A 72089-nucleotide genomic window follows, 5' to 3' on the forward strand; every position below is an offset into this window, starting at 1 on the left:
TTATGAATTTAAGATCCAAATTTCAATGCATAAAATATGGACTTCGAGTATGGGTTGAACAAATTAGGTTTAGAGACTAAACTATAACTAGAGTCATTGATTAGATCAGATTAGAACCCATTTTCGATTTTATGCAATTGATCGAATCTAATCAAGAGTTGATTGGGATTAGATCAAGGGGCTCAAAATTGAATTTAGTTGTAGTTGGTCAAATTGATTCACATGTCATGTAAATTGATTAAGTCAAGATCGAATTTGGCTCAACGGTTTGAGCCTGGATCTATAGGTTAACCTAATTAATTCTAATCAACCAATTTGGTGTCTAAGGCAAGTATTAGATGGTGGTTATTTAATTTATTCCATTGTCTGATCTGGCCAATTCATTGATGTCTAAAGAAAGCAACGGAGGGACCCCCACTCATCTTTACTTACCTGGCCATCTTGGGAGATTATGTTTTGTATTAGGTTACTTGTTGATCCGAGTTCACCCATATCGACTAGGTTGGTCAGATATGAAATGTGCTGATCTAAATCAAATTAGTCATTACATCAAATGTATGTGACTAATTAGAAGAGACCTGAATCCAAATCTCTTCACTGAATATTAAGTCTACTGGTCTTCCACCGTTGTAGAGATGCGGGTGCCTTTTTCGATGTTGATCATTCTCAACTGGTTATAGTGATTTGGTTACATCGAGAAGGCACAACCACTTTATTGGCATCAGATGCCTCGAGGTAAAGATGGGGTTGGGCCCAATAACTATTAGGTGAGGGATCTAATGATAGCTTTACACTCGTTGGTGAACAGTGGGTCGGATTTAATTAAGGAATGTGTCAATAACTATTAGGTAAGGCCACAGAACTTAGAGACTAAGTCGCTGCAATATGCTTGGAGAAGTATCTGGATAAAGAGTTGTTCACGCATTGATATATGTATCATCAATAACTGCTAGGTGAGGTGCCGTATATCAATGGGACCGCAGCACCCACTAGAACTTATTATCGCATTAGGATTTTTGTTTCTCTATCTGAGGAGTGTGAGAGACTCAAAAAATTAGTGAGAGCTTTTTGTTTATTTTTAAAGTCTCTAAAACAAACTATTACAAGTACAATCATCTAATTAAAATTTTATTCTCTACGATTAAGTTTTCAGCTTCCAACAATCTAGCTCGAATCCTAGATATTAACCACTTAATTGAAATCAATTACATATTCTGACTCATAAATCTAAGAATAGTTCTTAGTTTTTAAAAATTAAACCATGTTCTCATCAAGTTAATCCAATATCATCAGCTTATCCAATCCATAGTCAACGAGCTATACATGACAAATGGTTGGATATTGATAATTAGGTTAGATGCTATAAATTGGATTCCATAGTCGATGAGATCCAATATATGCATAAGGACATGTAGACTGCCAATGACATGTTGATTCATCTACAATAGTTATGAGATGATCAGAGTCGCATAATGCATGAGATGCATGATGGATAGTTTGTCTATGATCGATGATCAAGGATATTGAAGAGCTTGAAAAGCTTGACATGACTATACATAAAAAATTACTAATGAATTTGATTCTATAATTTCTGATTCATACGAATAGTTTATGAAACTATTATATGAATAAATATTATAGTACCTTAACTGAATTGGTCGATATGCTGGTAACTAAGAGATCTTGAAAAGTTCAGAGGTACATACCTGGAGAACCTAAAAGAAATATTTGCATATCTTCGGAAGGTATGTCGAATTGCTCAAAATTAATTTTATGATTTTTTCTTTTTCATTAGACTTTAGTGCATATTATGTACTTTAATATAAGATCTAAGGAAGGAAGAGGACTGAGGGAAGGTGAAGTGACTCTTTTGAGTCGGCAATTGTGCAAACGTTTTACTGAGGCTGTGAGCACCTAATCTCGATGATTACTATTTGGATTTAATTTTTGTCATTTGCATAGTGTGATGCATTTGTAAAAAATTATTTGAGTAAAATAGTAAATGCCATTAGGTCTGAGAGATTAGAATCAGATAACCTGAAGTATATAGATGGTTCCTTTAGCTAGGTCATGTATGAGAAGAAATAATTTATCGACTGAAGAAAATAGGTTTTTGGGCTCATTGACTGTTAAGTCATATCTAGTCTGTGAATCATCTCTTTGAGGATTAATGATCAAGCTATCCTTTATGGGTTAAAGGATTAGGACCACTGAGATACTTACCCTAGTATACATACGATGTGTATGGTCTATTTGATGAGCCAGACTATGAGGTTATCACTACTTCATTATCCTTACTGATGAGCAGTCATGGTATAGGTATGTATGTGAGATATAAATTTAAAAAATTTTGAAAGGTTCAAAGAATTCAGATATGAAGTAGAAAAGATAAATCAAAAAAATTCTAAAGGTACTTCGATTGGATCAAAGATGCAATACCAAATAGAAAATTTATCGATTATCTAAAGAAAATGGCATAGTGTCACGATAAAATTCTCCTTGTACACCTTAGCTCAAAGATGCATATGTGAGGAGCAATGGCACTATATGAGATATGGTCCAGTCTATCATGAATATCACTAATTTAATTATTATTTTTTTAAGAACAAGATTTAATTTTTGAAATTTAAATTAAATTTTTTTTAAAATTGGTTTCACCGCAGCATATGAGATACGATATGGTGGACAAGTTAGAGGATAGGTCCGTGAGAACTCGTTTATAGGGTATCTCAAAAGGCATTTGAGATATCACTTTATCTTTCCAGTAGTTCACAATGTGATTGTGAGCAATCATACTGTTTTCTTGAAAATAGTGGGAGGATGAACTCAAAGAGAAAGTTTCTAAAGAACAATGAGTCACAAGACCTATACAATCTATTTAAGATGAGTCAGTATATGTAGTACTTTCTCCACCTCATCGATCTAGTAGGATCTCCTATCCTTTAGAAAGATACTTGGTATTCTTACAAAAAATTCAGAGAAAGTATCTCTCGAGGGAGATTGAGAACATAGGGATGATCCCAAAATCTATAACGATGTAATATGAGGAATCATATAGTTACATGAAAGTCAGTGGGAGGGTCTCATGCTGATATCAGTTATGATGTGGTTACATATAGAATTTTCTTTTCAAAGACCTAAGTCAAACATTCTAGAAATAAAAAGTCTATAGAGATAGATCTTAAAAGGATGTTTGATTTTCACAGATAAGTACATAAAAGAGATACTGAAAGGGTTCAGTATTGAAACCTTTAAGAGGGATCCATTATCCTCTTGGGCATAGGTGTATACCCGGCTATGTACTCGACTTGCTATATCTTGCTATGAAAGTCATGAGTAGATATTAGTTGAATCCAAGCTGGGAGCATTAGATTGCTGTGAAAATATCTCTTAGTACTTGAGAAGTACTAAAGAATTATTTTTCATCTTTGAATAAGAGTTAGAGCTAAGAGTTGGAGGATATACTGATGCTGATGATAGAATATCAACATCAGCATATATTCTTAAGTTATGTTGGTTCGATATGATGGAAGGGCTCTAGATAATCGACCAATGAAAGTTGAATATGCTATAGATGTGCAGGATGTGTTCTGATTCTTATGATAGTTGCGGAACTATATATCATACCATTAGATACTATGACATTATACTGCAAAGATAATGGTCTATAGCCCTCGCTAAGGAACCAAGGCCTCACCAGAAGTCCATGCACATAGAACAGATATACGCGATTACCTCAAGTAGAAATACATGGAGATAAGGAGAGTAAACTCCACATGAAATGTGGTAAGCCCAAGTCACTTAGCCAGCTAAACACTAAAGCCTGTATTTAGAAGATGGAGCTTAGGTATGCGACAGATTGACTTTAGTACAAGTGAGAGTTTGTTGGATGTGTGCTCTAGAAGTCAATCTTGGCTGACACATATTTTTTTTAGGGCATGTTTTGTACTTGTTAGGTAGTCTTAATAACCAATCATATTTATGTGTCCATGATTTATCTTAAAAATTAATAAAGAAGATTTTGTATATTCTCAAGGTGTTGAGAATTTGAGACATATCATTAGTGGTTAATTTTTAAATGCTCCCGATCGAAGGATCGTCACGGAGGATAGTGATCAATCCATTCAAGATCAGTGCATGAATCATCTCCCTTTAGGACAGATGAGTCTCGAGTCTGCGGTGCAGAGATACTGGGGTGAGAGTGCAGGTAGTTATTAGAGAACAACTTGCACTGAGCGTGACCAACATAAGAAATCACTTGGATGTCTACTCACTCGTTAGTGGTTTTCTCGATGTTGCAGTGGTGTGACTGATCCTTTGACCTATGGTGTATTGGCTATTTATAGTGAGGCTACATAGTTTGACTGTACGTTTCCTTGGACTCTAGCCATATGGATCCTTGCTATGTATGTTGGCTATATAGGTTCAGGTTCGCTGTTTGGAGTAGGATGCATCTAGATGGAATCTATCGATCTTGGTAGAAAAGGAGAAGTTTTATGCGATTTATAAGACTGAGTTCAGAAAATCTCTGACCAGAGTAAGTGTGAATACTAGAAATTTTTTTTACAAGATTCATAAATGAACTCGAGTCGAGCCAATCTAGCATATGACTGATGATGGGGTTTGACGAGTTCTCCATGACCTCCGTCAAGTCGGAACTCTCGATAAAAAGATTATATCACACGATAACTGCATCTAGGGATTCACTTTTTTATTTTTCTAGATTGCCACTATATGTTGTTAGACGTTATTAGTAGATCGTGAGAACTCACTAAGATTATTTTCGGATCAACAATCTCTGTTGAGGTGAGTTGGAATCGTTTCAATCCATCGAAAAGTATTTCGATGATACTGTGATAGAGATCACGGTATGTCTTAATACTAGACAGAATAGAACCTGAAGGGTCACACACAAAAGGAGCATTACTTGATCAATGGTTTGGATCATATTTGAATTATCAATCAGATTGATAGTTTGAATATTAGAAACTGCTAATTTGTAAGCGTTACAGTTTTGACAGCTGCTAATTATTAGCGTAGGGACTTAATTGCAAGTGTTATAATTTTTTTGAGGCTGATTAAATTATGAATTAAGTCTTAATTAATTTAAATTAAATTAAATTTAATTTAATATAATTTAATTTAATGTTAATCGGGTTCAATTATCCAAATCAAATTGAGATTTCAAGCCTGATTGGATCAAGCTTGACAGCCTTTTCGAATTCGGTTCATTTCGGACTTGATTTGAACTCGATTGAAGCTTTGTTTGAACTAGATGAATCATGACTTGGAGAGCTTAAGTTTTTTAAGACTCTCTATCCAAAAATCATATCAAAAGGAGAAGTGGGGCATTATTTTTTCTCATCCTTCTTTCTTCACACGCATGAAAGGAGGAGGTGCCAACCGCCTTATCTGAAAGTCTTTTTTATCCAAATTTTTTTATTTAAATTTGATTTAAAATAAGATAGAAATCTCTTTGATTGAGGCATGGAAGCATTTTTTTGTGTGACAAAAAAATTGGGGAAATGTGGGATGTGCGCTTATGGTGAGAAGAGATTTCTTTCTTGCAATGCAACCTTATCTCCATACCTTTCCAATTCTTGATTTAATTTTAACATCTTAGATGAGATCTCTTGGGTGTGATGGAGAGGGTGTGCATGGGATAAGATGAGGAGTGCGACAAAAATTAAAAAAAGGGGGCGTGAAGAGTTTGTGATGTTAAAAAGATGTGAGGCGCTACTTCTTTCTTACACACCCCAACGCCCAACTTCCTTCTCCTTTCTTCCTTCACATCCATGTCCAGATCTGATAGAGATCAGATCTAAGAGAGAAAAAGAGAGAGAAGAAGAGAAAAGGAAAGATTCTTCTTCTCTTCATGGTGATCTGATTTAGATCTCATCGGATCTGCGCGAAAGAGTTCGCACAGTGATCTGCTTCAAGATTTGAAAAAAGAGATCAAGATCCATGGATGAGGAGTGAGATCTACAAGATACTAGCATACTGGTGATCTCGATGCTTCAATCAGGTGGCTCTATATGGATACCAGTAGAGGTCGGATGCGTGCGTGACTACAATTAGAACTCGGGACATCCGCAGGATCCGAGGAATGGAGATTCAAACTCCGTTATATTTTTACTAATAGTTTATTTTTTTATTTCAGATATCAGATCATGGGTACATGTTCATATCAAGATCTTTACTATGATTTTCAGATCTAATTTGATACGTGAATAAATTAAAATTATTTTAATTTATTTATTTTCACTGTGTAGATATCTAGAAAAAAATTTTAAACTATACATATGAAATCGTAGTGGGTTTTCTAATAGACCTTGGCTTGGTGATTGATCTGACTACCTCGACCTAAGCTCTAGCATCAACGAGTTGCACCTCTGATGCATTCGAAAGTAGCTTTGCATCAGATAAACTTTCCTTTACTTCGACAAGCTGGGTGCTTGCCCCTACCTCAGTTAGAGGAGAGCTCCCGATCATGCCTGGAGAAGGTTCAATCGGAAGGATCCCGATAGGGACACCAAGAGCATCTGAACCTTGACCTCCTGCACCATGACTTAGATTAACATCTGTAGTGACCCCTTCATTCTGTGGTCCTCCAGCCCCAATAGGCTAAATACCACTCTCCACTTTAATCTGTGGCACATTTCCGTCGGTGTCTGGAGAAGGCTAGATTGAAAAAATATTGTCCATAGGAATAAGAATAATCGAGCTCTGCCCTCCCATTCTTTGCTCCATCCTGGCATATTTAATCTTCCTTCTCTTCACCTTCGGTACACCAGTCAATAGTTCCTCTACAATAAACTTCATTTCTGTTCAAGACAAGAGAGTCGCAAAAATGAGAACACATCCATAAGAAGAAAAAGAGGAGCTAAAAAGAACTTTAATTTCAAAGGTCTCTCCCAAGGATATAATGGACTCTATCAACCAAATACAATGATTTATTGGGGGCATGACTCAACATCCTCCCCCACATCTCCATCCTTTCCAGCACTGGTGGAGCTGCTGCTTGAAGAGTTGGAGGCTAGTGCCGTTAAGAAACTCAGATCAAGTTTGGGGAGCAGTGCTTCAATTTTCTTCTTGTATCAATAGCCAATAAGGAAGGCCTTCAGACATAACTCCAAAAAATCTCTACAAAAAGCCTTGCCTCTCCTAAAGTCCTCCATCCCTTCGGCTACAGCTTTGGCGACATGACTCTTGATAGCCATAGCTTCATTTGCCAATCGAGACCGAGCCACCCTCACTTGGGTTACCTTTACCTTGGCTTGGGCGATGGTTTTCTCACCCGCTCAGCATGATCCAATATACGAATAGCTTAACTTCACTTTTAAGTTGAGCCATCCTTTTTTGAATATTCTTTTGGCTTCCTCTAGAGAAATTTTGTTCTCTTACACAGCTGCCTCAGCAGCATTGGCTCGGGACTTCTCTATGACAAGCCTCTCCTTGGCTTTATCTTGTTCCTCCTCAACCACTCAAAGGAGGCAGCGAAGTTGATGGTTCTCTCCATCCAAGCGCTGGACTCACTAAAGCAAGTTCTATATCGTGAAAGCTTTTTGAAGGACCACCACCAAGTTAGGAATCAGATGCACTGAGAAAAAGGATATAACTAAGGCCTCACCTCAGCAGTGCCCCAAAGATGCTCCTCGAAGGATCACACTTGCAGTCTCACCGTCTAAATCGGATAAGTCAGCTCCCCCAACAATTTTGCATAGGCCTTGGTTGGAGGCATGAAACCATCGATCGAGATAGAGGAATGTCAGGAAGGGTCAGAGTGCTTTCTCTTGTAGCCTTGAGAGGACCAACAGGGATTGAGTTACTTTCCTTCTTCGATCACTTCTCCTCCAGCTGATCCATAGCCTCCATTGCTTTAGGCTCAACAGCCTCGGCCACAATAATCCCAATCTCAGCAACAGTGACCTCCTCAGGAAGAGGAGACTCAACAACCTTCTTCTTCCTCTTTGCTTTCCTCTTCTTAGATGGGTCGAATGGCTTCCTCAGAGAAAGCACTATGCCTGCACTAATATGAAAATCAACATGATCGATCTTACAATCGAAGGACTCGAGATATCGACACTCACTTTTAGGAGTTGGACCGTTAGAATGCAATCTATTGAGTAGATCTTCATGAAGGAGTTCTATATATAGCGGTGGCTTAAGTCACTTCAAGCTCCTCACCATTGCCTCCTTTACTTCAGATAGCTTAGAAGTTCAAGCAATGCATACTTTATAGGCTACCCCCATGTAGTCAGAAACTTCCATGGAGTTGAAAAAGACACGAAGGGGAACTGACTCTTCCACTCATGAATGGAAGAGGGCCCTAAAGAGAAGTTGGTCATGCCCTTTTGGGAAGAAGTATACCACCAACCATTGCTCCGAGGATGCATTTTCATCTAGAAGAGCGCTCAGATTAACTTTGCTTGGTGTGGCATGCCCTAGTATAGAAGAAAATAAAAGAACCCCACTATTGTTTGCCAAGCATTGGGGACGAATTGAGCAAGATAAAGCTGATACTACCTTAGCAGCTCAATTAGGATATCAAGAATCAGAAGTCTTAGTCTGGTCCTGAAGGCTTGCTCATACAAAGCCATGCTACCTTCTTGGGGGGAGGTAACCATCCCAGAAAGGTGGGGCATTTCAAGAGTTATATCTCTTAGGATCCCATACTCCCACCGGATTCTTTCCAGATCTTCACCCTCCAGGGCAGACTTAACCATGTCGGAAGTTTAAGGAACCCCGAGTGTCTCTATGGTGGAACCCTCTGAAACATGAATAGGTGGATTCGAGCTTCTAGATTTTTGTTCCAATGATTTTTCTGAGAGAAAAAGCCATGGAAATAATAAAGAAGCTGAAGGAAAGGCGTAAGGAGAAGCTAACCCACCAACAATCTCGGACGAGAAGAAGACAATAGTTATAGCACCCTCCTTTCTCTCGTTCTAGCTTTGTAAGCAAGAATCGACAAGCAGCTCCCATTTCCCTTGTATCTCTTGACATGGCTCTAAGAAGGTGATTCAGATAGATGGTCTATTCAATTCCTGCATGTCAACTTTTTATTGGACAACAAAGTATCACACGGATCAATGCTGCAGAACAACTACCACACTGAACAACCTAACTACTGTGATGATTTTTTTCTCAAAGAAGGAGGTGAGCACATGTCTTTTATAAATATGCATCCAATCTGCTCCCTTGGTGGTACACGATGTTAGAATTTTCTACTTTCTCTAGTGAGCCATTCAAAGCCAAATTCGGTGCAGTCTCACCCACAAGGTTTGGCCCTCATTAGCTTCGAAAAGTAAGAAATTTGGTCCAAAGCTTTGGCCACCAATGCTATAGTGCATCTAAAGTCATCTTCTACTCCCTTTATCCAAAACAAAGATACCTTGACCTCGGGAGTGAGGAGCAATAGATACATTCAAAATGCTCCATCCACCATGGTGTTGACACCCTAATAGTGGCTCTACACATGTCCTAGTTGATAGGTGACAGAATGGTCAACAAGTCACTACCATGTGGATTTGCACGACCACACCAAAAAAGATTTTAGAGCCTTCTATCTGCTAGGTGACAAGCTACCAGCTCTGCTCCACTATGTATTTTTCAGAGACAGCAATCCAAGAAGAGGATAAATTGGGTTTCTTAAAAATCCAACTTTAATAATATATGCCTATAAATAATTTTAGAAGTATTTGTGATGTGCTTAACAATTAATAAGTAAATGCATCAGAAATAATAAAGCAAGTAAAGTAAGATAAATACAAATACAAGAGCTTTTATAGTGGTTCAGCATCAAAGTTGGCACCTACGTCCACTCTCCAAGTAAATTCACTTAAAAATTCAATTATGACCTTTCAAAGATTATAGTTTGATTATTTTTTTGGATTTACAATTTAATTTAGTTGGTTTTCACCATATTACTAACCACAACTGCAATACCTATACAAATCGCAAAGCACAAATGAAAAAAAGAAAAATAGGGAGAAGGCTCCCGTCAGGAGTCTTCTTTCCTTCTCACGATGAGACTCCTAATCGAAGTCAAAGAACGAGGCTAGGAGGGACCACTAGTGTTGGAAAACCAATAAAAAAAGGATAGAAAATTAGAAAAAAATAGGGGTGGGCTTTTAGGCCAATTTTTCAGTGGTTCTTGATGGAATTCGACCGGTGATGGCTCGCTAAAGATGGCGGAAGACCTAGAAAAAAGAAATAAATAAGGAAAAAGAATCCATACCTCATCTTTGATGAGGATTTAAGGTCGACATGAAGAGGACGTTCAGAAGAAGATGGGGACTTTTTCCAATGATATTCGATGATCGGTCAATGGGATTTTCATAAGGAACTTCATCCCTTTAAATAGATGAGGAGGGGGGAGGAGTTAGACTCATTTGATGTAGGGACACAAAATTTTGTCTAGTTGAGATGAGTGAGAGAATACAAAATCAAAAAGTTCTTTAACTCCATTTAATTACTCATCACTTAATCTATGTTGGGTCATCCAACTCTTATCCATTATTCTATATACTTAAAAGATAAAAGGAATCAAAATATAACTATTAATTGTAGAAGATACATAAAGTAAGCAATTACTCAATATTAAATTGCTTGGTTTAGTCGCTAATATGTGGTGAGTCTGATATAGAAAATTATCAAGTCTTCTTGGCTGCAAAAGTATTAAATATCTAGTCTTATACTTATTTAGTTATGCATATAATACCAAATGGAGGTTTGGAAGGGTTTAGACATGCGCTCTCTCTCTATGATGTGTTTGTAAGAGAGAAAGAGTGGCCTAACCTGAAATTGTCATTCATCTACAAGAGATACAATGACTTATTAATATGCTTTTAAGTTCTAATTTATTCTATCAGCCCAATGCACAAAATTGGTGCTACAAAGATCTTATACATGTAATTTGTTATCTTATATTGCAATATGTTATGATGTTTGATGAGTTTATATTTTTTTTTCCATAGATAAAATAATCATAGCATTTCAATCCAAACTTTGATGTTAACCTTGGTGGAAACTATCACAAGCTAACCCAAGGCAATTATCCATGGTAGGAGGTGAAATTTTTGATTAGTGCTATGTTTCTAGCTAGCATAGATCCTAATGAAAAGTTAGTTGTTGTTATTAAGCTTGTAAGATCAATTGAATCACTAGCCATTGGAAGTTGTAAGGATTGTAAATCATGAAAAAGCATATTCTATTTGAGCTCCAATAGTCTATGAAGCTGGTTGTATTTACCTTCCAACAATGTCAAATTGTTTGGGTATCCAAATGAATTCGAAAATAAGCATTTTTCCACATTGATTTTTTTTGTATCAAGTGTTAAAAAAATAAATGTTCAACATCCAACTTCTTTATACATAGTTCTTAGCTCAAAAACTTCATGCATCTTTTCCCTTAGCATTAGTTTTTGAACTCATGGGTGAAAGAATCTCTAAAATTATGCAAAGAAAAAATCATTATAAAAGCCATATAAAAACTAAATTTATAAAATTAAGAATTATAATTTGCTCTATTTTTAATAAACTGAATATTCATAAAATCAGATACAAATCACAAAATTCCATATTTTTATTCTAAAGAAGTAATAAAGCATGTTAATCACTATACATATAATGAAAAGAAATTAATTAAATTCTTTGATATAGAAACTTTAATAGATTCATGGCAGGGTTTAATATTGGGGTTTAATTATGGGAAAGATAAAGAGAGGAAGAGGAAGAGAAGATTTCATACTAATGGAGATCAAAGAAATCTGAGATTGATGCAGATTTAAATGAGCAGCATGCCCGAGGATGCAAGAGAACTAAGAGATGGGATTTTGAGGCCTTCTTGCACAGCGTGAGTCCAAGAATTTTTTTTAAGTTCTCCTGTAGAAGAATAGGACATCTATTTTTATATTTTATATTTCTTTGGGAGTGAAATGGGAGGCAATTTTTTTCATAATAAGAGTCCTTATGTGGAGGGAACTCTTTAAAGTGAGGGTAATTTTTTAACATTGTACGTGCCTTTTTTTTTAATAAGAATATGAGGTAGATGAAACTCTTTACGTGAGAGCATAAGGGAGGAAATGTAATTTTTTTTTTAACCTTGTATGCATTTTTTTTGGTTGTATTATTGGGTGTGGGATTGGGAGGCTATAGTGGATGTCTCTCATTTTTTATTGTTTTTGTTGGGCATGGGATTGGGAGGCTATAGTGGGTGTGCTCCTCTGAAAATAGGAGACTCCCATGAAAATATGAGATGTTGATCTTTTTCTCATAATAAGAGTCCTAATGTTGATAGAAATCTTTGCTTGAGGGCTTGTACATGAGGACATGGGATGCTGATTTTTTTTGGATAATAAGAGTCCCAACACGAGTGAGAAATATTAGAGAAAAACTCTAACTCCTTTTGTACGTGAATATTAAGAGATAGCATAATGGTTTTTTCTTTTAAATAAGAGTAAATAATGAGAGAACTCCTTATTCCACATGACTAATAGGAGAATGATAAGAGTCCCAATACGAGAGAAATTTCAATGGAAATCTCAACATGAGAGCATAAAAATTACAATGCATGATAACACTAGGGTGAGGGGTTCTTCACTTGAAAAGAAATAAAAATACAAACAGTATGAGGGATTTTACACTTGAAAAGGCAAAAAGAAAAAAAAATGGACTGACCTATTTTGGGTGGTGTTTTTTTGGGCACCGTAGCACTTAATATCTTGACCTATATGCGGCACCTTGGGGCTCAATTAAGCACTTTAAGGGGCTTACAACCAAGTCTAATAATATTTTTCATGGACCTATATGTGGTTATATGGGGCATATGTTTATATATTAATTATTGTTTGCTATATTCTCATAACTTTAGTTTCTGCATGCTAGCAAAATCAAGTATACTCAAATGAAGGACATCTTTGACTTCAATGATTTTGTATTCTTAACTTAAATAATGTTAATCATTCTATAACCTAAGTCCACTTATCTCATATAACTTGGCATGACAAAATTTTTAATAGCTTGATGCTAGATGAACCAAAAAGGGATGAAGCCTAGACCAACCCTTTTACTCTCAGGAGTCGTGTTTAACCCACAAGGGTATCCATAGGCCGATGAGGCCAAGGATTAAATCTGCTGTAAGATTAAAAATCTCATGTTTAAGTTAAACAAGGGCTAAACAATTATGCTCAATATGAAATTAATCAAACTATTCAAGTTTGTCAAGATAATATTTTGAACTAGGTTTGATTCAAGCATGTCTCGTTTCAGAAGTAGTCAAGCTTTATGATTTAGAAGGATTATCAAACGTGATGTGGACTACTTTAGACCACTTTGGCCACTATGTGTAGAGTTGGATAGGGTCTAGAAGCAAAATCTACCACATAGAAAATCTGAGTTGTGGCTAAACTAAACTTTTAGAGGTCATAAATTTTAAATAATTTTTGAGATCTATGACATGATGCCATACCTTTTAAAGAGTGATGCTCTAGTGATCGAGTCCAAATATCATTGTTTTGATCTGAAATGGATGGATCAAATTGAAAGTTTTCTTTTGGTAAGACTTTGACCAGACATATTTCTTAATCCAAGAAGAATTAGGTAGAGTAATAGAAGACAAATTTGATATATAAGTTAAAATTTATCTTTTAAAAAATTTTAGCTTTTTCAAGTTTATGTTTACCACTCATATCTTTTTTAGAAAAGAGAGTCTTGTTAGAATAGGGTTGGGTTGTATCCTTCACACGAAAAAATGATTGATCTTCTTTGCAATCTTAACCTTTAGATCCTACTTTGCATAGCTTTCAAACCATAACGAACCACTTCCATCACAGTACAGATCGTGAAGCTGACGTCATGCTTTGAGAGCTATGCAAAACACGATCCAATGGTTAAGATCGCAAAAGAAGATCAATTATTCTTTTGTGTAAAAGATACAATATGAATCCTATTAGAGCTAGGAAGAGAAATCCAACCTGAATTATGCAAGGATAGACCTCACCATTATAAATAAAAATAGTATATCTTGGTTCGAAATATTAATAAAAGAAAAAGGCACTTAAACCTTAGTTTTACATTTTAGGGGTCTTAAAATTTTCCGTCATTCGGTGCCCACTTTGTGATAGTCATCACTCAAAAACGATCATTTAGCAATCATATTTTTCTGTCAGTAAGAGTGCTACTATTTTTGATAACTAATTGTGGCCACTACTAAAAAGTCAATATTTAATGGTCAATTGTTTGTGGATGCTACTACAGTTTTCCTTTAATAGCTACCTTCTTATGGTTGCCACTAAATATTTAACTTTTCATGAGGGCTTATAGTAGCTGCTACTAAAAAGGGTCATTTAGTGGTCACCATTCTTTGACCACTACTAATAGTCTATTATTTAGTGTCCATCACTTTCGAGTTGTCACTAAAAACACCACCTTTTGTAGAAATCACTAATGGCTACCATTGAAGAGAATCATTAGTGGTGACTATGTAGCAGTCGCTTCTAAATATTAAAATTTTTGTGAGGACTGAAAGTAGTTGCCAGTAAATATTCACCATAAAAATATTATATTTAGTGGCCATTTAGTATTGGCCATCACTAAATAAAGAATTTTATGTGGTAGTTGGTTGTGGCCGCTATCAAATATCTTCATTTGATAATCAATATTATTTGGCTGCTACTAAAAGACTTTTTGTGTGGCGACAACCTCCAGTTGTCTCTAGAAATGCTATGTAGTGACTATATTTTTACGGTCACCACTAAAAGTGGTCACTAACACTTTTTTTATTGTAGTATGCATAAGTAGATTTTTAATAAATTAAATGAATTTAAACAAGTTAAATAGATTAAGCGGGTTAGGTCAAACAAGATAGAAAAGTTTAAACATGTTTCAAAGAGGTTAAAAAAGTCTTAACACCTAACTTAGTTATCAAATAGGTCAAAAATCTAAATGGATTAAAGATCTAAACTTGAACCCAATCCATTTGATAAGCAAGTGTAGATGGGTTGACCCGTTTATGGCCCAAACCCATTTAAATCGAATCCAAGCCTACTTAAAGTAGGTTGTTTGTAGGTCGAGTTGATGGGTTAGGTCATAAATTGTCACCTCTAGTTTTGGAAAAGCAGAAAGTGATTGAAGTGTTTGGACCTATCTCTCGCTACTTGACTTCTACTTTATTTGTTTGGTAACCATCTCATCTATCAGGATGCTGAGATGGCACTCCACAACTTTACCATCACTAGGCAAAGATGAGCAGAGCCAAGATTGCTCAGACATTAGGGGTCATATAAGGTTGCTAATGATGGTAGTGTTCAGGATTGTGGGCATAGAAGGTCGAACAGTCATCGGGGAGGTTGGAGTAGATGGTGGCATGCAACTTGGCTGGGCGCATGGAGGGGCTAGCATAGATAGATGCAAGGGTGATGATAGGAGTGTTAGGGTTAATGAGGAGGGGGGCTGGAAGTGGATAAAGAAATTAAAAGAGAAGACATGGTGCAACAATGGCAACTATATAAATAAAATAAAATATAAGAAAAATGTAGAAAAGTAACTAACTATCAACCAATGGTGTATTTATTTTCATATATACTCTCCATGGAAGGACAACTAAGATTCATTTGATAAGTTCTATGAAAATAATACAAAAGTATTGTAGCAAAATTTTGGATTTTTATATAGAACTTAGTTTATCATAGTAGCTTTTGTTTGAGAGACTCTGGTTAGTTCTCTTTTCCAGTTCTATTAAATTTTTTGTTGAATAACAACTACTCTTGGAGCACACTTTGGTTAGCTTCCTCACTAATTGGTTCCCCTTCAATTTTTAGTCTTAAATAACTCGAACTCCATAACTCTAATAACTTGATAATTCTAGGTCTTATCCATCAGGAACAAGATAAAGTTTTATCATTTTTCTTTGAGTCACTTCAAATTTTGAATTTCAAATTGTTTCAAAACATACCTACTCTCAAGATGCTCATAACATCAAGTTACAATATTAAATGTTATAAATTTAGATAACTTCGATCTAACTTACAAATGCTATGTTATTAGTAACATTAACTGTTAAATGACAAATGCAATATTCTTTATACAATTGAAACTATGAAGAAACTACAACTAAACTATAATCATTAAAATATATATATATATATATTATTATTATTATTATTCTATAAAACAATTGATGAGAGGCCTTCCATATTGTTATGACTTATCTATCATATGTTCGAAAAGCAGGGAACTCAATGGATGGCTATTATTGGCCAATTAGGATACTAATCAATAAATTTGATAAATATATACATCTTAGTCTTTTATTTCTCTGCTTGATAATGAACTAAATAGCAGATAAAATTTTAATTGATTCTAGAGTTTGGCGTGCAAATGCATGCTAATGTGGATGGTTAGATGTCCCAATCCAATAAAATAATATTTTATTGTTTATGAAATTTGATTAATGCACTCCTAATTGGATGTGTTTCTATTATTTCTCACTTTTAAAGAAAAAAATTATGAAATATATTATTAGAGTTATGAGTGGGTATAATGGATGACAAATAGAGGATCACAATTTACGAAGATTTATCGGTAATTGAGGTACATGACCTGCTGAGGCCATGTTGGGCATGTATTAGAACAATCTTTTCAATCTTAGTATTGACATTTAAATAGAAATCCAAGTAATTTGTATCATTATTTTATCTTTAATGATTCATTTTTCATTTTTTTACATGTTAGAATATCAAAAATATGCATGAGTAACTAAAGATGCATAAAATAACCTTGCCTCCAACTTACTTCTCTTGCATTTCAAAAACCATGTTCTTATTCTTTGGCCATAAATTTTTTTTTTTTTTTGGTAGGGCAAGGACATAATAATGGTCCATTCAAATTCAAAATGAATAATTTCTGTCCGAGGAAAAGATAAATATGACTCATTTTTCTGCTAAATCCCTTATAAAACCTTGATTAGCACTACTTAGTCCAAAACCAGCGTGTTTTCCGCTCGACCCCCTAACTTCTTTTGGAATATGAAACAAGTTCTTCGCCTCTTCTATATTGGTGACCGGAGTGATCTGCAAAAATTACCAACTTCGCCACCTCTCGCCGATTCGAGGCGGTACCAGCTCTTTCCCTTTCTCGATCCTTTTTTTCCTTTCTTTATTACGGATTTTTATTTCGTCGAGCCCTCCCGTTCTGATTCATTTCTTTGGAGATTTTCAACTTATGTTTATGATTGATTCATGTTTTTTTTTTTTTTTCCATCATTTTTGATTCGGTCAGGCCATTTTTCTAAGTTCTATGGTGGTACGATTTACTCTTTTAATGGTCGGGTGCCTCCGATTTACGGTTTATATGCATCGACGTGCATCAGTGCTTATATCTTTGAAACGATCTAAACCTAACAAATGCTTTTGAGCTTCCTCCGATACCTTTTCTGTCTTTTTGTTTTTCATTTTTGACCTTGAGGTTATTGATTTCAGTTCCATTCAGCTAGCTCTTTAAATTCACCATTTTCCACAAAATATATAATATCCATATGTTAATTACTGAGATTTGGATTAATTACGATTTGAAAGATATGTGCGTTTGCTATCGCGCTAACCTTTTCGAGATGCCATGCATTTATGGTTGATTTTGGCTAAAAAAAAGATCAATGTTTTAAATTATCTCGTTCTTTTATTCTAGCAGCAGTTATTTAGCTATATAATTTCTTGTTGTTTTCATTTTCCTATTGAAAGATGGGAACTACTGCTGTCAGGAGAAGCAGGTTTGTAATCTAACCTGAAGTGGTGATTATTATGCAGGTTTTACAGATACTCATTATCCTTTACCATTCACTATTTGCTGCAATGTGAGTATGATGTTATCCTTTTGGTTTTGTTTTCATATTTGTGAATTCCATCTATTGCTTCTTCTGGAAAGGGAGAAAAATTCTTTGGATGCTTGTTTCACAATTTTCCATGTTTGCACCTTTTTAGGTTGAATCCATGGTAGTTATTCTCGTTATAGATATGTCAGAAACAAAATATCCCGACAAACCTATTCAGTGTATAACAGAAGATTTGCAAACCTCCCAGTCTGCTCTAGGTTTCAATGCTAAGAATTCCTTTGCTTAAGCTCATAAGCCAAAAATTTAGAATGTTTTTCTTTGGCTTCATATAATTGATCATTTCCCCACAGATTGCTCTTCATGTTTTAAAGGAGAATGCCATTTCTTATTCTGCTACCATTAAATTGAAACCAGGTCTAAAGGCAAACTCATTCAAAAAATTACCTCACATATGGCATTACATTTTCAATGGTTTGTAATGGGACTGTTGGTGCAAAAATCCGCTTGCGCCGGAGAAGCTAGAGTCGGGGAAGCCGCGGTCGCCGCCGGGACCTGCAAGGGAAGTCTAAACCGGAGGTGGGGTTGCTCCGACAAGACCCTCCGACGCTCAAGTCAGTTCTCTGCCTCAACAAGAATGGAGTGCTCGAACGGAGAATTTAGCAGAGTTTTGAGATAAGGCAAAAGAGCCTAAAAAATAACGTATCTGAGTCCCCCCTTTTATAGGCGGGGGAGGCAACGGACTGATGGCGACGTTTGTAACCGCCTGGTAGTGGGCCGCCTACGGTTAGGGGAATTGATTGCGAAAGATAATGGAGCAGACACGTGGGCATCACTTCGACTCGCCACGTGGAATCTGTTATGAGGGGTGGAGCAGCGTCCGTCGTCAGGAGAATCGCATGGTATCCGTCGCAGGAGGTGGAGCAGGCTCGTGGCCGTCACCGTGGCCTGCCAGGGGATAGTGGAGCTGTGCGGAGTCCGCCACAGGAAGTGGAGCAGGGCGGCTATGGCTACTGCGGCTTGTCAGGGAATGATGATACTGCGCGGAGTCCGCCACGGGAGGTGGAGCAGGGTCGCGGCCGTCTTGAGGGCCTGTCAGAGGGCGTGGGTCTGTCGATTGAAGCTCGGTAACGGCCGGAGCCCAGTTTCTGTTGAGGTCCGGATGAGGCCCTCTGGGCGGTAGGGGTCGTGAGCGGAGCCCGGCCCCCGTGGGAGTCCGGGCGGCGCTGTTCTGATGTTGGCGGCGAAGTCCGGCTCCCGCAGGAGTCCGGACGGAGCTGCGCTGATGTCGTCGGTGGAGCTCGGCTCCCGTAGGAGACCGGGCGGAGCTGTACTTGCTGATGGCGGTGGAGCCCGGCTCCCGTAGGAGTCCGGGCGGGGCTGCACTTGCTGACGGCGGTGGAGCCCGGCTCCCGTAGGAGTCCGGGCGGGGCTGCACTTGCTGATGGCGGTGGAGCCCGGCTCCCGTAGGAGTCCGGGCGGGGCTGCACTCGCTGACGGCGGTGGAGCCCGGCTCCCGTAGGAGTCCGGGCGGAGCTGCACTGCATACAAAGTTAAGGGTGAAATCCGGCTCTGATAAGAGTCCGGATTGAGCTTACCAGCCGTTGATACTGAGAGCGGAGCCCGGCTCCCGTGGGAGTCCGGGCGGAGCTGCGTTGATGTCGACAGTGGAGCTCGGCTCCCGTAGGAGTCCGGACGGAGCTGCGCTGATGTCGTCGGTGGCTCCCGTAGGAGTCCGGGCGGAGCTGAGCTTGCTGATGGCGGTGGAGCCCGGCTCCCGTAGGAGTCCGGGCGGAGCTGCACTTGCTGATGGCGGTGGAGCCCGGCTCCCGTAGGAGTCCGGGCGGAGCTACACTGCATACAAAGTTAAGGGTGAAATCCGGCTCTGATAGGAGTCCGGATTGAGCTTACCAGCCGTTGATACTGAGAGCGGAGCCCGGCTCCCGTGGGAGTCCGGGCGGAGCTGCGTTGATGTCGACATTGGAGCTCGGCTCCCGTAGGAGTCCGGACGGAGCTGCGCTGATGTCGTCGGTGGAGCCCGGCTCCCGTAGGAGTCCGGGCGGAGCTGCACTTGCCGATGGCGGTGGAGCCCGGCTCCCGTAGGAGTCCGGGCGGAGCTACACTGCATACAAAGTTAAGGGTGAAATCCGGCTCTGATAGGAGTCCGGATTGAGCTTACCAGCCGTTGATACTGAGAGCGGAGTCCGGCTCCCGTGGGAGTCCGGGCGGAGCTGCGTTGATGTCGACAGTGGAGCTCGGCTCCCGTAGGAGTCCGGACGGAGCTGCGCTGATGTCGTCGGTGGAGCTCGGCTCCCGTAGGAGTCCGGGCGGAGCTGAGCTTGCTGATGGCGGTGGAGCCCGGCTCCCGTAGGAGTCCGGGCGGAGCTGCACTTGCTGATGGCGGTGGAGCCCGGCTCCCGTAGGAGTCCGGGCGGAGCTACACTGCATACAAAGTTAAGGGTGAAATCCGGCTCTGATAGGAGTCCGGATTGAGCTTACCAGCCGTTGATACTGAGAGCGGAGCCCGGCTCCCGTGGGAGTCCGGGCGGAGCTGCGTTGATGTCGACAGTGGAGCTCAGCTCCCGTAGGAGTCCGGACGGAGCTGCGCTGATGTCGTCGGTGGAGCCCGGCTCCCGTAGGAGTCCGGGCGGAGCTGCACTTGCCGATGGCGGTTCCGCCGTGGGTTCCGGCTGTGGGTATTTTATACCCAACACCAGTCCCCCTACATCCGAGTTTTGAATTTCAAACGAAGGAAGTACACCGAAGTACAGCCGGAACCGTCCCTTCGAATCCCGCGCCCCGCCGCTCCCAGATATTTTGGCATTAAATGAGCGCGTGCCGGAGTCTTTTCGAATTGGGGCGGTACGAGAGGACGCTTCGAAGACCCCGCAGGTACGCTGGCCTAGGTACGGCGCAATTATGACCCTGCCAACCGCCAGCCGCCCTCAGCCGTCTGCCACGGGGAGTGGGACACGCGTCGAATGCGGACTGGCCTGGGGGGATTCGAGATCATTATGGCGCCGGATCCCAGGGCCTATTTAAACCCGTCCTCCCCCCTTCAGGCGCCCCACTCCGTCTCTGATTTCTTGCTGGCGTCTGTCATCTCCCCGAGAGTCTGCTCTAGCGAACGCCCTCTCGAGCCGTAGGCGCCTTCCGTTCCTCGCTCCCCAGGTCCCCAGAGCAAGATAGGTTAGTGCCCACCTTCTTCTTCTTACCGCCTAGGGTCCTCTCCTCTTTTTACCTCTTCTGTGTCTTCTCCTGGGTTGACCTCCGGCGTCTCCCTCCCTTCTCGGCTTGCTTTTCTAGGGCCCTTTAGGTTCTCCCCCAAAGAAAAATGTCTTCCGATTCTTCTGCCTCCGTAAGCTCTGGGAGTTCTTCTGCTTCGAACCCCCAGGTCCCTGTCTCTGCGGACGAACCCGCGTTCGGGGCAGGGCCTCACCCGGTTTTCGCTCCGGGCGCCATTCCTTGTTCGTCGACTTCGGACGAACTTCTCCTGATAAGGGCTCGGTACGGAGTCCCTTCAGAGTACGATCTGGAGCTTCCTGGCCCTTCTGATCGGGCCAGCGCTCCCCCTCCTGGTCGCTTTTGTTTGTACCAGGAGGCATTCCGTGCCGGACTCCGGCTTCCGCTTCCTGCTTTTGTTGCCGCCTTCTTTCGTTTCTTAGACATTTCTCTCGCCTCTGTCGCCCCGAATTCCTTTAGGTTTTTGATAGGGTTTCTCTCCCTCTGTCATATAGCCGAGGTCCAGCCTTCCCTCTCCCTGTTCAGACATTTCTACACCTTCAAACGCCATCCTTCAGCGAAGGATTGGTGGTACTTCTCCCCCCAGTTCGGCAAGAAGGGGTTGCTGAAGGGCGCCCCTTCTTCGATTCACAACTGGAAGGGGAAATTTCTCTTCATTTACTGCCCGACCCTGGAACTGGGCCTGCCCCCTTGGGGGTCTCTGAGGGATTCCGTCCGCCGGGCTCCCAGTCTGGGAGAGGACGACCTTCAGGCCGCCCAGAAGCTTCTGAGCTACCCCGCTCCTTCTCTTCCAAACCTACTGAGGGAGCAGCTTCTTTTCAACATCGGCCTGAGCCCTCAGGATCCAGCAAGTATATACCTTTCTTTTTCTTGTCTTCTTCTTCCCTCTCTTTCTTCCTCTATCTTTTTTTTTTTTTTTTTTTTTTTTTTTCCTCTTTTTTTTTTTTTTTTTTTTTTTTGACTCTGGACTGATCGGTGCCGCTTTTTCCTTCTTCTTCTTTTTTTTTTTTTTTTTTTTTTTTTTTTAGCAATGGACGCCGAAGCCACACGGATGCTCGCCAAGGCCATGAGAGCCCAGAAAAGGAAGGGCGCGACGACTTCTGGCTCGGCGAAGAGGGCCAGGGTGGAGGAGACGAGCTTGGCCGCGCCCGCCCAAGCGACCCCGGCAATCGACATTCCTTCGGATGCCGAGCCAGCGGCCCCCCGGGCTCCCCCAAGGAGTCCGCCGACCGGGGTCCCCATTCCGGAGGTCCGCCCCGCGGAGGCGCCCGTCGCGGGGAGGAGGAGAAAGTCGGTGGCCCACAGGCAGAGCAGCCACCGAGCCGCCGCAGACGAGTCCATTTGCTCCGAGGGGGGATCGGAGAACCCCTTCAACGATAAGGCTCTGATCCGTCGGCTGCTTGATGGTTGCATTCTGTCCGATGTCGTGGAGAGGATCGACCGTGCGGATCCCGAGCAGCGGGCCTGGGACACCTTGGGGTCCTTTCTTGAGGTAAGCGGATTTTTACTGGCACAGTTGCTCGGTCTTCGTTGTGATTCTCTATCTGTCCTCGCAGATCGGGCACCAACTCTTCGCCTATGTCGAGGCGTCGGGCCGCATGAGAAGGGATCTTCTGCGGGCGGAGGAGCGCTGTCAAGACGAGATTGCTCGTCTTCAAGCGAAGACGGCCGAGGTGGCCGCCCTCCGGGAGGCCCTGGAGAGGGAGAGACAAGACCGGGAAGAGGAAAGACGAGCCCGGGAGGAGGAGAGGCGAAGCCTGGAGGAGTTGGCAAGGAGGGCGGAGGCCGAGGTCGCCCATCTGGCCGAGCAAACTCCGGTTCTAGTCTCGGAGGCCAGAACCCTTGCGGTGGAGGAGTTCAAGGCCTCCGCGGAGATGAGGGAGCTGAATGTCCAGTTTGGCCTGGAGGCGTTCACTAAGGGGTTCGAGCTCTGCCGAGAGAGGGTGGCCAGCAGATACCCCGACCTTGAACTCGGCTTTCTGGAGGAGTCTGATGACGAGGCCGCCCCTTCGTCCGCTGCTACCGCAGTTGCACCCCTCGCGCCGAGCTCTCCACCCCCTGCCCCCGAGGTCTGAGACCTCCGATCTTGTATCTTTCTTTCGTCACCATATTTCCTTTCCGCTTGTCTTCAAAATTAATCAATAAAGTCGAATTTCTTATTGTGGATGGTCTTTCCTTCCCCCTGCTCCTTCTTTTCTGCCTTTCTTCTCGCAATGAGCTTGGTCTTTGACGTTTGTATCTTCCGATGGCAGCGTCCCACCGAAGCACTCCCCTTGCCCCTGGGGGTTCCGCTGAAGTCAACTATCCAACGGCTCAAAAAGGAGGTCCTCCACCTGACGAAGAAGTTGAAAAAGTCGGAGGACGAGCTCCGTACGTCGAAAAAATGCTATTCCGAGGCCGCCGCTGAGGCCGCCCACTTCAGGAGTCTCCAAGTGAAGGCAATCATGGACTACAGCCGGCGGAAGGCGAATTTCGCAAAGGAGCTCGAGGAATGCACGAAGAGCGCCAGCGACCGAACTTGGGCTCAAGAAGCCAGGATCAGCGCCCTTAAGGTGGAGCTGTCAGCTGCGAAGAGGAGGATCGGCCAGCTGGAAGGGAACTCATCCCGGCTCACAGCGCGGGATGAGCAGATATGGTCACAAAAAATTTCTGACCTTCAGAAGCAGCTTCAAGATGCTGAGATGAACCATGATGTGCAGCGTGCCAGCTGGCGCCGGCAGGTAGAAGAGTATAAAGGGAGATTCCGTCAAGCGGCGGACGAGGTCGTTCGTCTCCAGAGGCAGCTGGTTACTAGGGCGCAGCTTACTAACGCCCAAGATACCGAAGAGCTCCACGCCCTGAGAGGCACCGTCGAGGGGATTTCTGTCTCCCTTGGGGAGAAGACAGCCGAGCTGCAACAAGTAAAAATTCAACTAGGGCTTGAGCGGAAGGCCGTCGCGGACGCAGAGGCGGAGTCCGAAGTTTTGCGGAAGTGGCGTCGGGAAGCGAAGGCCGAGAGCCGGCGACTTCGTCAGGCGCTCCAGGATATACTGCAAAAGAAGGAAGAACTAGAGGAAACGGTGGAGAGCCTGAGGCAGTCCTGGTTGGGGGATGGAGGTGATCACCCTAGGTTAGAGGGAGCAGGACCTCCTTAGAGTTCTTTTGTAGTCACCTCCTTTTTGCAGCTGCCCCCCCTTTTTTTTTTTTCTTGTCGTTTTGTCCCTCTTTCTCTGGCCGTCCCGGCCCTGTAGTACGCATATCGGAAATGAGGAAAAAGCGTTTTGTGTTACCTTGTCCGCGCGTAGTACCAATATTGTCGTTCGTTGACCCTCTCTCCTGTTTGGCTTAGAGGTCGTTGTGGGAAGGGGCTCTTCCCTTCCATCCGATCTCGTCATGTGGCCAAGCCTCGCCACCATTTTTAACCCTCGCTGGCGAAGTAGCGGATGGAGCCCGGCTTTCTTGGCGGTGGTGCCCGGCTCCCGTAGGAGCCCGGGCGAGGCTTTCCTTGGCGGCGGAACCCGACTCCCGTAGGAGTCCGGGTGAAGCTTTTCTTGGCGGCGGAACCCGGCTCCCGTAGGAGTCCGGGTGAAGCTTTTCTGGGCGGTGGAACCCGGCTCCCGTAGGAGTCCGGGCGAAGTTTACCTTGGCGGCGGAACCCGGCTCCCGTAGGAGTCCGGGCGAAGTTTACCTTGGCGGCGGAACCCGGCTCCCGTAGGAGTCCGGGTCTTCCATTTTGCTTGAGCCGGCGCGAGGTTCTCGTTATCAGCCTGGCTCGTGGGGGCGCGTTAGGGCGCTGTAAGGCCTCTCCCCCCTCCGGTCTAAAAGAACCGGGCCTTCAACTTTGCTCATGTCAGGACGAGGTTCTCCTCCTGTTCCTGACATGGCTGTGGGGGCACATTAGGGCGTTGCAAGGCCTCTCCCCCCATCCGGTCTAAAAGAACCGGGCCTTCGACTTTGCTCAAGTTAGGGCGAGGTTTTCCTCCTGTCCCTAACAGGGCTGTGGGGGCACATTAGGGCGTTGTAAGGCCTCTCCCCCCATCCGGTCTAAAAGAACCGGGCCTTTGACTTTGCTCAAGTTAGGGCGAGGTTTTCCTCCTGTCTCTAACAGGGCTGTGGGGGCACATTAGGGCGTTGTAAGGCCTCTCCCCCCATCCGGTCTAAAAGAACCGGGCCTTTGACTTGCTCATGTCAGGACGAGGTTCTCCTCCTGTTCCTGACATGGCAGTGCTTTTGGAGGAATCATATCCGGTCATAATACATCCATGCTAGGTGGGAGGAGCATGTTAGCTAAAAGGAAAGGTAGATTCAAGGCGAGATAGTAAGCGATACATTTACAGTATTCCCGCTCCTTCTTGAGGCCCTCCGGCGATGGAGTCGATGGTCCCGATAGGAGGCCGGTCCCCGGGCTGCTCCTCCCTTTTCTGTGGTTCGGGCGGTGGGAGGGCTCTTGGCCGGTCTCCTCTACCCTCAGGCCGGCGGCGGATGAATCTGTCGAGCCGACCTCGCCGGATGAGTTCCTCGATCTCGTCCTGGAGCTGGATGCACTCTTCGGTGTCGTGGCCGTGGTCGCGGTGGTAGAGGCAAAACTTGTTGGGGTTGCGCTTCCCGGGGTGTGTGCGCATCCTCTCCGGCCTAGGGAGCAGCTCCCTGACCTCCATCAGTACCTGGGCCTTCGAGGCGTTGAGGGGGGCGTAGTTGCGGAACTTCCTTGGCGGGGAACCCCGCCGAAACCTGTTGTCCGGGCTCCTCAGCCTGCGTGCCTGGGGGGAGTATGGGCGCGCTTATGTCCAGGAGGGGATCGAGAGCGAGGCCGGGCTTCCTTTGGCCTCTTCTCAACTGCGGGCTTACCAGAATCTCCCGCCTGACGCTCCCTCGCAGTTTCTTCATCCTTCATTTTGAAGGCCTCTTCCGCTCGGGCGTATCCTTCAGCCCGAGCCAGCAGATCAGCAAAATCCCTGGGGTACTTCTTCTCCAGGGAGTACAAGAGATCATTCTTCTGAAGGCCACCTTTCAGGGCGGCCATGGCAACCGACTGGTCCAAGTTTCGGACCTCCAATGCCGCGATGTTGAAGCGGTTGATGTAGGCCCGTATGGACTCCCCTTCCCTCTGCTTGATGTTGATGAGGGACTCCGAACCTTTTCGGGGACGTCGGCTGTTGACAAAATGGGCCACGAATTGGTGGCTCATTTGATCAAAGGAGAATATGGTACCCGGCTTCAGAGCTGAGTACCAGTTTCTTGCTGCTCCCTTCAAGGTTGACGGGAAAGCCCGGCACAAGATGGCGTCAGGAGCACCGTGGAGCAGCATCATCGTTCGAAAGGCCTCCAGATGGTCCACCGGGTCCGACGTCCCGTTGTAGCTTTCAAACTGGGGGAGCTTGAAATTCGGCGGGATCGGTTCCTGCATAATCATTTGGGAGAAGGGAGGGTCAGTGCAGATATCCTCACCGTAAGCGGGAGGCGCATGGCGGAGTTCTTCGATCCGCCGGTTCATCTCCTGGAGCCTCCGGTCCAGGAAATCCTCTCGACTTCGAGTCTCGAGGGTCCTTTGGCAGAACGGGGGCAGGGATCTCCCAGGGGTGGAGTCGTGGTCCGATTGAGGGCTCTCCACCCTTGGATTCGCCTTCCCAGGAAGGACGGGGCGGCTGGCCCAGGTGGCCCGCCCCACCGCCGGGTTCTGGCATTCCGGAGATGCCCCTTCCGGATGCGTCGACGCCTGCGGCGGCTGCTGCTGCATTGCCTGTACGGCCTCGACGAGGCCCTTGACCTGCTGCGCCAGCAAGTCAAACTGCTCCGCGCCGACCGCCGTCGCCGGAGGAGGAGGAGCTGGCTGAGAAACGGGAGGGGAGGTCGGAGCCTGAGATCTGGCCGCGGAGGCCGTGGACCGCCGGGTGGACGCCCTGCGCGGAGGCATCGGGTGTCGATCTCGCGGGGGAGGATTAGGAGTAGATGACGGAGAGATGGCCGGAGGCGGCTCCGTTGAGCGCTCCTTCAAGAACAAGGGTGCTGCGAAGACACAGGACCCTTCCTCTAGCGCCAATCCTGTTGGTGCAAAAATCCGCTTGCGCCGGAGAAGCTGGAGTCGGGGAAGCCGCGGTCGCCGCCGGGACCTGCAAGGGAAGTCTAAACCGGAGGTGGGGTTGCTCCGGCAAGACCCTCCGACGCTCAAGTCAGTTCTCTGCCTCAACAAGAATGGAGTGCTCGAACGGAGAATTTAGCAGAGTTTTGAGATAAGGCAAAAGAGCTTAAAAAATAACGTATCTGAGTCCCCCCTTTTATAGGCGGGGGAGGCAACGGACTGATGGCGACGTTTGTAACCGCCTGGTAGTGGGCCGCCTACGGTCAGGGGAATTGATTGCGAAAGATAATGGAGCAGACACGTGGGCATCACTTCGACTCGCCACGTGGAATCTGTTATGAGGGGTGGAGCAGCGTCCGTCGTCAGGAGAATCGCATGGTATCCGTCGCAGGAGGTGGAGCAGGCTCGTGGCCGTCACCGTGGCCTGCCAGGGGATAGTGGAGCTGTGCGGAGTCCGCCACAGGAAGTGGAGCAGGGCGGCTATGGCTACTGCGGCTTGTCAGGGAATGATGATACTGCGCGGAGTCCGCCACGGGAGGTGGAGCAGGGTCGCGGTCGTCTTGAGGGCCTGTCAGAGGGCGTGGGTCTGTCGATTGAAGCTCGGTAACGGCCGGAGCCCAGTTTCTGTTGAGGTCCGGATGAGGCCCTCTGGGCGGTAGGGGTCGTGAGCGGAGCCCGGCCCCCGTGGGAGTCCGGGCGGCGCTGTTCTGATGTTGGCGGCGAAGTCCGGCTCCCGTAGGAGTCCGGACGGAGCTGCGCTGATGTCGTCGGTGGAGCTCGGCTCCCGTAGGAGACCGGGCGGAGCTGTACTTGCTGATGGCGGTGGAGCCCGGCTCCCGTAGGAGTCCGGGCGGGGCTGCACTTGCTGACGGCGGTGGAGCCCGGCTCCCGTAGGAGTCCGGGCGGGGCTGCACTTGCTGATGGCGGTGGAGTCCGGCTCCCGTAGGAGTCCGGGCGGGGCTGCACTTGCTGACGGCGGTGGAGCCCGGCTCCCGTAGGAGTCCGGGCGGGGCTGCACTCGCTGACGGCGGTGGAGCCCGGCTCCCGTAGGAGTCCGGGCGGAGCTGCACTGCATACAAAGTTAAGGGTGAAATCCGGCTCTGATAAGAGTCCGGATTGAGCTTACCAGCCGTTGATACTGAGAGCGGAGCCCGGCTCCCGTGGGAGTCCGGGCGGAGCTGCATTGATGTCGACAGTGGAGCTCGGCTCCCGTAGGAGTCCGGACGGAGCTGCGCTGATATCGTCGGTGGCTCCCGTAGGAGTCCGGGCGGAGCTGAGCTTGCTGATGGCGGTGGAGCCCGGCTCCCGTAGGAGTCCGGGCGGAGCTGCACTTGCTGATGGCGGTGGAGCCCGGCTCCCGTAGGAGTCCGGGCGGAGCTACACTGCATACAAAGTTAAGGGTGAAATCCGGCTCTGATAGGAGTCCGGATTGAGCTTACCAGCCGTTGATACTGAGAGCGGAGCCCGGCTCCCGTGGGAGTCCGGGCGGAGCTGCGTTGATGTCGACAGTGGAGTTCGGCTCCCGTAGGAGTCCGGATGGAGCTGCGCTGATGTCGTCGGTGGAGCCCGGCTCCCGTAGGAGTCCGGGCGGAGCTGCACTTGCCGATGGCGGTGGAGCCCGGCTCCCGTAGGAGTCCGGGCGGAGCTACACTGCATACAAAGTTAAGGGTGAAATCCGGCTCTGATAGGAGTCCGGATTGAGCTTACCAGCCGTTGATACTGAGAGCGGAGTCCGGGCGGAGCTGCGTTGATGTCGACAGTGGAGCTCGGCTCCCGTAGGAGTCCGGACGGAGCTGCGCTGATGTCGTCGGTGGAGCTCGGCTCCCGTAGGAGTCCGGACGGAGCTGCGCTGATGTCGTCGGTGGAGCTCGGCTCCCGTAGGAGTCCGGGCGGAGCTGAGCTTGCTGATGGCGGTGGAGTCCGGCTCCCGTAGGAGTCCGGGCGGAGCTGCACTTGCTGATGGCGGTGGAGCCCGGCTCCCGTAGGAGTCCGGGCGGAGCTACACTGCATACAAAGTTAAGGGTGAAATCCGGCTCTGATAGGAGTCCGGATTGAGCTTACCAGCCGTTGATACTGAGAGCGGAGCCCGGCTCCCGTGGGAGTCCGGGCGGAGCTGCGTTGATGTCGACAGTGGAGCTCGGCTCCCGTAGGAGTCCGGACGGAGCTGCGCTGATGTCGTCGGTGGAGCCCGGCTCCCGTAGGAGTCCGGGCGGAGCTGCACTTGCCGATGGCGGTTCCGCCGTGGGTTCCGACTGTGGGTATTTTATACCCAACAGGGACCATTGCTATAGAGTTTGAGAAGTACAAGATGATAAAGATACAATTTCATCTCCTCACTTTACTTATTAGAAAAGAAAACTAAGTGCTTCATATTTGTTCGAATAGAAAGGTGAAAGCTGGAAGAAGAACTAATTTGGGTGGATGAGAGCAATATATTTTGTGGAAAGCTAAAGGCACTATTGAAGGGAGATGGAGACTTCAATAGAGTCTCGTGCATTTGGGAAGCTTCAATCATAGTATAGTATTTATTTTTGTTAGTACTCCTAAACTAGCATCCTAGGCCACTTTACTGGAGATTAAACAATGAGCCAACTTTCACCCATCCAACTATACCTTCCTGCTTTAACCACTATCAGTTGCCACCAGGTCTAGATGGATGAGACTAAAAATTCCTTCTTGACATGCACACATATAATCTTGAATTAATGATATCAATCATGCAACCATGGAAGAGAATATGGAATTTCATCATATCTTGTTCATAAATGAAAGGCATATCCATCCTTAGTGGAGGTCTATATATCAAGGAAAGAGCATGGTATGGGCTTTATTTTATTCATTTGATCTGTTTTTAAACTTATGTTTGTGCAATTTGAACTTGTTTTGATGCTCTTGGCACAATCAAATACATAAAATTGATAAAAAGAAACATTATATGGGATATAAGGGGAAAGAAAAGAAGAAACTAACTGGATATGTGAAGTGAAAATGGAGATATGTGAAACTTTTGATGAGGATTTGTGATTGACTTTGCCCATGCTTCTTAACCTTTTTCCTTTTTGTAAGGGGTGGGGGGAGAAAAAATTCCTATTTACTCCGTTATAGTGTATTAAACACTCTAATTAGTCTATTCTAGTGATAAACATCCTCTTTTATGTGCAACCATTTTATTGTATCTGGTATTTGGAGGAAAATGTTAAATGGTGAGCCTCACCTATATTTAGTCAATTTTATACTATATTTTAGTATTTGCATGTTTGTTATAATCATTTTTTGCTCAAATTCAGGGCGGATGAGGAACCTATTGATCAGAAGAAATACCTTGAGGAATCTTGCAAGCCAAAGTGCGTAAGGCCTTTACGTGCATATCAGGTACCGAAAAGATGCATAAATGGAAGAAAGCTCCCAAGTCCAACTGGCTTTTCTCTTGTCATGCAATTATGGGTTTTTAAACCTTGACTAGGTAAAAAATGTGCAAGCACATGAATTGGTACTGTTGTATGTACCATTTCAATGTATGATGCTCTTCAAAAGCTGGTGTTTTCTGCATAAATTTATTGAATCGTGATGAAGTGATTCTGCATCCAACTTCTAATTTTGTTAGTATTGTGCTATTGGACAATTTAGTAATTCAATAGTTACCATTTCTTTAGTCCTTCCTAAGTAACAAAACCAAATTGCAACCATATAGTTTTTTTTTTTTATATATAAATTAATATATCTTAACCATTTGTCCTTGCTAAGGATTGTTTGCTTCTATCAATGTTATATACATTTTAAATTTTAGTTCTTCTTCTATTTAAAAAATCTTTGGTACTTGTTTCTTCCTACACGACCTATCAAACTGAACCTGAGCTTCCCTTCTTATTGGGCCTACTTATGTTTTTTCTTTCCCATGTCCATCTTATCTTAGTTGATTCTTCTCCATTTTCGAGCCTACATTTCTTGAAATTAAACCCTATTCCATGATCTTCAGAAAATCCACCTTTGTGTTCATCAAAGATGCACATCTTTTTTGCCCATTTTGTTCCTCACCATATTGACTAGTACGACATTACAGCATAATATTTTTCAGTCCCAAGAATTTGTGGTGATCATACATTTCTGAGGGACCATTCCAAATTGTGTCAACGACATTAGAATATATATTGTTCTTCTTTGTAATATTTCTGAGATGGCTAAAAGGATTAATAGGTTATCTCTTGGCCATCAGTTCCGATGAAGTCCCAATCGGATACCATTACCACTTCTAAAAAGTTCTCGATGATAATTTAGTGTTCAACATTGTTCTTGTCTCAGTAATGCTAAAATATTGCCTGTTGATAGTAGATTAATGACCCTTCCTACTTATATCAGTTGTAAAGATTCTTGTGTCAATGGTACCAGCATCTCCTGCTGGCATCATATGATTTTGATGAGCGAATGGTAACCGAGATGCCCCATGGACTGGATTGCTCATGAACCAGGATGTCCCATTTGACACTAGTTGGGTTGCTTGCTACCAGCTGGGACAATCAGGTCTTGTGCACAAAAAAGAAAGCAAGAAGCTCTTATTGGCTTTCTTTTGTCCATGGTCCGGTCATGACTCGATCACAAGATGTAGCTTAGAGAGGAAACAAGAGGGAGAGAAGAAAATTATTCATTAATGTCATTAAAACTTGCAAGAAAGCTTTTCCCTTACTGTACCTATTTAAAAAGCTCAAAAAGCCTATTTAAGGGGATAAAAAGATTTTAATGATCATTAAAACCAAAAGAGAATCTTAGACAATATATGTGATTTGGAAGTAACTTGGTAAACTATCTTGGTGCTTGCCTTCCCTGAATGTCAGGATGGGAAATGTCCTGAAATTGTAATGATCTGGGACCAGATCAAGACAAATTTCCAAGATCCAGCTGCCTATTGTGTTACATCAACTCAAAGGCACGGATTTCCGGATTTCTGTGGATTTTCATGTCTCCACAAAGCAACAGCAAGTGGCAAGGGCTTGAGCATCAATTTGGGTTAAGGACCGCATATGCTGAATAAGACGGCATAAATCCAAAAGATAACCTTTTCAGTCTCTCAAAAGTGGATTTTTCTAATAAAAGTATATGTAAAATTCAGAAGCTAGAAATAAGTTGTTAGAGAATTTGAAGAAGTATCCAGTCATCAAGGATGTTTACTTTACAAGAACTACTTACATGCTTCAATCCATGGTGGAGTTAGGCTAATTGGTTATGGAGCAAAATATACATGTTAAGATTTACTGGCTTTGCAATGGAGACTTACATGCAACGTGGCTTTTTTGGACAAAGCTACACCCATAGAAAGAAGTTGTAGCTCAAAGCAGGAGTTTAAATCTTGGCACTAGGTCCCCTTCTAGGTTGCTCCTAGGGTGGTATTATCATGATGGGCTGAATCAATCGGTAAGAACAAGAATGAAAAGGATAAGTTAAAAGAAACGCTTGCATTCCAGTCCTAACTGGTCCAGTGCATTCTGTGTGTCGAGATGCAAGTGGGACTGTCTAATTCAAAAGAAAACTGGTGCCCTGCACCCATCCTGACCTATTTTTCCTGTTGGAACAGTATGATACTGAGGCTATTGTCCTATTCCTGCGACCTAAATCTTTGGCTTGAAATTATATTATTAAGGGCTAGCCTTGCTTAAAAGACTGGGGAGGGAATTTGTGTCGTGAGGGCCATGATCTGCAAATTTTAATCTGATTGATTAACCTAGATTTCGACGGTTCTTAGATATTGCTTCAATTTGAGAGTCTCAATATTAAGCATCAAAGATAGCATGTTCATAAAGAGATCAAGTTTCTTCCATGGTTTAAAATATTCAAGGTTTGTTGATTTTATATGTATTAACAATACTTAATGTCTGTCTGTTCTGAGAAATTCTTCTTTCTTGAAGGGTTGGTTTCTTGTGTGCCTGTACACTTTTAAGCCTCATGTTACTTTGCTGTCAATACCTATGTCATGATTCATGATACATATGGTTAAAGAACCCTCCAATGCAGTTTTTTTAGTGTTGATTAGAAAGTACAACATATGATTAGTGCTTAGAAATGATATTATGAAACTTCAGAGAGGGTGGAGTAAGTAGTTTAAAGTTTTCTGAGGGTGTTTTCAAGTTTAAGTAGATTTATATGCATCCAGGTAAAAGCTTTATAGGGTGTAAATTTATGCTTGCTAGTGTGCTAGACTATGTTCCTAATGTCTTATTGGATCTCGCGGTAATACTTTCTATGAAGTATGGTAATAAGAAGAGGGTAATCGAAGTTTATTTGGTTATTCATTTTTACTTTTAGTTGAAGCCTAATGTCTTATAAATTGCAAAAGTTTACTCCATCTCAGTGATCAAATGAAAAAAAGAAGTCATACAAGACAAGTAATTTGAGATGTTGTGGTGGGCAAGTTTCGCTGTCTCGATACTGGACCCCATACCAATACCATCTTATTATAGTGTCGGTATGCGGTACAGTATGAGATAGTAAGGTGTATTGAGTGCTGATACTATACGAGATTGTGTATGAGTTCGGTATTGGTATGGTTGGTAACTTGGTATGCCTGGTATAATATAGTATCATTTAGTATTTGGAGCTAATGGATATTGGTAGACGATTAAAATTTGAAAAGATCCAAATTAGTTTCATTTTAACGAGCTAATACTCAGAATTTTTTTTGTTGAGAACTGAAAAAATTCAGATCAGTATTGTTTCATAGATTAGCAGAAAATTTCCATGTCTATAATGAAAATAAAATGTTGCACCCCAAAATGCAAAGGGTGGAAGAGTTGGAGTTTCAGTTACCTTATAAACGGTGCTCAAAGATATTGATTTTAGTGATAGAGGTCAGCGATGCTCTAGGGTATCAATTTTTGTCATACGAGGTCAGTGACCAGGACTTCTCCATAAGGTTAATTTGGATATAGTATATGGGTTCATTTGGAGCCCCCTTGATTGAGAGAGGTTATCTTTCTTAATCAATTGAATAGGAGTGATTTTGATAGCTTTAGATCCGGCGATGGATACAGAGAGAGGGAGAGGTAGAGAGGGGGTGAGAGAGACTTACTTGAGGACCTCGTCGTCGTCGTCATCGTCGTATGGTAGCAACATCGATTCATGAGGGCGGAGGCTGCCAGAGTTAGCATTTTGAAATCATCTGAGCTTCATATGGTGGAGAGGCATCACTTATGTCCCAAACCAAATCAATGAACCATGCAGATAACTGATCAGTCCAGTCTGGCACACTTGAACCAGATGGTTTGGCACAGTTCGGTTAACCATGTTCTACGCTAAAATAGTGGAATTAATACTAATGGCTGAGTAAGTTAAGTCTCACATGGTATAAAGGTTGATTTGAAATGATGAAGGCAACATGGCTTTTTGTGGTAATACTTTCTTGGTTGCATATGTTGCTTAAGTTTCCTAATTTAGGAGCAGTTCTACTTGAGAGGGTTGTTTGACGATGCGAGCCTTTGTGATCAGATGTCAGTTTTACAAGTTGAAGATGTACACTAGGCTTTTATGAATTCCTGCAAAATTCTAACATTCCAAACAATAGGATTAATAAAAGAGTTGGCAGGTTTGAGAATTTATGGGAGGCTTTTGGGATGCACATGAAAACTTATATTCAAAAGAACAAAGTTAATACTAAAGAGCGACAAGTCTTTAGAAGTTTACAATAGTTTTCTTGATTTGTATGACAACGTATAAATTTATTAGCAGGAGAAGACTAGCAAGCTCTTGCATTATCTGGTTGCTATGTTGCCTCCATTGCATGTATCCTGGTTTACTAGCTGCTTTTGAGGACGATTGCTCTTGATAGTTTGTTACATAATATGGACTGTTTCTTAAAGTTATCATACTTAAGTCCGTTGCTTTCATTATTGATTTGCCACACCCCTTATTTGTTTATAACCTGGCAATAAGGGGTATTTTCTTGTTCAAAGCTATTCTGCTAGGGTCTATTAGCTCTTATGTCATTAAGTAATTTAAATATGTTGTGTTGGCCATTGAGATTTGCACGTGTTGACTAGGGTTGATTTCCTATTCTTTGATTGGTCGTACAACTAGTTATATCATGTTTGCTATCTATTTGATAATCTATAAAGAAAAAGAATTTGTTAGACTTTTGAGGACAGCTGGCAGCTGGCTTCTATGTGTTGTAATGTTAGATGATATATGAATGAGTAAATTGCAGTAAATTTGATCTAGCTTCTTAGGGGTCCTGATCCATCTTTCTTGGGGCACACCGGTCAGCAGAATCTGTATTTTAGATTAGATTTGTATCCATATTTTGGACCTCTTTAAGGCTTCCTTCTGCTGTTCGCACAAAATTGTCCCATTGTTTGTTCTTGTATCTGTTTAAAAGCAAGACTCTGCTATAGACAACAATATTGTAGCATAAGAAAGTAGGAAAATTGGGTCAAAGGGAACAAAATAGAAAAGAAAATATGAGAAAAGAAAAGAAATGGAAAGAAAAAAGAAGGCCTGCAGTTAAGGCCTGTTTGGTTGCTTGCATGGTATGCAAAACCGTTCCTAACTACCTGATTCAGGGCATACTGAGCTGAAGCAAAGGAGAACTAAGATGGTTTGGGGTTTCAAAATGGAACAGACTGCGAATTGGGCCCTATCAGGCTTGAACTGAGCAGTTTTGCCTGCTTTGGAGCTGTACTAATCCGGTTTGCCCAGGCCAAACTGCCATAGGTTATAAAAATCCCCTTCCCACAAACCTTTGATTCAGTTCGGTGTTCGCGATTTCTCTCTCACCTTGCCTATCTGTTCATGACTTCTTTAACGCCTCACCTGCCTCTCTCTTCAATCTCCTATGGCCATTGTTGACCTTAACCACCATTACCAATTGCCCTCAACCACAATTGTTGATCATCCTTGTTGGTTGCTGTTGATCTCAGTTCAGCCCCCCTCTCCTTTCTGGTCATTCACTCACATGGCATCCTCCCCACCATGTTTGCAAGCAGCCCAGGTATGCTATCCCCTGCCCCCCTCCTCTCTCTCTCTTTCTCGAGTTGGGGTACCAGCACCATATTGGTGTTCTGAATGTTAGTATGGTATCATATGATCCAGTACCTGACTGGTATGACACTCAGTACTGGTTTTGTATACCTTGGTTGCTCACAACCAGGCATCTGTTTGACCAGTTAGAGGATATATAAATGAGTAAACAGCAACAAAATTGATGTAGCTTCTTAGGAGTCAAGAAGCTACAAGGATTAAACTGGCAGAAATTTGGTTCCGATCAAATTTTAGATTCATATTTTCAAACCTGCTTAAGGCTTCTTTCTGCTGTTTATACAAAACAATTCTATTATTTGATCTCATATTTGTTTAAAAGTAAGAACTCACTGCAGACAGCGATATTGTAGCACAAGAAAATGAGAAGTAGCGTCGAAGGGAATAGAGTAGGAGAGAAAATATAATAAAAAGAGAACAGGAATGGAAAGAAGAATGAAGGCTGTGGCCACTTTGATTTAAAGCCTGTTTGGTTGCTTGTAATTGGGTATCCAAACTCAGTTTAGCCTAGGGGTGTCCACTTTGGTTGTTTGGTTGGCCCAAAGTGGAGTTGAGGTGAGTTCCTGCATTGTCCAATTTAGGGAGAAATAGCCCGAAGTGGCTTGGGCTTAGAGGGAGCTGAAGCACACGTTAGCTAAGTGGTCTTCCTCTCAACTCACACCAAAGGAAATGGGCCCTTAAAAGATACTGTGTAGGCACACTACTCTGCTTTCCTTCAGCCGCATAGGTGTTCCCCCTCGCTTTTTTTGCTGGAATATACGTATCCCTTTTAATAACCTCTATTGGCCACCTTTCCTAGCTTTTCTAGGACTCCACTATATGCAACTTTGATGTCAAACTAATTGTTCTTTGAGAAAATTACAGGAACAGCTCCTCAATTTTAGATCAATTTCACTTATACCTTTTATACTTTAAAAAGTATCAAACTGGTCCTTTTAGTTATCGATATATTTCAATGTGGTCCAGTCTTTTATCTCTATTAATAAAATTTTATAAAATAACAAAAATATCTTTATCTTCATCTTCTCTCTCCTCTCTCAGCTCCGATTGATCCTCTACTCCATCGTTGGCATTCTTCTTTCTTCCTCATTCTTCTTCTCCTTTCTCCCCTCCCCTTCCTTACCCATTTCTAATCCTCTCCTTCCTCCTCTGTCCTTCCTTCTCTCCTATTTTCATCCATTCCTCCATCTCCTTCCTTTTCTCTCCATGGATTTCTCTTCCTCATCCTCCTTCGAGCCGCCTATTGCGGTCAAGGGCTCGTGGCTCGGATGGATTGGTTCTCTGCACTCATCTGGCGATGTATTGTCTGCTTTGGGGGCTGCTTTGTACACACTCCCCTATACACTCTCCCGCATGGTTTTGCTCTTTAAAGATGCCTTGCTAGGGGAGAGAAGGTCTTAATCCTATATAAGTCAGAGTCCCTCTTAACTCACAGTCGATGTGGGATTAAAGGTGCCGTCCTTCAATAACAGTAGCTTTGGGGGTTGCTTCGCATACACTCGTCTGTCACTTTTCTATTTTTGCCTTTTAAAAGACATCTTGCTGGGGGGAGAGAAGGCCTCGATCCCATATAAGTCAGAGTCCCTCTTGACTCAACCGATGTGGGACTAAAGATGTCGTCCTCTTACAACAGTAGCCCCTTAGTCAAAGGAGAATGTGTGCATGGGTAGGAGGCGGGCCCCACGGTGGGTGCCAATGTTGCGGTCAACGGCTGGTGACTTGGATGGATCGGATGAATCGGTTCTCTGCGATCGTCTGCATGAGGTAGTTCGCTTTGGGGGTTGCTTCGCATGCTCCCCCATACACTCGCTTGCATGGTTTTGTCCTTTAAAAGACGTTCGATCCTATATAAGTCAGATTTTCTCTTAACTCACAACTGATGTGGGACTAAAGGTGCCGTCCTCCCACAACACCACCCATAAACCATCCCTCTCCGTGGCGGCCTCCTCCACTTCCGTCCCTTCTTGCTTTTCTCATCTTCTTCCTCCCTATCCTCTTCTCCTCGTCCTCCACCTCATTCCTTGCTGGTGGCCCCTCTCCTCTCCTCCTCTTCCTCATCCTCTTTCTCCTCATTCTCTTGTTCCTCCAAACCAATCCATGAGCCCTACCCATTTAGATGGCCCCCCCTCTACTCCACCCTTTCTCACCGGCAAAAAATCTTTCCCCCTCCCTTTCCTTACTTATTTATCCTCCTCCATAGTAGCTCCCTCCATCTCCTTCCCTTCCTCCTTATCCATTTTGCCTCCGTATTGTCCACCTCCAAATCGCCCATAAGCCATCTCCTTCATGATGGCTTCTTCTATCTCTGTCCCTTCTCGTTGGGAACCTATTCTTCTCCCTCTTTTTCCTCCCACCCTCTTCTCCTTCTTGTCCTCTAATCCATTCCTTATCAGTGACCCTTCTCCCCTTCTTTTTCTCATTCACTTCTCCTTCTCATCCTCTTCCTCCTCCAAGTCCATCGATGAACAAGGGGCATTTTCGTCCATTGAGATAGAAATCTAACACCGTTTATTGGTAAAATGAATGGCTAGACCACATCGGAATATATTGATAACTAGAATTGTTAGTTTGACATTTTTTTAAAGTACAAGAATTTAAATGAAATGGAGCTAAAGTTGAGGAGATGTTTCTGTAATTTTTTCTTATCCTTTTTTATCTTTATTTTGAAATCTCAAACTACCCCTAATTGGTGTTATTACTGTTCAGTACTGTAGTATGAATACTACCATGAACGATACCCTACAATATATTGACCCACTGAAACAAAAGCTAGCAACTAAAGGAGAACCGGAAACAAGCCAATAATTTGAAAATAAAAATAAAATTCTAGCAACTTGAAGCTTCATAACTCTTGCATCAAAAATGTTTTCTTGGTAGTGTTGCTTGTGATGACTTCCAAAGCAAGGGGAAAGAGATTTATTTGTTTGCAGTGCCATGAGGAGTAGGCTGTGGTTGATGTGCCATGAGCTCACCCATTGGTCATCTACCCGCAGATGGGTGCTAGATCAGTCAGGTTGTAATTACTAGTTTGTTTCTTGGTGCTTGTCCACTACGTTTTGCAATTCCTTGGCTTTCTTTTGTTTGCTTCGGCTGTCTTGCCCTTGTTTGATATATGATGTCTTTCCTTTTCCTTTTTATATCCTAGACTTTTTTATTTCAATGGTGTATTCGACCTTCTACTGATCCAAAGGGCAAAAGGAACAGAAAGAAATTGTTATTGGATGAAAGAAAGATGTCACTGCTGAGGGGTCATTCACAAGGTCTACCTTATAATCTATGATCTCATTTACTTTATTAACCATAGATTGTAAGGTTTCCATTAACCTACATTACATGTTGAATAGAACAGCCTCTTTTGCAATTATTCTGCACCATTTCAAGGTGGGAATGAATGGAGAGAAGAAGCGAAGATTGCCTAGGGAGATTGGCCTACAAGATTGAAGCTTGGTTTGATTTTTGGGGCTAGAAAAGTTTTCTAACTAGATAAATCTTTTTCTTCCCTTTTTCTCTTTTTTCTTCAAAAATTAGAGTGGAATGGGGCTAGAAAATTACTCTAACTGGGTAAATGTTCTTTTGCCCTTTCTTATTCCTTCAAAAGTTAGTGGAAGTTTGTGAATTGCAAAAGAATGGAGGAGATTTTGTCAAATAAAAACTAAATATTTTTTGACCATTATATTTATGCATTAGGGCATTAACCTATAATCAAAATTAATGTTTTTGTGGTTTGGGGTTGAACTGCAAAACCTGCATAAAGAAATTGCATAAATTTGAAAATGACCAAGAATAAAAGACCGTAGAAATAGTATACAAGCCTACCTTTGTATGCTCATCGATATTTAATAGCAAGGTTCACTGTCTCGGTACTATAACAACCCAGGACCTCATCCAAAAAGACTAGTCGGAAGGTGTTATTTGGGTTTTTTGGCTTTAAATTACCCATGATCTTTTCAGCCAATAACCAATGTTGGACTAAATACATGCCCGCATGAATCCTCACATACTCCCCTCATTTAAGCCTTGGTGTCCTCACTAGACTAAGGGTCAAGTCCATGTATCCATTCATAAACATTATAGTTGGTTTATGGTCAGTCCCAATAAACCCGTGTTATAGTATCTTCTAGTTCACATAGGCCATAGGCTGCATCGGCTCGATACCATTTGTAATAACTCAAGATCTCATCCAAAAAAACTAGTTAGAAGGTGTTATTTGGGTTTCTTGGCTCTGAATATGTATCCATGGTCTTTCTAGCCAATAACTGATGTGGGACTAAATACACGCTAGTATGGATCCTTATAGGTGCGGTATGGGACAGCATACTGGTACAAGCTCCGGTATGCTATGATATTGCCTCATATCGAATGATATGGGGTAGTGTGGCAGATCATGCTCGATAGAGCATGTATTGTATTGCTCGGGACAGGGCGGCATGGCAGACTTTGATTGATAGAGCATGTATCGTATCAATCCTTAGTCAGTATACCCTTGTACATCAATATTATGTAGTTTGGTGCTCGGCATCTAGCATGAGTTATATTTGAAACACTCTTGTTCACTAATATACAAATATTTTGAGAGGATTTCAACGAACATTTTAGTAGTTGGTACTCAATAAAAATGCATTATCATATCAAACTCATCTCTATAGGCCATTTCATGTTTGTACATCTTACTTCTATATTCTTATGTGATGGTAGCTATTAGATAAGTAGGTTGTTATCAAAGTAATCAAATCCTACATTTTAATTTGAATGATTTGTACTTTCTTTTTTTAACAACATCGCTATATTGGTTTAACCAAAATAAAAAAAATGTTCATTGATTTCTAATGGATTTTTAAATTCTTAACAGTTTCAAGCCTTCAACCAGAAAACACCAAAAACCATTTATTAGTTGTGAATATTTATTTGGTTTTTTTTTCCTTGATTTCTTCCTAATTTCTACTATTTATTCTAAGATAACATTTCAAGATTCGAGCACTGAAAGCAAAACTTGAAGGGCTTAACCAAAATACAAACTGAAACATGAGTGTTCGTATTTGCTTATCTGCCTTGTACTTTTCTGGCACTCTTAGGTGACTTGATTTATGTCTGATTTATTTTGTGAATAAAATATCAATTGTTTCCAATCAGACCTCCAAAAACAAATGGCCATTTTCATGTTATCAATAAGAAAAGAATAGCTTTTCATTGGTTGTCCAATGTGTTAGTGTAATAACACAATTTGCAACCATTGCTGAGTTCTTTCAATCAGTTATTTCTTTTTGCCTTTAAATATTTGCCTTATAGGGGAATTCTTTCTACTTCATAGAACTTCTGACACGAGATTGTTTCAATTTTCTGAAGGCATGCATGGAGAGAATAAAAGGAGATGAAACTGGGCATAAGCATTGCACCGGGCAATACTTCGATTATTGGTCATGCATTGACAATTGTGTAAGTATACTTCTCATACTGCTGGTCAGTTTTTGTTACAGATCCGAGATTTATAGTCGCCATTTATTTTTTGATTTTGAAACACAGGTTGCACCAAAGCTCTTAGACAGGCTGAAGTGATGAAGGAATTTGCAGTTCAGCTAAATGTTTTCCTTAAGCTACTTTTGATTTTTAATTTGGTCCGTAGATGGACTGAACTGAACTACATGTGGTTGGTGCTCCTGCCAATGCATTTTTGTTCAGTGAAGATGAATTTCTAATGCCTTCTCAAGGAACAACTGCACCAAAACAAAAGAGAACTGCTTATATTCAAATAATCACATTTCTTGTGTTCTTCTGTTGGTGCCTTGAAGAATAGTTACAATAAAATTCATTTTACATTGAAGCTGCATATCTGTAATGATCACTTGTTTTCAAGTAATACTGTATGTGGTGATTTAAGCGTGTGGGATTAGACAGGGGCTTGGTTATGCTATGTAGCATCCATAATGGTGCTGTGTTTGACTGATGACTGTTTCATGATTCTCTTGCAAAGGTGAAGTCAACTCTTCCGTAGCTCTGTACATGGATGGGTTCCATGGAAGCCAGAGGTTGCATATCCATCCTGAATTCTAATATCATCCGTCTGAGGTGATAGCTTGTATAACGTACGGATTTAAGTTGCACTTGCATTCTGCCAGCATCGTAGCATGGTGGAAGCAGGCCTTCTGATTTGATTTGGACTGTGGATTCAGGTTGAAGTCGGCTGGTGTATATCTTAGCCTCTGACGTCATTGTATGGTTTCCGTTCCTGTCAAATTGTTCTCCCTGGAAGGTTTCTTATTCCAGAGTTCCCCTCGAGGTCAAAACCCAGTTTGCGGGGGAAATTTGTTGAAGATTGACATTAGGGCTCTCCTTGCATTCTTTTTACTGCACCACTTAATAAAAGAATTGATTAAATAACCGATCTGTAGAAAATGTTAATTATATGATTTTGTTAAAAAAATTATTTGACTTTCATCTTAATTCTTAGTAATTTATCTTTGAGATTTGCCATCAGCAAGGTGGAATTATAAAATTTGAATGGAGAAACGTATGTAACATTATATATTTATATTTTCTTTCTGTGCAAATAATTGGTGATTGCAAACTCTTAAAAGAGGATCAATCGTCTAAGCAGATAAGCGGATAATCCCGCTTGTAAATACTACCATGATCATTCTTCGGTTGAAAAGTGGTCATTCGTTGTTCAAAATCTTTCAGTGCAACGCCAAGCAAACATACCAGGAGAAATTTTGTACAAGACGATAAATGGCGGTGGATGATTCATCGGCGCTACAAACTCACCTCCACTGTATGAGGTTCGTCATCTGATGGAGTCACAATACAAACAAAGTGGGTGTCTTTACCCAAAAGAAATAAAAAACGGTGCAAAAATAAAACCCCACTTGCCGACAATGCGTGAAATTAGGGAGAGAGTTGCTTCACAAAATTAGCAAGCCTTACGAACTTACCAGCTGTCTTTACCATTATTGATTAAAGGTAGCCATGATATGGATTGGGTCGGACGTACGATGGATCAAAGTTTTATCATCCAAACCTGATCTTTCATGAAACGGCTCTATCATCCCAAACCTAATCATTTATTAGATGGCCAAAAAGACAGATCTAAACCTGACCATTTTATGAAACAGATAATCAATGGATTGAAACAAGTTATGCAGGTTAAACAGTTAAGTATTACCGTCTCTATTATTTATTTTATATTGACACTCTATTCAGATTGCTGAAAATTACTGTTTGTGATATGCTTTTTAAATAGCAATTCAAATTGTTTTGACCATTTATATTGCCTCTCACGAGACAATCTAAATAGATTTGAAGAAGAATGACTATCCAAATTATCATTTTTTTTGATAATATTACAATAAAAATTTTAAACAATTATTTCTCAAAAAAAATCACACAAAATTCGTTGCTCAACCCACCGTCCATCCCTTCTCTTGGTGCTGCTCATAGCTCCTCCCTCTCCCTCCACTCATCATCTAGGACCTACAACTGCTTCACGCCCCCCCCCCCTCGCGGCTCCTCCACCGTCATCCCCCACCACCCCCTCCGCAACTCTTTTGTGTTCATCCCCACTACCCCCACGGCTCTTTTATGCATGCCCTCCTTCTCCTACCACAGTTCCTCATACCCTTTGGCTCGCCGCTTCACACCACATCCACACCATTTTTCACCAGAGAGAAAGAAGAACACGAGCAAAATTATTGAAGATATTTTAAAAATTTGATTTCATATTACTGATAATCTAATTGTTATATATGTCAATCAAAATTTTTTAATAATTTTATTACAACATTACTTATATGTATCAAATACAATAATTAATTATTAATAATTTAATAATGACAATTGATCTTAAAGATAATCCACGTTATCTTTTAAAATTACCTGACGATGCACCAGAAGCAACCATACAGAGACCATTGAATTCTAAGATAAGCTACAAGAATACAAAAGCATGAAGCCTGAAAACAAACAACATAGAATACCTTTGGCGGACATTAAAAGTTTTATGTTGATTCTTCATGTTCAATTTTTAGCACACAGAAGCAAGTCCAAAACAAAATTAATTAGGTATGTCTTTTACACGTTCATCATACTCCTGTTACATCATTAATGGATCCTGCTTCCTATTAAATGATAATCAGTACATTCGAGAGAGAGAACATATTCAACACTATTAAAACATTTGAAAACATGTTTTGATCCCGTAACATCAAAATCATTGAATGCCTTCAAACTTCTACTAATAGCCAGATGGAGACTCCGACATCTGAGGTGGTTGTGGTGGTGGCGTTTGAGGCTGTGGCTGTCCCTGTGGGGGCGGTCTTGGCCTAGCATACTCGGCAAAAATAACCCAACCATCCAGAAACTGCATGAAAAATACTTGAGAGAGTAAAATGCACAGGAAGTACATGGGTTAAGTCATCTTGGTCTATCAGAATCGTAATGTGTGTGTGTGTGTGTGTATATATATATATATATAAGCTAATAAATCTTGATGAAGTTAAATCCTAGCATTTCAAATCACCAACGTTAAGTGTTCAGATTCTATAGGAAAGCATAAAACAAGGTTATCAGGGCCATAAATTGGATTCCCCAAAACCTGGTCCAGATGTCGCTCATGTGAATCATTTATGCAGTGAAAATTCACTATGTATGGAATATTGTGCAACAGTTTTTTCAGTGTTGGAAATGCGAACCACTGACCAGTTGACGCACTAAAATCGTGTACTGAATTGAATCTCAGAAGAACTCAAATCTGAATGCAAATTCATTTATCAATCAAGTTTGGTTGCATTGTCAGAGCCTATTCATTTTGATGGATCCAAACCCAAATCCAAATTTGATTTTTCTCATTGAATTAGGATGTTAGTAGAATATGGATTCAGCCCAAATCTGAACCATTTACAGCCCTGTCAAGCAGTAATGCAACATTCTAGTATATACACAATTCAGAAGGCAGTAAGTATGACCAACTTACCTTGCCATCCATGCCTTTTATACCTTCTTCTGCTTCTTCTACTGTTGCATATCTTACAAAACCAAAGCCCTTAGAATATCCTGATACACGATCAGTCACAACCCTTGCTGTAAAATGCACAAAAGTTAGAGTTAGCATCTTGTATATGTGGTCTCTCACAGAAGGCTTTGAGAAGAAAAAGATACCATGGACTACTTGACCAAACTTTGCAAAAGCTTCCCCAAGTCCCTCTGATGTAGTACGCTTGCTAAGCCCTGCAAATCATTATTTTTGTCAGAATAAGGAAAGTAATAAGGTTAGCCAGCAGAATGCTAAGGCAGTGGCATATATAGATAATAATGGACTTAATAAGAGAAAAGAAAAGGACATCCACACCCACAGAGTAACTAAAAGACAGATAATTCTCATAGCTAAAGTATCATTGTCATCAAGCATGGCTGTCTAGAAATCCAGACAGATGTTTTTGTATCCATGGCTGTCTACCGCACATTTAAAGCATGCAATGTATATAACCATTGTTTTTAAAGACCAGCAGAATGAGATGGCACCACCAATAATGTACCACTCCAGTAGGATTTTGGGCATCTTAGTCATAATGGGGCAACACCGGCTGATATTAACCAGCCAGTATGACACTCGTTTTGATTATCTCGACTGACCCGAGTTTGTACAGATTGATACTGAATGCCGATTCCAAGCCATCCCAACCAGGATGCCCCATTCCAATTTTTTTAAATGGGATGGGGAAAACAAGGGGACCAAATGGGTACTTGAATGCCTTTAGGCATCTTGTGATGCCCTTTTGACCCCAAAATGTAAGAAAGGGTGAGAGAAGAGAGGGTAGAGAGGAAAGAGGAGAAAAAGAGAGGAAGAGGAGAAGGGGAGGGGTTTTCTGGTCTCCCTCAGGAGGGGCTGCCAGTGGTTCAGTAAGGGAAGGTCACTCCATTCAGGTAAAGCCCTCGGACCTCTATTCTTTTTGGCCAAAAATTGGTGAAAATCAGAAAAATGGCAGAAATCCATATTGATTTTTTTTTGTTTTATTTGAGTTTTAGATATGCTGTACGGTGGGCAGCATCCTATAACATGGTGATTTTTGTTTGTTAGTGAAATATTTTATTTTTATGAATTATATATTTTTTGTATTTAAATATTAAAACAATGAAATATATGAAAATAGTCAAAAAATTTGTAGCATGTTTGCATTCATAGTATGCACATACTAAAATTTTTATGACTGCAATATCTTTCTCAATATATTTATAAACATTTAATTAATTATTTTATCATGAAAATATTAAAAAATTCCCAAGCCTCTTAAAAGTCTAAAAAAATTATGATTTCAGTAATTAGTGGATCCTTTTATTACTTTTAGGCTATTTTTACCGGAAAAACATTTAAGAATTTGAAAAATGGTTAGTTCAATGTAATCCACATAGAATATGCATTGATAATTAACAAGATGAGTTCTAAAATTGCCATATTGTATTTTATCAATCAACATATACTTTTCTGAATTTCAAGCTATTTATATGAAAATTACTCAAAAATAAAAGTATGATTTAATTGTTGAAAACATAGATTAATGAGAACAATTGCAAACTGCTTATTTTCCATTTTATTCACCAACAAATCTAGAATAATTTATAGATTATTTTTTCATAAAAAATTATTCATGAATCATGAATAATATGGTAGAGTTATAGCAAAGAGAAAAATCCATCAACAATTTGCGAACCTGAATTGAATAGATGATGTGCAAGGAACATAAGTTTATAGGTTAGCAGATGGCTTCTTATAAGAGGGGTCAAAAAGAGGTTAATGTTAGATAACCCTATTGAAGGATGAGCACAGAGACATGTTACCAGGCATGCAATTATTATGACTTGGGCAATAAAGGAGGTGGGTGACAAGGTTGAAGCAACATTTGTAGGTGGTTATCATGATGTATAGAAGTATACCAAGATGCTTGGGGAGGTCAGATGGGCAATGAGAAACCACATGCAAAGTCTAATGGAAGCAAAGCAAAAGGACAGATATAAGCAAGCTCTCAACAAGGTTGTAAAGCAGCCCAGATCAAAGATCAGCATGGCAAGGACAATGAAGGTAGTGGCATGAAGTGAGCAATCTGATCCAAATGATATGGAAGCTATTGAGATGCGGGATACAAGGAGGCCATGAGGCATCATGGATTGTTTTGGCATTACAAAGGGAATGGTGGGTCTGGTGCATCTAGTTGAGGGCACAGAGGTTGTGCCAACAGAATCAAATCCCTATTTTGTGTATTTCAAGAAGGATAAGAAACATGCAATAAGGTCTTCCATAGCCAAGTGGTTCCACCATAATTAGTCACCCCTTTTTGAGGAAGCTTTGAAGTCCCTGTTTCGTTGACTTCTCTTTCTTTTCAACTGAGAGAGACGAGTGGACTGTGGAGTGTTAAAAGGTAAAGGCCAAAGTACAAGCCACTTAACCGGTACTGTTCAGATCCCTGTTTCTTCTATTTGAGCTTTCTTGATTTTTTTTTTCTTTTTTAACAATTAATAGTTCTTATTGTTTTAATAGAAGTGTTATCATATTTTTTATCATTTTTATAATGCAAATTTTGTTTTTATGCTAATTCCTATTATTTTATAAAAAAACTGAATTTATTACTGAATCTTACGATTCGAATCACGATTCGAGTCGCAATTCCTATCAAGGCATGGGCGATTCACGAGTCGAATCCCAATTTGACAACTATGGGTAGAGCCTTAAAGTTAGCATAGAGGTGCTGAGCTGTGGAGCACTCTTGAGAAGAATCTATGTTTGGTACGGAGGTGTGCACGAGTATTACAGTTGATTCGAGGGGTCGGATTGCTTGCGAGCACTTGAAGGTATCACATGTGCTCAGTGCAACAGAGTTGCTAGGCAGAGGCATAGAGGTGCATGCTTAGCTATGTGGTTGGACTGCTGCTTTCTTATTTGCATGTCCAAGGGAACGACTCAGGAGGGCTGGCCTTGGTGTATGGCATGCCGAGGCATCGCATAGATTTTGAGTAAGAAAACACTCACCCCATGACAGTTCATGCATGACAATTGTGTGATGGATGGGTTTGAGCTGACCAAGAGGATCATGAACTTCCTAGTGTACTATGATAGGCATCCTTTCAGATGCAATTGATGGATCCAACCATATCCACGATTCTAACTACATGTTAGGTCTAATAAACAAGGTGACTCAGGATGTTGGACAGCAATATGTCATCTAGATGGTGATAGATAGTGGTCCCTAGTACAAGCATGCAGGTGAGAATCTCAAGGAGGACATGCCACATATTTATTGGGCATCATATGCAGCCTACTGTATAGTTTTGATGATGAAAGATATTGGGAACCTGTCAGGAGAAATTAGTTGTTCATAAGGGGCAAATTATTTCAAAGCATATATACAATCACACATGGGACCTTGCACTGATATGGCAACATCTAGGTGGCAGGCTACTAAGTCCAAGCATGACATGGTTTGCCATGCACTACATAGCTTTGAGGAGCCCCCATGAGAACAAAGCAAGAGAATTGTTTTGAACAATGCATACTAGGACCTACGTGCACAGATATGAGAAATGAAAAGGAGCCTTCATATAAGATGCTGCGAATGGTTGAACATGAAAAAAAATTCCAACCTCATATCTTACATAATTTTCAACTAGTTGCAAAACTCAAGACTGAAAGCTTCAACACTAATTCTCCATAAGGATCTATGGGAGTTCAAAAACAAAGCATAGATGAATATATTGGTAGTTTTAAACTCGCAGTCAAGGTATTCCTTGCAATAAACAGAAATGATCCACTTCACCTTTGTGTTCCTTCTTGAAAGTTGTATTAAACTAAATCATAAGCCTTAATTGCTTGAGGACAAATTGCTCTTCACATCATATTTTCGAATCTCAAACTTGGCACCATACATCTATATAGCCATTTTAGATGATCAAGTATATTACATATAAGCTAGATACTATTTGGTTATGCAAAAGCATTGAAATAACCTTAAATCAAACCCAGCATGAATTTGGGCTCTAGTTCCATGAATTCATGAACATCAAGAAAAATATAGAAAAATAAAACATACATAGAGTGAAAACAAACAAATATTTACATGGTTCATCGATCTTGGGCTAGCTCCCAAATCAAAGGTTAGGAAGGTTCCCCTACTTAAACAGATGAAGTCCTGCCAAAGCCGAAAGCTTGACAAAAGAACTTGAAAGATAGTAACATGGGCAAAAAATATCCAATATAAAGAAGAATTCTGCAGTTATTATCCATTGGAAAATGACATCCTGAATTTCCTGTTACTTCTCCAGGGAACACCATCTGTATGCAAGTTTGCTTTGGCACTAGATATCCCTTTCTTGCAAAACATTTAATTACATCTGCTTTTTGCAACTATCCCACAATGCCAGCCTTGATTTGACAGCTTATAACCCCAATATTTGTAAGTTACAACGCTTATTAACATTATCATACAACTAGCTATGCAACCTTATACTAGCATCTAACATGAGCAACTTTTTGGAGGAACTGACATGACCATCATTATCAAATAATTTTGTATTCTGCTCATCCTCTTCTTGGGAGAGGCAATGAATTACCAAAAGACTCGAACCATCTATTGTATTGACCGAAATACTCATTTTATTGAGTACTGAGTTATTAAAGAACTAATCTTTTTCAATTAGATACATCAAAAGCTATATTATTCTGATTTTGCCAAGAAAGGGGGAAAAAAAGAAGCTAACATCTATCAAGAGCAATACAAAAAGAAGAAGAAAAACTACACTCCAAAAAGAGTTAAATAAGAATTCAATTTTACTGCCAAGAACAAAAATTGTTCCCAAAGTTAACGCTTTCTGAATCTAATATCAGTGGGAAGTTGGGTATATAAAAACCCTGGAATCGAAACACGGACCTAATGGAAAAAGAGAACATCGGATTGAGGACTCACCGGAGACGAAGAGATTGGTGGAGGGCTCGGCCGCCGGACGGGCCGCAGCGGGAGGAGGAGGAGAGAAGGCGGAGATGGAGAACAACCGCCGGAAGCCAGCCCTCACCGCCGCCATCACTCTCGCCCTTCTCTCGCTCGCTCGGTGGGTGGAGAGTCTGGAAACGTTCCAGCTTCCGCCTCTTTTATAGGAAATTTCTCCCTCTCAAAGGTTAAATTACGAAAATACCCTATTCTAAAGGGTTCGACTCTAGGGTTTAACGTTTCGAATGACGAAAATGCCCCTAATTTCGCCAGTGGGTTGCGAGATACGGTTCCGTCCAAGCTCCAGACACGGTGGGGTTTTACTGTCGGGTTAAACATTTTGAATGGCAAAACAATCATTAATTTTTTTATAATGGCACCACTAAATCGCTGGATTCGGACTCAATCCAAACTCCAAACCCAACGAAGAATTTATATATTTGCAAGCAAAAATCATATTCCAACCAAAATAAACGTAGATGAAGAGAATGCTTTAAAGAAAAGCATAGGATGGTATTCACTGTATAAACAAGGGTTACCTCTAAGAAATCAAGATTGATATAGGATATTTCACATTCATTTGCTTGCAATGAGGTTGATCTACATGATAAATGGCAAACAATTCCGCTAACCATGAGATACATATGGGAATTGATGTATAGGAGAATTATCCTCATGATATTTCTTGGATGTATGAATGATTATCCTAAATGATCGATTTATACATTCCAAGATTCCATAATGATGGGTAGAGTTGATCATGGGTCGGACTTCGGGCCTAAATTCTTTTCATTTTCAATTGGACTTCAGATCACGTCTATGTAAAATTTAACATCTTCTGGGCCTAAGCCCGGCCCGTGATTAGGTCTAATGACACGTACCAATCGTCGTTTGTATATCTTGTTCTAAGGGGACTCTTTTGATAAGTTTAAAGTTCCAAACTTTGAGTGCTAAGGAAAGTTTTTAAATTGTAAGTTTTAAAGCTAAGTTCTAAGTCTAAGATCTCAAGCCTGAGCTCTTTGTGCTGTTGGACTTTTATCTCTCTACCACTTATATAGAACCTTTATTATTTGTTTAGAAATTATTTGACTTAAGCATCTGAGGGCCTTTTATCGGATACTCTACAGCAACAGGATTTTTTTTTCTATGATGTTTTAGGATAAGGCCCATTGTTGTACTAAAGATCCGGCCATGATCTCCTTTCCTTTTCTTCTGATTCGGTGCAATCGACCCAGCTGCGATTGCATTCGAGCTCCAGCCATTATCATCTACCATTCAAAAAGATGCATCGAGATGTCCAACCAACTCCTTTGATCTATGTAGCAACTTATCGTTTTCTCCAGCATCCTAGCCAGCTCAACGGCTAAGTCAAACCGGCTTCAAATGGCAACAATAAGAAAGATGGAGAAGACGGACAGCTTTTTTGGTGTTATATCTCTCTTCTCAAATTGGACCTTAGAGATCAAATTTACTAGAAGAGGGATAAATTCTGCTAGTTTTATAGATATGAAGGGAGAGGGAGTTTATCAACTTTGGATGATTTTAGGTGGTTTCTCAACCACCCGAAGTAGCTCATAGAGTAGCCCAACATAGGTACCCAACCATGACTCGAGTTGAACACATTGATTTATTATTTTTTATCTTTTTTAACAGAAAATTCTATAGATAATAAACTATCCTCTAAATCTTGGTGATGGTATAGTCACTCGGCCCTACTGCTAAGAACTATACAAGAATGATATGCTGGCAGCTTATGATGTCTTTTTAAATACTAAATCATAACTTAATTTGGTGACAAGATTTGTTTGTATTTAATGTTGTTGGAAAAAAATACAATCGCAAACAATAATATCACAAATTTTTTTCTCTTTTTGTACAATTAAATGAGATATTACAAAATAACAATAATTTCTACAATCTATTAAGACAATCAATAAATAAAAATAATCAAACAATTTATAAAAAAGATATCATAATTTTTAATGTGAATTTTTTTCGGTGTGAATATCAATGGGATTACTATAGATCTTCTGTAGATTAACTAGAGGTTACACAAATATGTCATCGAGATTGAATCTTGGCTTCTATAATCAAAATAATCATCACCAATAAAGTAAATTTCAACAATAAATAGAAACAGAAGATATATGTCACCACATATATAGATGCTTGAAATAATTAAAAGAGAAGGCTTTTCAAAGATCGAAATTATTTTAACTTATAATACATAATGTCGGAAATAATATACTAAAATTTCATGAAAATTGGGACAAGATCAGTCATTTGATCAATTCGATAAAGTAGCATCCTTTCTCTGAATCCATTCTCTTCCTCATTGCTGCTGCCTTTATTTTCGCATTGTGCAAACTCTATTGCTACAAAAATTAAGGTTGAACCAATACATGACCTCAACCCCCACAGTTTCTTTTTTTTTTTTTAATTTATTTAAGAGAGTGTGGGTCTCATATGAGGAGGGACCACATAATAAATCTCCCCCTTCCGACTCATATGGGGGTTCTACCAAGCCCGCTTTCTCTCTACAAGCAAACAACTTTTCTATTGGTAAGTTTTAGTCATCATATCTAACCATTTATCATCTGTATAAATTTTCTTAAGACATAGCAGCTTCATCTCCAAAGTATCCTGAATCCAATGATATCTCACATCAATATGTTTGAATCTCAAATGAATTGTTATACTTTTTGAAACATGGATGGTCTTTTGATCGTCATATATAATAAAGTATTGTTTCTCTATTTTTTATAACCGAAGCCCAGAAAAATCAATAGATTGGCTACGCAAAAGGAATTGCACGGCATGCCACCGGTACAGGACTGGAAATTCAAAGAGAATGATCAGATTTGAAGATGCCTTGAAACTTCAAGGACTTTTGGATTATAGAATTACTGCTTACTCCTAAAAAAGATGATGTTAAAATTATAATTCAAAGGAAAAAGTTAACAAGCAGATAAAGTAGAATTTATATAGATTTCTAATACCCTACTCTTATAGTTACATCCAAGTTAAATAAGTTTTACAATATGGTTACATCTCCACTCATCCACTCCTGTAAAACCACTGTTTTTAATATAATTCCTCGTGTTATTAAAAATTGATCATCTTTGTGCCCTTTATGAATCATCCTCTTTATCGGACCTTCATCAACTGATCCACTAAAACTAAATAAGTGGCTGGCATATATTTATGGTGCAAACAATGCCCCCCATATCTTTTAATCCAACGGATAGGAGGATTATAAGATGTATTTACAACTTTAACTTTGGTATCCACTTTCCTCGATCTCATCTAATTAATAGGCCATTATCAAGATCCTGGTCATAAGCATTCAATATTCCCCAAATACTAGTGGTTCTCTATGCATGTCAATTTCTCCTTGGGTGCTTCTATTGAAATGATACTTCCAAGATATGCCATACCTTAATAAGTCTCTTCTTCTTTTACCTTCAACATGACTTCTATCGACATCCTTCTTGTTGGCTGCATGTAGGGTTTAAAATTCTCTTTGATTGACAACCTGTATTCTATTAGTGTTCTACTCAAACCTGATATTTCTACATAATCCTAAGTAAAGCAATCTTAAATTCTTGTAACAATGTGATTGGTTGTTCTCTTTCCTCATCTTGTAGTACCTTGCTCACAAAGATAATTGATGCGGGACGGGTATGCAGATGAAGATGCAACTAACTTTTTCTTCCTTTTTAGCAATCAAATAATAAACAGTAGCAAATCTAACAAGATCTAAACTTTCAAGGAAGAAAAGCTTTGATTAAAGTAGGTGGATCTTCCTAGCATGTATACCTGTTTCTTTAATTTTAAGAATCTATGATCGAACACGATTGAGAAATTTTCTTTTTGATTAGGCTTCGTAATTTAGATTTAGATCTAAAAAAATTCAAGAAGATGAATTTTACTTACCAGCATTAACGATCTCCTCAATAGATCTATGAAGATTCAGCTTAGATGATTGCTCAATTCGACCTTAGAGGAGTTAGGTTGCTGCAGGTGGTTGTGATCCCAATCCATGATAGAACTTCACAAATCCAGAATTAAGGCACTTTCAGGCATTACTCCCGATCGACATCTCGGATAGTAGATGGCGTGTGGAGAGGTGGTGGTCTTTTTGATCTTGGCATAGGGATAAGTTTAGGCACAAAGAGAAAAACTTAGAAGAAGAGAGGAAGAAATCAAGAGAGAGAAGGTCTCTAGATTGGAGAAGAAAGCAATAGCTCTAATTTCTTTTTTATTTCATCCTTTTTTTAGTCTAAAACCTTGTGGGCTTTTATAAACTAAATAAATTCCATCCAACAGTTTAATTTCAAACCTAGATAAGATAACAAATTTTAAACCTAGATAAGATAACAAACTCTTGACTTTAAATCTAGAGACTTATCTAAGAGAAACATGATAAACTAAAATAACATAAAATAATTTTAAAAATAAATAAAAAAATTTTCAAATCTACATGTCGACTTCAGGTTGTTGATCTGCACCATCTTCATTGATAGACCTAAAATTTAGACTTGGATGCAGTTCCTTGATTTGGGTGGCGCCAACATAGCTTCTCCTTCTTTTGGTCTTCTTCATGGTGCAGGCTAGAAAATTGGGACTCTCCTTTGTGTGGCATCAGGGGTCCATCAAGGCTCTAACTCAAGTGGTGACATAGTGCAAAGATGGCATCCAAGTAGCACATATGACAGTCTGAAATAGTAGCTGCTAACATACTAAACATAACAACTTATTAAAGTATGAGAACTCTTATTGATGTAGTTCAGCCTGGCTTAGTCAAGCCAGATAGTAGCTTGTGAACTAGTGTCCGCACCAATTCCCCTGAGGTGGGAAAAACTCGGCTCCAACGAGTATGGTCTATTGTGGCTCTGGAATTGTTCAAGTTGATCTGGATCGATCTGTTGCAACTCCTCTTAGGTGATCCATGTATTCTCGGATTTAGGTTGGCCTTGCTATCAGACTAGATATCACCGATATCCATGCATTCTAATTAATATAATCTGGTAATATAAAATCTTATCGATGCGATCATGTTTTCTTGGAATAGTGGGCGGTGGACACTCAGGATGGGATTCACTCTCAAGAAAAGGATCAGGCTCAAATGGATCACTTGATATCGTTATTGGCTCTTTATATTTTATTAGATCTGATACATTGAATGTTGAGCTTATGCCATAATTAGATGGTAAATCTATAATGTAGGCATTTGATTCTAGTTTCTTCAAGATCTTAAAAGGTCCAGCTCCACATGCATGGAGTTTTGGGATGGTTCCTGGTGTAAACCACTCTAGCTTTACTCGAATCATAACATAGTCTCCCTCTGTAAAGTTATAAGATCTACGATGTGAATCTGCAAGCTGCTTATACATTTAATTGCTGACATTAATTTTATTTTTAATATGTTCATGTTGATCCTGAAGATGCTGTGCAAACGATTCTGCATCTTTTGATGACCTAGCATGCCGTGGCAATGGGATTAAGTCCACCAGTTTATAGGGACGATAACCATATACAACTTCAAATGCTGTCTTACCAATAGACCTATTGACAAAATTATTGTAAGAAAACTCAGCTTGGGATAAGATTAAATCCCAATTACCGACATGTTCTCCTACTAGACTTCTAAGAAGGTTGCTTAAACTCTTATTAACAACTTCAGTTTGGCCATCAATCTGTGGGTGATATACAGATGAGAAATTAAGTTTCGTTCCTAGCAAATGCCATAAAATTTTCTAAAAATAACTCAAGAATTTGATGTCATGGTTTGAAACAATAAACTTAGGTAGACCATGCAATCTCATAACCTCATCAAAGTATAAGTGAGCTACTCTAGATGCATTGAAGCTTTAGGACATGATAAAAAGTGGGCTATTTTTGAAAACCTATCTACTACAATACAAATAGAGTCATTCTTATGGATGGTTCGGGATAAGCCTAGAACAAAGTCGATACTAACATCTTGCCATGGATTATCGGAGATAGGCAATGGCATGTATAGGCCAGTATTTTGTTTAGGATATTTCGCTATGGCACACGTACGACACTGGGCTATAATTCTTGCGATATCTCTCTTCAAACTAGGCTAGTAGAACTGATTATCTACAGCTTCAATCATCTTATTCCACCCAAAATGTCTAGTCAGTCCTCTTGCATGTAATTCCCACACTAAAAATTTTCTTACGGATGTCCGTGGGATACACAGTCTATTATTTCTAAACAGGAATCCATCCTAAAAAACATACTCACTAAGATTTCTAGATGGTCCTTATTGTAGAGTGGCATAAATCTCTTTAAAGTCAAGACAGTCAGAATAATTTTTCTTTAACTTCTCAAATCTCACAACTTTAATGCTATTGGTAGACAAAAGGGTGACTCTACAAGTTAGAGCATCCACAACTTGATTTGCAGATCCAGCCTCATGTTTCAGTACAAATGTATAGGATTGAAGAAATTTAACCCACTTGGCATGTCTATGGTTCAGTTTCTTTTGTGAATTTAAAAACCTAAGGGCTTCATGATCCGTATACAAGACAAATTCGAAAGACAATAGGTAATGCCTCCTGATAAGTGATATATTTTTATATTTACTGTAGGTGTTTTTGATAATTTATGGTGCTAACATCTTCTAAAAAACTTAATTTCATAAATAAATTAATTTTTTTATAAAAATAGATAATTTAAAAAAAATAAAATTAGAATATATTTATGAAAAATAGATGTTGATTTAATTAAGAATTTAAGCATCAAAATAATAAAAATTTTTTGAAAAATTTAATGCATATATATTTTTTTTATTTTTCAAACAAAAATTAGAGTGAAAATCAAGTCAAAATAACCTAAAAAATAATTTTTATTACTTTCGATGCATGATGGACCGACTGCTCGATCCACAGAGTCAGGGGTGCGGTCCACAGAAAATGTTACATAGTCCACGATGCGATCTATGAGTGAGCGAAAGAAATTTGCATTGATCGATGGTCCAGATTTTATCTGAAGCGAGATCCGATGGCTGTGGTGATTTTTGACTTTGAATAGGATTCCGACGACTGAAACTTGATCCATTGCTCGATCCGATGGCTGGTATTCATCCTGATTGTGTTAAAGAGATAAAAGGCACGATCCAATGGTCAGAAACTCATTAAGAGCACGATCGGATGGTTGAGAATGTCTCCGATCGTAAGAAGGATTTAAATAGTGATTTTTGATCAGATCTGGATGGTCCAAAGTCAATCCGATGGTCAGAAATTAATGTAACGATTATAATATATTTTTTAAAAATTTTAAGACTCCTTTTGTTATCAAAAAAAGATAAAAAATTTATCTATAAATAGGAGGTCTGAGAATAAATCTTAAGAGCACAAAAAATCAATAGAAAGACTAAAAAAAATTAGAAAAAAAAATTAGATAGGTTTATGGACCCAAGGAGAAGAAGAAGAAAAGTCGGTTCGCTCGACGGAGTACGAAGAAAAAAAAAAAGATCATCAACCATCTTTTCGATGAGGTTGGACTGATCAACTTCAGATCTTTATTATAGTTTTATTTTTTTATTATTTTTTTAAATTTTTTGTACTTAAATTTTAATTTTAATTAATATAAAATTTATTTTTTTATATTTTAAATTTTTATTTTTTATTTTTTTACAAGTAGATGCTAGGATCTAGTTAGTAGATCTTAGTATCAATTTATTTTATGTACTTTAAATTTTTATTATTTATTTTTATAGCAAGTAGAAGCTTGGATCTAAATAGTAGATTTTAGTATCCAATTTATTTTTTATGCTTTTAATTTCTATTTTTTGACTTAAAATTGCTTTCTTCAAAATTTTATTTTTTTCTAAAATTAAAGATTTCAAATCAAAATCTTATCTTCTCTGTGGATTCGATCTGGCTTGCTACTTTTTATGAATTTTTAATTTTTATTAAAGTCAGAATTAGATTGATAATCATGGTGTCCTAACAACAACATCACGAGCATATTAATTTTTGGCACCATTGTCAGAAAAACTATTAGGTCTAACTATAGATCTAAGAAATCCGTAGGTATTTAGGTTTAATTGTTTGCTAACTTGATTACAATTAACACTCAATCATAACTAATTCTTCTCATCTTTCGTCTTTAGGTCTAGTTTATTTTTAAGGATCTCACCTTTAGAACTTTTTTCCTTCTTTCTCTTCTCTTTTCTTTCTCTTTCTTCTTTGAAAAAAAAAAAACTCAATCACATATTAAGATTTGCACTAATACATGCATGGTATAATTTTTTTATTCTGACTTAGTTAAACTTAATTCTGAAATTGAATGGCTGATCCATTTTACACCTAATAATCAAGTGGCTGAAAATCCTGAGAACCACCTAAGCAGATGAAGGAATATTTTATTCCTTCCATCTATAACCTATCGATATTTTCATCATTCTATGGGATCAAATATTCAAATTTTAGTCCTAAAGTCGATTTGAACCTGTTAGTCTAAAAATTAGATAAAGTCAACTTTCTTATAGATAAATGCCTAGCCCTAGGTCTACAATCTCCTGCGCAATCACCACCTCTCAATTATCAAGAGATTTGTTCTATCTGTGCTAGCCCAGCCCATCATGTCAGTGAATATTCTACGACTACATAGTTTCTGCCTTTCATCCAAGAACAAGTTCAAGCTGCTCAAGGTTGCTCCAATCCTGTCAATGACCCATTCTTAAATGCATATAACCAAGATTGGAGGAACCATCCTAAGTTTTCTTGGAGATCCCAACTCAGGCTAAGATTCAAATTTTTTCTATGCAAAACTTTCAGAATATACCCCAATACCAAAATTATGCTTATAATAGAGGTCAGCCTAGTCAGCTTACTCAACCATCCTATTACAATCAGCCGTTATACCCACCTCCTCAACAGACCAATCTAATCGATGATAGATTCAACCAACTCCAATAAATGATTATGACCCAACAGCAATCTCTCGTCAGGCTAGAAGTACAAATAAGTTAATTAGCTGAATCTTCTATGAGGAGAGAACTAGGTCAATTATCGAGCCAATAAAATCATATTTTAAAAATAATCCAACTATCCACTAACCACCTAGACCTAGTCAACAATTCAATGTCCCACCTAAGAATCCTCAATTTGAAAATGATAAAGTAATCTATGAGCTTAAAAGTGATAAGATTCTTAAGGACTCATATCAAGTCCAGGTGAGTGAGGCTAGTATTGATGCTAGCCAAAGTGTGAATTTAGAAGAGAAAGTTAGTACTGAGACTAACCCAATAGAAGAATTTGAGTCCGAAATTGTTACTAAGTTCAAAGGAAAGAAGAGAGCAGATGAGTTATCCGAGATATATAAACCAAGAGTCCTATTTTCTTCAGTCCTAAAAATCGATTCTTTTTCTCTAGAATCATCACACTCCCCAACTTTAGAATCACCTCCTCCAGAATTGAAGTCATCTTTGATCATATCTGAGTACACATATTTAAAATCAAGTGACACCCTTCCAGTACCCATTACTTCAAACTCAACTCCTAACCTAAAAACTTAATTTATGAGCATTTTAGAAGAATAAATAAAAAAAATTCTTGATAAATACAGGTCTGTGAATGGGTTTGTGAACTATCTTTCTAAAATTAAGAACAGAGATGTGAACTACTTTCTGAAGATTGATAATAAAATATTAAAATTTATTATAGGCCATCTTTCTGAGATTGGCAATTCAAAATTATTGAAATTTATCAATCCACTATTTGATACGGGATACGTGAAAGAATTGGTATGATCTGGTTGAAGATGATAAACTTAGCACTTTCTGAGAGGCACCCAATTTTTAATTTTTAGCTTTAGCTTTTGCTTTCTTTTATAATTTATTTAGATTAATTGAGTCTTACTTAATATCTTTTGTAAGGATCTGAAGATAATTTTGGCTAAGTTGGGGGAGAATCAATTTTAAAAAGATTTCTGGATCAGGTGACATCTCTCTTTTTTTTTTTTTACATGCACCCTTCATTTTTTCTACTCCATTGAGGATAATGTCGATTAAGTTAGAAAAAAGAATAATAATAAAATTTTTTAATTTTTTTTTAAGTTCTCAAGTAAGTTAGTATTTAATATTTAAGCACCTGATTACACTTAAGAATCGAGTTAAACTAAATATTTTTTTTAAAAAAAATTGATGTACAGGCTAGAGAGTTCGTGAGATATTGAAGAATCAAGTATTAAGAAAACTCAATAAAGAGTTAAGTTTAGAACATAAATAATTTTTTTTAAGTATTTTTAAATTTTTCTACCAGCATCAATGAAGAGTTTACTTCTTATTGACTTGTGTAGGGTAACTATACGTTTCTTCATATATATATATATAAATTTTTAAGTACTTCATACTGAGTAATCGGGTCTCTTTATCTAAGCAAGCATTGAGTTTCGCATCAAAAGATATGAAGGACAAAGAAGCTTATTGTAAAGCTAGTTTTAACTCATAGTTTGTTTGATTCGAGCAAGTAGGTCTAAGAGATATTTTATACCTAATACCCTAAAGCCATCTGGTTTGGGAGTCATTGATTGAAAACTCGCTACATGGATTAAACAAAAAGCTTAAGGGGTTAAGACATTCAATAGCAGTACAACGTTAAAAAAAAAAAATTCAATCAATAAATGAAGGACAGAAGTAATAATATACTTGTCCATATGAAGGTTAATGATTTGGAGATAAAGATAGGAATAATTTAAAAAAATTTAGAAAAAGTTTAGTGTTCTTAGTTAAACTCTCATATTGATTAGTATTAATACTCCAATGACATAACTCACTCATGCTCTATTGGACATCAGTGATCTTTTTTGAAAATTATTTGATAAAATTTAAAATTTTAAGTTAAACTGTACTTAATTCTAAATTCTTTCTTTACTCGAGGATGAGCAAAGTTCAAGTTGGAGGGTGTGATAAGTGATATATTTTTATATTTATTGTAGGTATTTTTGATAATTTTTGGTGCTAACATCTTCTAAAAAATCTAATTTCATAAATAAATTAGATTTTCTTACAAAAATAAATAATTTTAAAAAAAATATAAAATTAGAGTATATTTATGAAAAATAGATGTTGATTTAATTGAGAATTTATGCACCAAAATAATGAAAAATTTTTGAAAAATTTAAAGAATATTTTTTTCTATTTTTTAGATGAAAATTGAAGCAAAAATCAAGTCAAAATATCTTAAAAAATAATTTTTGTTACCTTCGATGCATGGTGGACCGACCGCTCGATCCACAGAGTCAGGGGTGCGGTCCACAGAAAATGTTATGCGGTTCACGATGCAGTCTACGGGCGAGCGAAAAAAATTTGTACTGATCGATGGTCCATATTTTATCTGAAGTGAGATCCGATGACTGTGGTGGTTCCCGACTTTGAATAGGATTTCTGGACATGATCCGATGGCTGAAACTCGATCCATCACTCGATTCGATGGTTGGTATTCATCCCGACTGTGTTAAGGAGATAAAAGGTGCAATCCAATGGCCAGAAACTCATCAAGAGCACTATCGGACGATTGAGAACATCTCCGACCATAAGAAGGATTTAAACAATGGTTTTGATCAGATCTGGGCAGTTCAAAGGCAATCCGATGGCCAGAAATTAATGTAACAATTATAATATATTTTCTAAGGATTTTAGGACTCCTTTTGCTACTAAAAAAAGGTAAAAAATTCACCTATAAATAGGAGGTCTGGGAATAAGTCTTGAGAGCAGAAAAAATCAGTGAAAAGACTAGAAAAAATTAAAAAAAAATTAGATAGGTTTAGGGACCCAAGGAGAAGAAGAAAAAAATTGGTTCGTTCTACGGAGTACGAAGGAAGAAGAAAAGATCATCAACCATCTTTTTGATGAGACTGAGCTGATCAACTTCAGATCTTTGTTACAGTTTTATTTTTTTATTTTTTTATTCTTTTTAAATTTTTTATAATTAAATTTTAATTTTAATTAATATAAAATTTATTTTTTTGTACTTTAAATTCTTATCTTTTATTTTTTTACAAGTAGATGCTAGGATCTAGTTAGTATATCTTAGTACCAATTTATTTTATATATTTTAAATTTTTATTATTTATTTTTATTATAAGTAGAAGCTAGGATCTAAATAGTAGATCTTAGTATCTGATTTATTTTTCATAATTTTAATTTCTATTTTTTGACTTAAAATTGCTTTCTTCAAAACTTTATTTTTTTTCTAAAATCAAAGATTTCAAACCAAAATCTTACTTTCTCTGTGGATTCGATTCGACTCGCTACTTTCTATGTATTTTTAATTTTTATTGAAGTCAGAATTAGATTGATAATCATGGTGTCCTAATGACAACATCGCGAGCATATCAATTTTTGGTGTCGTTGTCGGAGAAACTATTAGGTCTAACTATAGGTCTAAAGAACCCGTAGGTATCTAAGTTTAATTGTTTGCTAACTTGATTACAATTAACACTTAACCATAACTAATTTTTCTCATCTTTTGTCTTTAGGTCTAGGTTTTTCTTAAGGATCTCACCTTTAGAACTTTTCTTCTTCTTTTTCTTCTCTTTTCTTTCTCCTTCTTCTTTAAAAAAGAAAAAAAACTCAATCACATATTAGGGTTTGCACTGATACATCATGGTATAATTTTTTTATTCTGATCTAGTTAAACTTAATTCTGAAATTGAATGGCTGATCCATGTTACACCTAATAATCAATTGGTCGAAAATCCTGAGAACCATCCAGGTAGATGAAGGAATATTTTATTCCTTCCATCTATAACCCATTGATGTTTTCATCATTCTATGGGATCAAATATTCAAATTCTAGTTCTAAAGCCGATTTGAACTTGTTAGTCTAAAAATTAGATAAAGTCGACCTTCTTATAGATAAATACCCAGCCCTAGGTCTACAATCTTCTACGCAATATGCACCACCTTCTAATTATTAAGAGATTTGTTCTATCTATGCTAGCCTAATCTATCATGTTAGTGAATATTCTATGACTGCATAATTTTCACCTTTCATCCAAGAACAAGTTCAAGCTGCTCAAGGTTACTCCAATCCTGTCAATAATCCATTCTTAAATGCATATAACTAAGATTGGAAGAACCACCCTAATTTTTCTTGAAGACCCCAACAGACTCAGTCTAAGACCCAAATTTTTTTTATGCAGAACTTTCAGAATAGGCTCCAATACCAAAATTATGCTTATAATAGAGGTTAGTCTAGTCAGCCTACTCAACCATCCTATTACAATCAGCCGTCATACCCACCTCCTCAACAGACCAATCTAACCAATGATAGATTCAACCAACTCTAACAAATGATTATAATCCAACAGCAATCTCTCATCAGGCTAGAAGTATAAATAAGTCAATTAGCGAAATCTTCTATAAGGAGAGAACTAGGTCAATTATTGAGCCAACAAATACCAAATTTTGAAAACAATCCAATCACCTGGATCTAGTCAACAATCCAATATCCCACCTAAGAATCTCTAATTTAAAAATGATAAAGTAATCTCTGAGCTTAAAAGTGATAGAATTCTTAAGGACCCATATCAAGTCCAGATGAGTGAGACTAGTACTGATGCTAGCCCAAGTGTGAATTTAGAAGAGGAGGTTAGTACTGAGGCTAACCCAATAAAAGAATCTGAGTCCGAAATTATTACTGAGTCCAAAGAGAAGAAGAGAGCGGATGAGTTATCCAAGATATATAAACCAAGTTTTTCATTTTCTTCAGCCTTAGAAATCGATTCTTTTTCTTTAGAATCATCACACTCTCCAACTTTAGAATCACCTCCTTCAGAATTGAAGTCATCTTTGATCATATCTGAGTACACATATTTAAAATCAAGTGACACCCTTTCAGTACCCATTATTTCAAACTCAACTCCTAACCTAAAAACTCAATTTATGAGTATTTTAGAAGAATAAATAGGAAAAATTCTCGATAAACATAGGTCTGTGAATGGATTTGTGAACTATCTTTCTAAAATTAAGAACAGAGATGTGATTTTTTTTCTGAAGATTGATAGTAAAATATTAAAACTTATTGTAGGTCATCTTTCTGAGATTGAGAATCCAAAATTATTAAAATTTATCAATCTAATATTTGATATGGGGTAGGTGAAAGAATTGATATGGTCTGACTGAAGACGATAAACTTAGCACTTTCTGGGAGGCAACCCAATTTTTAGTTTTTAGCTTTTATTTTTACTTTTTTTTTTTATAATTTATTTAGATTAATTGAGTCTTACTTAGTATCTTTTGTAAGGATCTGAAGATAATTTTGGCTAAGTTGGGGGAGAATCAATTTTGAAAAGACTTTTGGATTAGGTGATATCTCTCCTTTTCTTTCTCTTTGCATGCACCTTTTATTTTTTCTACTCCATTGAGGACAATATCGATTATGTTGGAGAAGAGAATAATAATAAAATTTTTTAATTTTTTTTAAATCCTTAAGTAAGTGAGTATTAAGCATTTAAGCACTTGATTACACTTAAGAATCGAGTTAAATCAAGTATTTTTTTTTTAAAAAATTGATGTATAGACTAGAGAATTTGTGAGATATTAAGTGATCAAGTATTAAAAAAACTCAATAAAGAGTTAAGTTTAGAATATAAATAGTTTTCTTTGAGTATTTTTAAATTTTTCTACATACATCAAAGAAGAGTTTACTTCTTATGGACTTGTGTAGGGTAACTATATATTTTTTCATATATATATATATATAAAGTTTTCAAATACTTCATGCTGAGTAATCGAGCCTCTTTACCTAAGCAAGTATTGAGTTTTGCATCAAAATGTATGAAGGATAAAGAAGCTTATTGTAAAGCTAGTTTTCGTAGCCTGTTTGATTCGAGCAAGTAAGTTCGAGGGGTATTCTATACCTAATGCCCTAAAGCCATCTATTTGGGAGTCATTGATTGAAACTTGCTACATGGGTCAAACAAAAAGTTTAAGGAGGTTAAGACATTCAATAGCAGTATAACGCTAAAAAAAAATTTAATCAATAAATGAAGGATAAAAGTAACAATATACTTATCCATATGAAGGTTAATGATTTGGAGATAAAGGTAGAAATAATTTAAAAAAATTTAAAAAAAATTTAGTGTTCTTAGTTTAACTCTCATATTGATTAGTATTAATACTCCAATGATATATCTCACTCATGCTCTACTGGACATCAGTGATCTTTTTTAAAAATTATTTGGTAAAATTTAAAATTTTAAGTTAAACGATACTTAATTCTAAATTCTTTCTTTACTCGAGGATGAGCAAAGTTCAAGTTGGGGGGTGTGATAAGTAACATATTTTTATATTTATTGTAGATATTTTTTATAATTTATGGTGTTAACATCTTCTAAAAAAATTAATTTCATAAATTTCATAAATTTTTTTTTATAAAAATAGATAATTTTAAAAAATATAAAATTAGAGCATATTTATGAAAAATAGATGTTGATTTAATTAAGAATTTAAGCATCAAAATAGTGAAAAATTTTTAAAAAATTTAATACATATTTTTTTTTTATTTTTTAGGCAAAAATTGGAGCAAAAATTATGTCAAAATATCTTAAAAAATTTTTTATTACCTTCAGTGCATGGGAGACTAGCCGCTCGATCTACAGAGTCAGGGGTGCGGTCCACAAGAAATGTTATGCGGTCCACGATGCGGTCTATGGGCGAGTGAAAGAAATTTGCACTGATCGATGGTCTAAATTTCATCTGAAGTGAGATCCATGGCTGTGGTGGTTCTCGACTTTGAATAAAATTTTTGGACACGATTTGATGGCCGAAACTCGATCCATCACTCGATCCGACGGCTGGTATTCATCCCGACTGTGTTAAGAAGATAAAAGACATGATCCAATGGCCAGAAATTCATCAAGAGTGTGATTGGATGGCTGAGAACATTGTTGCCTAGCTATGCAACTCAAGAGGGGGGGGGGGTGAATTGAGTTTCTAAAAATTTAAACTTAACTTACAACTTATGAAGAATATTTAACAATAGCAAGATAAGTAAGGAGAGTGTAATTGATGCACGGGTAATGGTTGGATACAAGAATGCAAGAGAATAAAGAAGTTTAAAAGGAGAGCAATTAAGCACAACACAAACAAAAAGATTTATAGTGGTTCGGTGCCAACCTTGCACCTACATCCACTCCCCAAGCTCCTACTTGAAAATTTCAATCTACTAAATTGTATTCAATCTGAATACACTCGTCGGAACCTCTGACTCTAGCTATTCCAAGCTAGAACACTTATTTTTTGGGTACAAGCCAACGCAATACAATCCAATTCAAGGTTCGGATCAACCTTCCCACATTTTGAAATCCTTCCAAAATAAAAAATAATGACTCAAAAAGAATATTACAGTTAACAGCACAGAAATACAAATGAAGCTCCTTTAATGAGCGAATAAGGCATTAAATACACTTTACACAATCTGAAGGAAGCTCTTTCTGATTTCCTCAAGGTAGTTGGAGACTTGAATGAGCACTTGAGGAGTTGGTGAACTTAAATTAAAAGCTTCTTGAACGCTTTAAGTGGGCTCTTGCTTAGAGTTGAAAAGAATGCTTGAAAAAACTTTTTCAAATTTTTTTTTCTTTTCTTCTTATTTTGATTCCCTCCTTTAAGTCCCTTTATATAACTTCAAATAATGGTGGAGAGTAATCTAAGCTGAAATAGAGCCGTTAGAGCATATTAAATGAGCATTAAATGTAATTGAAACGGGTTAAAAACTAGCCGTTGTGGAACTTTTCCATCACAGGGGTCGACTCATAGGGTCGACTCATGCTCATGGGTCGACTCATAGGGTCGACCTCTGTGGAACAGAACAGAAAATGACTATTCTGTAATTTTGGCCTGCGAAGCAGCTGAGGTCGACTCATAGGATCAACTCATGCCAAGGGGTCGACCCATGGGATCGACTCACAGAGAGTGCCAGCCAAAATTTTATCGTGTCGTTCAGCCCTTTAAGCCATGAGTCGACTCATGGGGTCGACTCAAAAATAAAAACTTAATTTTCTTACAAAATATACTTCCAAAAATGTTAAAATTTCTTCCAATAGATTGTACGTCTTCAGTTCTTGCTCTTGAGACTTTTGAATCAGGTCTTGACAAAATTATGATTTTGCCCCTGAAATGCAATAAGTCTTTTTTCAAGCCAAAATCATTAGTAATCCCCTCAAATACTTTGTAATCATCAAAATCAATTCAAGGAGCAACAAACATCTTCGACTATAAAAAAGATTTAAATAGTGGTTTTTGATCAGATCTGGACAGTCCAAAGGCAATCCGAAGGCTAGAAATTAATGTAACGATTATAATATATTTTCTAAGGGTTTTAGGACTCCTTTTGCTATCAAAAAAAGGTAAAAAATTTATCTATAAATAGGAGATCTGAGAATAAGTCTTGAGAGTAGAAAAAATCAATGGAAAGATTAAAAAAAATTAAAAAAAAATTAGATAGTCTTAGAGACCCAAAGGAAAGAAGAAGGAAAGCTGGTTCGCTATACAGAGTATGAAGGAAGAAAGAAAGATCATCAACCATCTTTCTGACGAAGCTGGACTGATCAACTTCAGATCCTTATTATAGTTTTATTTTTTTATTTTTTTATTTTTTTAAATTCTTTATACTTGAATTTTAATTTTAATTAATATAAAATTTATTTTTTTGCACTTTAAATTTCTATCTTTTATTTTTTTGTAAGTAGATGCTAGGATCTAGTTAGTAGATCTTAGTACCAATTTATTTTATGTACTTTAAATTTTTATTATTTATTTTTATTGTAAGTAGAAGCTACGATCTAAATAGTAGATTTTAGTATCCAATTTATTTTTTATACTTTTAATTTTTATTTTCTGACTTAAAATTACTTTCTTTGAAACTTTATTTTTTTTCTAAAATTAAAGATTTTAAATCAAAATCTTGCCTTCTCTATGGATTCAATCCGTCTCGTTATTTTTTTATATATTTTTAATTTTTATTAAAATTAAAATTAGATTGATAATCATGGTGTCCTAACGATAATATTGCGAGCATATCACCTCCAAAACCTCAAAGTCTATACTATCGCATAAAATTTTTTATCTTATATAGAGTACTTTTGTTTAGCCTCATTCAATTTTTTATTGAAATATGTAATAGGGTGGTGCTCTTGAATCAACACTCCTCCTATTCCTTCACCTGATGCGTTACACTCAACCTCAAAAATTTTATTAAAATTAGGTAGTCATAGGACGGGTATTTGAGTCATCTTGTCCTTAATTTCTCAAAAAGCTTTATCGATCAATTTTATTCACTCAAATACTCTCTCAGGGATACAGTCTATGATAGGAGCCATAATTGAAATGAATCCTTTAACAAATCGATGGTAAAAGGTGGCTAAATCATGAAAACTTTGAACATCATGAACATTTTTAGGTACTGGCCACTCTACTATAGCTCGAACCTTTTCGGAGTCTACAGTTATCCCTTCAAACATTACAATGAATCCTAAAAATACAATCCTATTAGTCATGAAAGCATTTTTTTAAGATTTGCATATAAACTCTTAGTTCTAAGGGTCAAATAGACTTATTGTAAATGGCTAAGATGGTCCTCTCTTGTTTGACTAAAGATGAGGATATCATCGAAATACATGACCATGAATAATCCAATGAAGGGTCGTAATACCTAAGTCAGAATCCTCATGAAAATACTAGGTGCATTGGACAAGCCAAATGACATGACCAACCATTCATATAAACCATCCTTCATTTTGAAGATGGTCTTTCATTCATCTTCCGATCTAATTCTAACTTGATGGTATCCACTCTTAAGGTCAATCTTAGAAAAGATGGTGGAACTTGCCATCATATCTAACATGTCATCAAATCAGGATATGAAAAATCTATATTTGATAGTGATTTTGTTGATTGCCCTATTATCTTTACACATCCTCCATGATCCATCTTTCTTGGGCTTCAATAATGCAGGCACAGCACATGGGGTCAAACTCTCCTTAATGAATCCTCTGTCTAGTAGCTCCTTAACTTATTTTTACAACTCGGTGTGCTCAATTGGGTTCAACCTATAGTGGGGCAAGTTCGGTAAGGTGGATCTAGAGACTAGGTCAATCGCATGTTGGATGTCTCGCATTGGTGGTAGTTGTTTGGGTAACTCTTCAGGAAAGACATCCTTAAATTCTTCTAAAAGGGTCCCTACTTCTAGTGGATATTTAATTTGGGGTTTCTTAGGGGATTGTTTACAGATTAAGGCTCAAACAGGTGTTCCATGCTTGATCTTTTTTGTCAGATCTTGGGTACTAATCAAATATAAGTTCTTCTTTCCACTACTCTCTTTGGATCCTTTGGATACCTTCTTGGGTGTAGCTTTGGTTGGACAACTTTAATGGTGATCTTCTTATCCTTGTCCTTAAAGCTACACGAGTTTGACCTACCAAACAATGTCACATCATGGTCAAATAGCCATGGCCTCCCTAAAATAATGTTGCTAATCTCCATGGTAGCACATTGCACCATACTTTATCTTCATACGAACTAAACTGAATGGGGACCAAACATCTTTGTGTAATAGGGATGGATGATACATCCACCCACGAGACCTTATATGGAGTCGGATGGTCTACAGGGGTTAATCTTAGTCGGGATACGGCATCAAAAGAAATTGTATTGATGCAACTTTCATTGTCTAGGATAACTTTGCAGGGCTTATTTTGATACCTAATATAGGTATAAAAGATAGCCATCCTTCTCCAGTCCTCACTTTCCTTGGGTTGAGCTAAGACACACCTGACAACTTTCAATCTCTTTTTAGGCTCTAGTCTCACTAGCCCAAGATTTTTTCAGCTTCCTCAAATTCCTCGATTAGATTTAAGTTTGGTTTATATACTTTCGCCTCTTCAAATTCTACTACCTCAGGCTTGTTAGTCTCAGGTTCGGACTCATTGATAAAAAGGGCACGAATGGGGCATTGAGCTGCTACATGACCAAATTCTTGACACCTAAAGCACCTCATGACTCTCGATCCCTCTCCTAAAACACTCTTGCCCTTTTCTTCTTTCCTTACTGGTGGATTAGGGGTTGGGTTTTGGGGTCTTCGAGTAGGGGTCTGACTTGGTCCTGGTCTAGGTCCTGAGGGTAATGATCGAACAAGCTCGATCTTTCGAACTATCGGATGATGGTACCTCTCAGCATCTTGGACTATCTGGTATGCATGATCTAGGATTATAATTTCACGCAAATAAAGTTCACGCTATAGTTTTTCACGTAGCCCAGCTCTAAATCTAAAAAGGATCATAAATCTATTCTCATTAACACCATACCGCATCTAGAATTCATCAAATTTGGCTATATATTCTGATATTTATCGGTTTCCTTGGGATAGTCATTGCCATTGGTCCATTAGTCGCTATGTATAAGACAAGGTAGGGTAGGTACTTCTCTCATAGTTTCTCCTTCATCTCTACCCAAGTCTCTACAGGTTCATGTCTATGGTGTTCAATCAGGACCTGAACATTATGCCAATATAGTTTGGCCTGATCTAACAGTTTCATCTTAGTATATCGAATCTTCCTACCTTCAGTTATATCATACCACTCGAAGAAGTGGTCCATACCCGCTTCCTAGTCTAAATATTCTTTTGGATCTAAATCCCCATCAAAGCTAGGTGCATCAATCTTTGCGCTCCTTACTATTCGATCATCTAGGTCAATAGGTTCATGCTGGGATCATCCTTTTAGATGCTGACCTACTTATAGATCTAACCTTAAACCTTGAGGTGGGGTCTACTCAGTTTGGGCTAAAGGCACTGACGAGGTCTTTGGGTTTAATTCTATAGTTTGATTCCTTCGAGCATCCTCTAAGCCTCCTATTCTTTAGCCATAATTCTGCACCAGATGGGTCAAGTTGTCTAGTCTCTCTAGGATGGCCTCCATCATAGGATTACTGCTTAGACTTGGTTGATCCGATATGGATGGGTACTCAATTCCAACTCAGGTATGCATTCAATACAATAAATCTAAGGATTACCTAAACCTAAAGTTCAATGCGCAATGAATCGAACAAAGTATGAATTGAATCTACTGCCCAATTCTGTCAACCAACCAGGTAAGGTATATAGCCGTGGGAGGCTTCCTTTACTCTCGCAAGGACATAATTAGAGAACCATGAGCTAGCTTCAGCATTTGCCTCTTAATCGCTTGCCTTAGACACCATTTCAAGAGTGGATTGCAGACTCGACTCATACTAAGTCTCAATGAATCACATGAACTAACTCAGTTGAATTCTCAGGCTGACATCTACTTAATTTTAAATTAAAGTTTTGGGTTCTAAGATGTAAGTTGGTGGTTTGTGGGCTAAGAAAAGGTGATAAAGTCTCCACTTTATCTTATAATAATGAGTGTACCCTTAATTAAGTTATAAACGATGCAATACAGCACAACCATAATTTTAGCAGAACAAGTTTAGACTTACGAGTCAAATTTACAAATGATCTTAATCTTAGACTAGGATCAAATAATTAAAATTTGAAGTCCTATGAATCTAGTTTCTAGCAAAATAAGTTTTATAATTTTTGGATCCTTATTTAATAAATTATGAATTTTCTTTTGTTGCCTGCATAGAACAGAGTCCTGTACGCGAACAATAGGGTTTTTAGATAATTTTGAAAAACAAAATGATAGAATTTCAAAGAGAAATTTTAGGGACTGATTTCTTATTGAATAAGGTCTCTAAAACAATAAAAAATATATTTTTTTAATTTTTATATGAATAAAAATAAATTTCTCAAGGACTGCTGTGCGAAACAGAAAATAGTGCAGAACACAAAACCTAATTGAAACCTAGGGCTCTGATACCAAATCTGATGTGGGATGGGTATGTAGATGAAGTGCAACTAACTTTTTCTTTCTTTTCAGCAATCAAATAATAAATAGTAGTAAATCTAATAAGATCTAAACTTTCAAAG

The 72089-nt window shown here is 39.2% G+C and overlaps 2 protein-coding genes across 3 annotated transcripts; one reads left to right on the top strand and one right to left on the bottom strand.

The window, feature by feature from the left end:
* Positions 1-17003: 17003 nt before the first annotated feature.
* LOC105034634 (cytochrome b-c1 complex subunit 6-1, mitochondrial) lies at positions 17004-41960 on the top strand. Its single transcript, XM_019847045.3, has 5 exons — positions 17004-17112; positions 17801-17847; positions 30412-30496; positions 41486-41575; positions 41663-41960. Coding segments are annotated over exons 2-5 (210 nt in total). The 5' UTR covers positions 17004-17112; positions 17801-17845; the 3' UTR covers positions 41696-41960.
* Positions 41961-44117: 2157 nt separating this feature from the next.
* LOC105034635 (organelle RRM domain-containing protein 2, mitochondrial) lies at positions 44118-50280 on the bottom strand. 2 transcript variants are annotated; one of them, XM_010909854.3, is made up of 4 exons: positions 50083-50280; positions 45290-45358; positions 45105-45211; positions 44118-44492 (listed from the first exon to the last, which is right to left on the bottom strand). In XM_010909854.3, the coding sequence occupies exons 1-4, from the start codon at positions 50195-50197 to the stop codon at positions 44367-44369; spliced, it is 417 nt and encodes a 138-aa protein (XP_010908156.1). In that variant the 5' UTR covers positions 50198-50280; the 3' UTR covers positions 44118-44366. The 2 variants fall into 2 exon arrangements, with proteins under 2 accessions (XP_010908156.1, XP_073114103.1); XM_073258002.1 differs by having other exon boundaries at positions 45105-45358.
* Positions 50281-72089: the final 21809 nt, after the last annotated feature.

This window comes from Elaeis guineensis, chromosome 5 (genome assembly GCF_000442705.2).
Source record: "Elaeis guineensis isolate ETL-2024a chromosome 5, EG11, whole genome shotgun sequence".
Classification (NCBI taxonomy): Eukaryota; Viridiplantae; Streptophyta; class Magnoliopsida; order Arecales; family Arecaceae; genus Elaeis; species Elaeis guineensis.

Coding starts and splice junctions, on each gene's coding strand:
- LOC105034634 (XM_019847045.3), top strand. Junction 30,497..41,485: donor GGCCTTTACGTGCATATCAG/GTACCGAAAAGA, acceptor AATTTTCTGAAG/GCATGCATGGAGAGAATAAA. Junction 41,576..41,662: donor GGTCATGCATTGACAATTGT/GTAAGTATACTT, acceptor TTTGAAACACAG/GTTGCACCAAAGCTCTTAGA.
- LOC105034635 (XM_073258002.1), bottom strand. CDS start 50,197: ATGGCGGCGGTGAGGGCTGGCTTCCGGCGGTTGTTCTCCATCTCCGCC. Junction 45,359..50,082: donor CACCAATCTCTTCGTCTCCG/GTGAGTCCTCAA, acceptor AATGATTTGCAG/GGCTTAGCAAGCGTACTACA. Junction 44,493..45,104: donor TAAAAGGCATGGATGGCAAG/GTAAGTTGGTCA, acceptor TTTTTCATGCAG/TTTCTGGATGGTTGGGTTAT.